The following is a 70,391-nucleotide window of genomic DNA, read 5'->3' as shown; positions in this document are numbered from 1 at the left end:
ACATAGAACTCATTATATGTTAATTATCTATATTAATGTCCAATCTGAACCTCCCCTGACGTAGCTTGAGGCCATTCCTGCTTGTCCTGTTCCCTGTCACTTGGGAGAACAGGCCAACGTCCACCTCACTGCAACCTCCTTTCAGGCAGTTGTAGACAGTGATAAGGTCTCCCCTTACATGACCTCGGGCTGAGTTTTATCATCTTTTTCCCCTGCCTCACGACTATGGGACTCAAGTTCTCCACAAACACCAATTCTCAGTTTTTCTCTCCCTGACCTGCAGGCTCAGGAGAAGTTCTTCGCTGTTTCCCCAGCTTTATAACCTCCACAGAGTCACCCAGGAGGGACAATAGCAGAATTCTGGGGCCCACACCACATATCCTGGGTACGGTCTGGCACCATGACACGCTTGCAGGGAAGATGGGTGTTTTGGAGGCATGGTTTTCTGAAGATTTAAGAGTCATGTTGAGCTTGGGAGGAGCTCAACATGAGCCAGCACTAGGAGCTTGCAGCCCAGAAAGTGAACCATATCCTGGACTGCATCAAAAGACATGTAACCAGCAGAGCAAGGGAGGTGACTCTGCCCCTCCACTCTGCACTAGTGAGACCTCACTGGAGCCCTGCATTCAGTTCTGGAGTCTTCAACACTCTGGAGTCCTCACACAGGAAAGACATAGATCTGTTGGAATGAGTCCAGAGGAGGCCACAAAGATGGTCAGAGGACAGGAGCACCTCCCAATATGAGGACAGGCTGAGAGTGGTGGGGCTGTTCAGCTGGAGAAAACCTGGGTAAAAGTGATACTGCGGCAAAGGGGTCCCTTCTGAAGGGGAAAACCTGGGTCTGGAAGCCAGACACTTCCAGGTTTGTCTCATCTGTCCTTGGGAACAGGCGAAGCTGTGAAGTCTCTGGTTGACTTGGTGGGGGTGTAATCTTGTTGCAGTTTTTACTTCTTCCTCCACCCCACACAGCAAAAAGAGAAAAATAAACCCCAAACCCTGTTGCTAAATAATTGCTCTGTTCTCACAGGTGAGCAGTGAAGCTCAATTAATTGCACTTTGTGAAGCGCTTCTGATCCTCTGATGGAAACATGTAAGGGCAAAACACTACTATTTTGCAACTTGCAAAGGCTGATAAGAGCGGTGAAAACGGAAAAAGCCTTACCACTGAAGGGCATTACAGCCCGTCGCTTTTTTCCACTCATGATCTTAGAAACTAGCTGATGGCTGCTGCTTTTCATTTAGAAGGGTTTTTCCCCCTTTTGAAAGAAATGCAATCCACTACCGAGTATTCTGGAGGGACTTCATCTTTAAACAAATAATGTTTTTCTTGTTGGGTGTGCGCTATTATTTTCTTAATTATTCCTGGATTTCTGCCTGTTCCACCAAGAGTTTTTTCAGATGGCAGAAACAATTGGTCCTTTTTTTTTATTACACTAATAGCAAAAAGTATCCCTAATAAAAAGACTCTGTACATCCCATAAACTCAAACAGGACACGTTTTGCCAACAATCACACCTCTTCATTGAGGCATCTTATATGCTTTTTCGGTTTTAATTATTTTTTTTTGTTCTTCCTGCATTTCTACTATTATTTACTACTTGGCCTGGCTGGCTGGCTGCGTTTTGGTGTCAAAACGAAAGGAATTGAGTCATTTATTTAGCAGCAAAGCTCTCCCACTCAGCACATATATCGAGATCTCGGCAGATGTGGCAGGGAATGAAAGGGTGAAGAGATTCACCTACACCTCTCACATCTACTTGTGGGTGGCCTCTAATTAATTTGGCTTCGAGGCTTTGCTGCAAGGTAGATGGGTTAGAAAGTCTGGCCAGGAGTCATCTGTTTGAATCATACCTATTCTGCGGAGAACTTCATTGTGTAGCTGTGTCTGACCCGCACCCTTGCAAGAACTAATTAAAAAAAAAAAAGCCCCACACTTATTGGAATGTCAAATATAAATGTCAGCATTTCAAATGAAATGGTATCTTGGGAGGCTCCTGCACATTTAATCAGCCGGTTGCGCCATCTATATCATGGGCTCAAGAGCAGCAGTGAGAACCACGAAAGGCACTGGCTTAACATCAGCAAAAGTGTTTGCCAAGCTTGGATTATGTCACCGCTTTATGATCTTGCTTTGTAAAGGGAGAATACTCTCGGGGAGAAAGGATTCGGCGTGCCGGATCTACAGCGAGAGTGAGGAATGAATGTTGCTCACGGAAACCGAGGGGGAGGGCAAGGGGTTGTGTTTGCTGGGGTATTTTTGCAGATGGATGCGTACGGCTGCCTTCTTGAAGCAGAGATGCGCTCTGCAAATTGCTCAGGCTGAAAGCAGAAAGCCTAAAATACCCCAGCGAAGATGTTTGCTGCTTTCCCCCACGCTGCCCTCCCACGGGCACACCTGCCGGGGACCCTGCCTGGCTGCTGCCTCCCCAGCAGCCCGATGCTCTCCATGCATCACCGTTTCGCTCCAGAGAGAGTGGCGAGCAGTGCCGAAGCCTGCTGAGTTTCCCTCACCCGTGAGATACAGACACCCGCCTGGGCTGGGGTTGTCAAATAGTCAAAATGGAATGCCTTTGCAGTGGTGGTGACTAGTTGAAAACCAGTTAAAACCTGTTAAAAAAATAAATATCCGTATACCACACGTATTAAACGTGGCCCGCTGAAATGGTTCTGCTCACTGCAGCAGGGACCAGCCATGGCCACCCTTCTGTGCCGCAGGTTCATGGAAAAGGTGGGAAGTTTTGTTAGAAGAGACCAATTCTGTTTGTCTGGCAGCAGGTTAGGTGCTGAGCTCGCCTTTGCAGGCCGCAAGTGGAAGGAAAGTAAAGCAAAAAACTTGGGACATTACATGCCCTTTGAGGAGTGCTCTTGGTGGGACAGGGACAATGGAGGGGATGAGCGGCTGAAGAGAGGTGTCTATTCAAAAGTAGCCCCTGGGGTCTGAGAGCTGTGCTGCCCACGCTGCCCTTGCTTTCCTGTTGTAGCAAGAGCCTTGTGCGGACCCCACTCCCGCCTGGCTTGCTGCCGGAGCATCCTGCCCAGCCTGGAAACTTTCCACAGCTACTGGGCTAATAAACTGCAGCTGCTTCTGAGCAAGTGTCTGGCCAGCTCCGAACTGCACCCGAGCCCTGGGGTTTGTCATGGAAAAGGGGGTCCCTGTGTCTGCAGGGGATTGCGGTGCATGGGGGGTGTGGACGGGCAGCCCAGGGTGCCTGGGGCAGTGGGGATGGGCAAGAACACGTGTGTGCAGCCACAGCAACTTGTGGTTCCCCACAAGCAGAACGGGGAGCTATGCATTTATTTATTCCACTACTCTACTTGGTGCATAAACTGCCCATCCCAAGCTCTGGCTTCTGCACTAACCCCTCCTCTGGTATTTTGGTCTCTTGCAGGGGAGGGGATGGGTTTGTGCTTGGTTTTTCTGTGGGTCTGCTTCACCTGACCTTGTGCACCAGCCCTGGCATTTTGCAGTTCTTCCCACCTTTGCGTGTGGCATGGCAGTCCCAACCTTGGCTTTCCAGACACCATCAGTGTTTGTAGCACCCTTAGCTGCTCACCACAGTGTGGAAAATGGGTGTGGTTGTCACGCCGATGGATTTTTGGCAGCATCTCTTGCCTTCTTTCGACTCAAAGAGTGCCTGGACTGTAGCACTATCTGGACAGGGATTTCATTACCCGCCACGCCATCCTGCCTGCCAGCGTAACCTTGTCAATGCAATTTGTCACACATACTTGGTTTGTGTTTAGTATCTCGCTGAGCACTCATTTGCCAGGCAACTCATCTAATCGCTGCTTGTCTGCTGCAAGGAGCGGCCTGGCCTGTGCTGGGCCAACACACGGTTGTGCTGTGGGGCTGTGCCGTACTCTCAGAGGGAGCACTGGCCCTACAAAGTGGGGTGGGAACAGGCCATATGAGATTCACCACCATCAGCCTCATTTTTCTACTGAAGGAGGGGGATATTTTTGCAGAAAATTACTACTTTTGTCAAAACAGTAGTTTTAAAGAACTTGTTTTGTCATTCAAAGATGGCAACACGCAGAGGCACCAGCTCCCTACTCCTCTCCTTTCCTTTTCTTTTCAGTTATTTGCTCTATTTATTTACTGCAAAAATTGCTGTATTGCCTGGTATTTTTTGGTTATCAAAATATTTTGGTTGTGTGCAGGGGAGAGGGCAGGTTGATGGTGCCGCTGACATCTCAATAGAAAATTGCCTGCAAAATATTCTAACTAAATTCAGAGCAAGGGAGAAATCCTCCAGCCTGTCCTAGGCAAACCCTTAGCATTTCTGCAGCGTCATGGGCCTGCACGGAGCTCAGGGTCAGCTCAGACCCATTTTCCTGGTTATTTCAAGCCCTTTAGGGTTTGAGAACTTGGCTGGACAGTGAGCTCTCCCCATGGATGCATCAAATACAGCAACTGCAGAATTGAGGGCAGGAGAGGTGATGCTGCTGCACAAGGCACAACCTAAAACTCCTGTGGAGATTTGATGTAGCATGAGAGATGATGGAGGCAGGATACAAAAAGCAGAGCTCGAAGGGGCGAAAGGTCACTCCAAAAAGGGCTGGAGCACTTTCGACTTTGTTTTCTCTCACTGTGAGAAGCAGAAGCGTAACTCTCCATAGGGTAACCATCGGTGCATTGGCCATGGAGATGTCCCCTGGTTTCATCCTTAAGCAAGTGCCTTCGGAGGAAGATGGGCTGATTCGTGATGGAAGAGCCACTTGCATATTGAAAGCAAAGCTACTCTCACGCATTTTAAATATAACTGAGAAATTATCTATTATAGCAGCTCCCAGGCATCTGTGTGCAAAGCTATTAAGAGTTTTGAAGATCAATATTTACTCAAATGTCACACAATTACTTTGTCTTCTGTTGCACTTTTTCTATGTCTAAACAAGCTCATCTTACCTCCCCAAAGCCAATGGGTTTAAAACTTTTTCTGACTTGTGTTACCGAACTTGCGATTTTTCATTAATATGGCACTCTGTCAGAAATGCAGTACTTGTGGGCATGAATGTATAAATATTGTGCTCTCCTGGCAAAGCAAAATGTCATGATAGGATAATGTGCTACATAATACGGAGCTGTAGATTAGACAGGGACATTTGCAACACAAACCAGTCCCTCCATCAGTCATTTGCAAAAGTCCTTGTTATGTTGATTCCGTAGGGAAACTGATATTTCCAGCTGAATACTTTTTTGTATCGAGCTCCTTGACCATCCCATGGAGCTCTGCCATGTGACACACACTGAATTTATACCATCCAAGAATTATTTTGTACAATTCAAGGCAATAGCCCCAGGCGGAATCCCTTACATGTGTGAGGAGTCTGTGAAATGGTAGGTTAGAGCCTGTCTTTAGATGTCTTGGCCCTCCTCCTAGGAAGACTGTCTGGCTCCTGGCTTTTTACCTGGAAGACAAATTAATTCCTAAAGGGCAGCTCCTAGGACTAGTGAAAAGAATATCCAGGCATTGAAGCCATGCATTTCTGAGAGCCGATATCCAACAAATTATCAGGAAAACTTGTTTTTCTGAGCCTGAGGTCACCCCATTGGCTGCTCTTGGGCAGGAGATCCAGCTCTCTTTCCAAAGCAAGCAGGTCCATGGCCAGCCCAGGAAGGATCTGGAGGGAGCCAGGGAGGCTCTCAAGCAGCCCCTACCCGCATGCTGGCACCATGCTCTCGCAGCGGATTTTGAAGTCTCTTGCCATGATTTTCCTTGCCCCTTGCTGTCTGGAGGCAGCTTGTTCCCATGCTGGATATTGGACTGCAATTGCTGCCCTTCCAGCAGGCCTGGAGTTCATTGGCAGACATTGGCTTTCAAAATCAAGGCTCTTGGGGGACAGGAGCAAGGGCCCAAATGCTGGAGAACGGCTGGCAGGTCAGTCCCAAGCACTCTGCTGACATGTCCTTGGTTTCCCACCCTAGGAAGGAGTGGAAAGGCTTGGGAAGGGTCACACAGCAGATCTGTGGCCCTCCAGCCCATGACCACTTGCTTTGGTGGCTCTCAGCCCCCCACCTCTTGGAAATCTAATTCCTGGGGCTTTCGAGGCACCCAGATCCCTTACCCTGAACTACTTGGTACACACAATTGCATCTCCTGTACAGCGAAGTGTTTTCCTGGCAGAGCTCATGGGGAAGCACTTTATTCACATCTTCCCTTCTTCCAGAGCTTTCTGTCTCATGGTGCCTCCCCCTGCAATAAAGGCTTCAGGGGTGAAACTGGAATTTGAAGCCACACAGCATCTGACTTTCTGTGCAAAGCTGCATGCACTGCACAGTGCAGAAACAAAGGCAAAACAGGCTTCAGATCATACTTCTCATGTTGTCTTGGGTGCAAAGTGGAGATGCTGCATTTGGGACCATATGCAGAGGGCCAAAATCTACATGCAGCATGGAGAGTGACTGCATTACCCACCGCTTTGCAAATGCACTTAAAATAGTGCCATTTGGGGCAGAGGACCAGACACTTACCTGCTGTATCTGGCCCGATTCCAGTGAAATCTAATAACAGCTTCATTCTTTCCTCTGAAACTGCAAACTGTAGCATTATTCATAGAGAAATAAGTAGTATAAGGAAATAGTTGCTTAACGTCATTGCTGTTTCTTGAAAGCTGTATTAGTTTCTTTGGCTCATAATGTCTCTGTGTCTCTGTAGCCCTGACCTGCCCTGGCAGGGCAGCCGGAGCTCTGCGTGCAGGAGAAGGATGCAGCACAGCTTGGGGAAATAAAGGTAAACTTCTGCTCAGAGCTGAGCAGCCGGTGGGGCTTTGTGATCCCCAGGCACCAGGGCCAGCCGCCACAGAAATCCCCCACGGGGACGGCTGGAGCTGCAAATGTGCTGGGAAAGGGAAGAAGGAGAAAACGTGGGAGAGAGGGAAGCGGCAGCGAAACCAGTCTAACCCAAAAGGCAAAACACCAAAATGAGACCACCCAGAATATGTTTAATTAGTACCGTTCCTAAATTAGTGCTTCTCTCTACTCTCTATGCTCATCTGCACCCTCATGAAGTGTCAAGACAAATGGCTGCGATGGCACGTTGCTCGGGTGGGGAATGGGAGAAGGGCATGCAGGCAGTGAGGAGAGGGTGCAGGCAGTAATGCTGAGCTGCCCTCAGGACAGGGTGCAGGATCGGGCCCCATGGCGGCCCCAGAGCTGGTCCTGCTAGGAATGGGTCTGGTTTCAAATGGTAGTGGTGGGGGCTACAACTGGGTGTGATGGGATGGAGCAGAGCTGCACAAGTACATCCAAGCTGCTGCACACGGCAGAGTCCCAGCCCACCATGTGAGCTGTGCAACTGAAAAAAAAATGCAGTATCTGAGTTCACCCAATGCTATTTATTTCAGCAGATGCTGAAAAGTGTGAGAAATAAATAGTGTCTTTTAAGGGGAGAGCAAGAAGGTCTCTGTTTGTAGAAGGAAAATCGAGTGCTTCTAAAGCAAGGCCACGCTCCCATCACTGGCAGAATTGTTCTTGGTGGTTTGCAGAGGAGCAATCTCTGTGTTCAGTGGCTGGTTTTTGGCCATGTAGGTAGTGGGTAAGGCATGAAGGTGGGGGTCTTATGGGTTGGCTCCTACTGCTACACAAACTTTGCAGCCTGGGAGGGCAGTGGGAGAGCCATAGTGGCACGGCAGGTGTCAGCTTCCAGGGAGCAGGCTGCTGATATGCACCTTCCTCACCTGCACTATTGGTAATGGTGCAGCTTGGCACCCTGCCCAGGACAGATCCTGCCCACAGGGAATGCATGGAACAGCCTGAAACGTATCGCTTTGCCACGGAAGGTGAGTTCTCCTCATCCCCTCCTGCAGCGCTTGGCCCCAGGCAGGGGAAATTTGCTCGGGTTGCTCCTCCTGCAAACGTGGCTCCCTCTTGACCACACTGAATTTCACTTGTCCTCAAATCACCCAACCTGTGACTGCCTTGCATGGAGAGCTTGGCTGTTTTCTTCTCTGATAACTTCATAGCCTCTGCAAATTGCATGTCCCCAGGGCAGCTGGCTCCTCACCCAGGGCTAGCTCAGCACTGCTCAGCCCTTCACGGCAAGTCCGAGACCTGGGTAGACACATGCAGTGCATGGTCCTGAGCATCCTGGCGTCACGGTACCACACTGAGGAGGCAGGAGACACAGAAACCTGCAGAGCAGCAGGGTTGTTTAACCCATAGGGCAAAACCAAGGAGAGAAGTTAGGTGATCGCCTTTTGGTTTTCTAGCCTGATAAGTGATCTGGGAGAGGTGGCAATGAGACAGTTTACTGGAGACACTGCCTTTTAGTTTTGTCTTTTGCACTGACTACATCTAATAAAATTAATTAATTTAAAAAAATATTTCTGAATCCTTCTTCTAGGAAGGGGATCTACATTTCTGTGCTCCTTACAGGAAAGAAATCCAATTTCGTTTGAAAGAAAGAGAAATTTCAGCCTCTTGGGGGAAATGTCTAAATGTAAAGAGACAGAAGAAGCCCAAATTAGTTGCATGATGTCAGTAAATGATACCATGAACTGGGAAATCCGTGAGTTTCACTGAAACCAGTCATGGTTTCCACATCCCCCCTACCTCTCATCTGCTTCAAAACACTTTGTTCAGGCTCAGGGCTGGAAGAGTGCAGAAGTAGCCAAATATTTCCACATCTGGTTTGGGGAAGATTTGGAAAAACAATTTTGCTGCAGAATTAACAACAGTAATGGAGTTCATTTGTGTCTCTCAGTATATGTCAATGTACTGTGGTGTTTCCGTGTGCCAGCTGCTAGCCTGGCTCTACTGACTCACCTACTCCTTGGAGAGGAAGGTTTGCTGCCTCCCTGAGAGATAACGGCTATTCTCAACCATGGAAAAACATTTACTGTTCATTTTATCAGCCCTTGATTGGGAAAGTTTCACCATCTGAGTGTTGGTTCTTCTATACTTCCACTTATTTCAACTTGGCAGTTTCATGCACTGAAAGGAAAGCAGCTGTCAATGATACCAAGGAAAGTTAAGATGGGAGGCAACTACATGTGTTTAATCATTTATCTGCATCCACAAAAATGCTCCTAGGAGGCAGAGGGATCACTTTTGAAAGCTGAGGGACTTCTCTCCAAACAATATTTTGCCAAATGAGTTGTACAAATCAAAAGGGTCAATGATGAGGCTTCACCTGGAGACTGCTCCATGGTGTGGGTCACTGGCTGCGCCTGTCCAGCCCGCTATGGCTCTGCAGCAGTCGGTCAGATGTGGAGTTTCACCTCCTCACAGGCAAGGACCAATCTGCAAAATGCAGAAGAAGCTGATTCCTTTTAGCAGCACTGTTTGGGGACCACAGGTGGGTGCCATCCCTGATGAGTGGGTGTCCCCTGGCAGTGCTGCCAAAGCAGAGCAGGACTTGGAGCATGGGGTGGTGGTTAGACGAGGATAGCCCCATGATGGGCAGAAACTAACTGTGAGCTCTGCATGAGAAGACATATCTGTGGGGCATCACCCAGCGCTTGCAGCTGGTGTTGGCAGCATCCCCCAAGGGGCCTTCAACAGCGTGTCCGACAATGAGATGAGTGCCTTGGGGGTGGGGAAAAGCAACAGCTCGCAGTGCCGGTCACCTCTGGGGGACCAACTACATCACTGGAAGGCATTGGCGTGTACAGAAACTTCTGGACAGGTTTTGTTTTCTCCAGCAGTCACAGTTTACAAATTTGAGCCAAGCTCACCTCCTCTCTGCCGCCGCTGCTGTCCCCTTGGGAGGGCGATGGGCAGAGAGCCACCACGCTCAGGAAGAGGCTTTGTTGCATTGAATTCAGCAACTTTCAGAGAACCCCACACTTGTTTTAAAGATATATTGTTTGGTCTGGAAAGCAGCTCTGAGGCACAGAGTCTGCACACCTCAAGCACAGTCGTGCACCGATGGGAGCTGCTGGGCTAATCGTTTCCCGCAATGAAGGCTGGACCACGACCCTGCGTGGAGCTGCCCAGATTTGGGGGTAGTGAAGGCAGAGGCTGGGGCGCAGCGTATGCCCAGCACAGCCTCTGCAGTCAGTGGTGCACAGTGGGTCACTGTGACTTCCTGGGGTGCAGTGGCAGCGGTGAGGAGGAGGCTGTGTGGAAAGAATGACAGCATTCTTTTTGTTGTTGTTGTTGTTGTTCAATTTACATCCTCTTCCTTCTCCACTGCCTTTGAGCACTACGTGGTGCTGGGCGGCTCCTGGGGCACAGCCAGGATTTCAGTTCACTCGAGGCAGGTATTTCATGTTGTTTGCTAAGCGGTAGCATGACCGACCGACCCATGGCAGTGAGTAGGACAGCCAGACATCACCACAGGGACAGGAATGCGGACAGGGACATGGGGCTCTGAGCCAGGAGGGCTGGCTGCACAGCAGCAGCCTCCTGCACTGGGTCACCCTCTGGGATGTCTGGCTGAGACAAGGCAGCCTGAGCCATAACCGGGCTTTTACGGGGCCTTGGAGAAGGTGACTTGGCAGCTGTCATTAGTGCCGTGCAGAGTGCAGCTCCCCCACCTCTGTCCCTAGTTGGCAATAACTGCTAGAAAGCAGCCTTGAAACAACAACCAGCTTTCTAATAAAGCTGGCAAGTATGGCCAAGACAGAAAACACAGGAGAACCACATGCGATCATGGAGCACAGCCTGCGAGCCAGACCTTGTACTGCGATGTCCGTGCCCGATTCGGTGCTCCATCCGCTTTGGCAGGATGATGGTAGGTGGCCACTGGCCTGAGCCGCAGCCTTTGCTCCGTGCCAGTGTCCTTCTCCGCTGGTGGCACGTTGCTGGCGTGTTGGTGATCAGCTATGCTCGTGCACCGTAGCAGCGAAGCAGGTAGGCTCTGGCAGTGGTGGTGTGTTGCACAGGTAACACAAGCAGAGGAAGCTGTGGAAGCGTTGGTGCAAAAAGCTGCACAGAGTGTTTGTAGAAAATAGGCTGACAAATCCACAGTGTCCTGTCTCTGCCTGTGTGTGGCTATTTAACAAAGAGATCTCTGCAGTACCAGTCCTGTTTGTGTCAGCTCCGTTGTAGCCATGTGCTATAGTATCACTCCCAATATCATTTTTTAAAGCTTTGATTTTGTGGGAGGATTTTTGTGCTGTTTGTGTGGATCCTGGCTGGATCCTGTGATGCTCTGCCTGATCCAAGCCCAGCAGCATCACTCTACCTGGCCAGCACCTGAGACTTCTTTGCTGCTGGCCATGTGGGTCCACCACGTGCTTCAGGGTGTTGCTGGCCCTGGAGAGCAGGGGTGGCCCAAGGGCTTGGCAGCACGAGAGTGGAGCTGGAGTGGTGGTGGAGCAGTGCCAGAGCAATGCCAGAGGGGAGCTGGTGCGGTTCCGGAACGATGCCGGAGCGATGCTGGAGCCATTCTGGAGAGATGCTGGAGCGATGCCGGAGTGATGCCCGAGCGATGCCGGGCTGAGGACCAGCAGAGGGAGCACAAGAGTGCAGAAATCCCACCTGGAAGCTGGGGGACAAGGGCTCCAGCTGCACTGGTGTGCACTGGTGTGCACTGGTCCAGTGTAGGCTCCACTCTGCAGTGGAGCAGCAGCAGGGCAGGTCCCTGCACTGAACAGGCTCTACACAACCAGGCGATCAAAACAGGCTATCTTAGGGGCTCACAAAGTAAAAAGACAAGTTATTTCCCACACGTTACTGCTGTCGGTTCAGTATCAAGGGCTGGTTCTGCTTGCTTGCTCAAGAAGAGCTGAATTCCACTCAGGAGGAATTCACTCCTTGCCTGTGCTAATATTAAAAACGTGCTGGATGGTTTAATTTTAGTCCCGGTTATCTTTCTCGCTGCAGAGTTTAACACAATTGCATGGCAGGATGTCTGCAGAGGTCAGATGGGAATAACAGAGGTGTTAGTCACTCCAGAAAAGGAATTAAATTGTGCTGGGGAGTTCGCACAGTCACTTCTGGTGCTGCCACAGGGAGAACTGCTAGGTCTTGTCCAACAAAGCTTCAGCATTTATTTAAGAAAGCATAGGCAGCATTTTTTACATTTTCAGCTGCCTTTCATAGCGGGACAGTGGGTTCATATCACAGCTGCTGTTGGGGACTGTCCCACCAGTGGCCAGGCTCCGAGGGAGGGTTATTATCCCGTTTTACAGGTGGGAAATTCAGGCACGGAGCTCTGCTTGGAGGTTTGTGGCATCTGAGCTCGAGTCTCTGGGGTCCTCAGCCTGAGCTTTAGCTACAAAACCCTCTCTTGCAGTCCTCCATGTGCTGGGCAAAGGGTTTCACAGCATCCCCCCTCCCTGCTCATGACCTTTCACCAGCAGCTTCCCCGCACTTGCTGTGAGGTGTCTCTTCCGAAACCCTGGCATTCTCTCCAGCTTAGATAACAGTATGGATGAACCTTTGTTGCAAAAGCTGAACCCTAGCCAAATTTTCCCAGAGACCAGCCGAGCTCCGGCAGCACAGAGCCAGACAGGATCCAGCTATGTCAAGCACTGACCCACTCCAAGCCCTGGGCTGTGGGTGCAGATGGCACCATATATGAGATCCATGAAATAAGAGTAACCTGAGGACTTTCTTGATCCTGAGGACTTTCATAGCTTGAAATACAAGCTGCAGAGCAAAGCACACATCCTGCAGAGGAAAGGGGCTGAGCTAAAGCCAGCGGGAGGGAATGGCAGTGTTGGAAATGCGTGAGTCATGCTTGGGTCCGACATTCCAGATATAAAGGCTGAGATGTGCAGGCTGTGCTGGTTTCCTTGGTGGGTGAGAGGGCTCCAGTGGGTGCATCCTTGCGGGCCCCAGCCCTGCCACCCCGGGCAAGCCAGGCACGCAAGAGCAATTGTGGCTTTCTCACTGTTGGGCAATGAACGGGGCCTGAATATTGTTGTGGATTTCAATAGAAAATGCTTTCATATTAAAATGACCTTGATTACAGCTGGTTGTATAATTTGCTGTGAATAAGGTCCTGTGCAAAGTCTGGTATTTTCATTTTCTTTGCATAATAATTAGTGGTTACATCTTTCCAGTATTTATCCTGTGCTAATCTTGATATGAGCCTGAGATGCCAGCAGTGCCATGACAAGTATCACCATCCACACCAGCTGGGGTGGTATTTGTTTTCTATAGGCCAGAAACATCAAGCAACCCAAAACTGCTTGTTTCTCAGAAACATACAACTCAGTAATGCCCATTTGGCTCCTTTTAATTTTATTAAGGGCTCTGTGAGTCCTCCTTGATATACAGATGCAAACAGGGAACAAAAAGTTTCTGCAAACACGTATTCCTATGTAAACCCATTTATTCCCTCAGTGTTCCTTTCCATCGTTATGGGATTATGGTTTTAGTAATAAAAATGAGGGTGAATAGTCCTTGTGATTTACACCGACCTTTTACAGAACCAGAACTTCTTGCCTTCTATGCAATTTCTGGCAAAAATGTGTCCACAGAGCTAACAGAATGATACAAATCAGCGACTGTTCATAGATATGTAATTTAGATCCAATGCATCCTTTTGCAGGTGATATGGATCTAAGGACATACGTGGACTTGCACTGATTAAACTATAGATACAACATTTAAGGTGGGAAAAAGCCTGCGTGAGCATCAGAATGTATTACTCTAAGCTAGAATATGTATAAATTAAATGGTTTGGGGGTGAGTTTTAGCTAAGTCACAAAAAAAGTCTGCTTTAAACCCCTGTGATCGTGTCTGTACAGGAAGTTGCATCAGTGTTTTTAAGCCGATGCAAATTTTTGTGCAGACAAACCTGGTGTGGAGTGTCCTTGTGGAGGGTCACGTTTCAAACTCAGAGCATGCCATGCCTTTTGTACTGGTGGCAAACCAGGTCAGCACCAGGAGCTGGGGCAGAAGCTTGAAAAAATGGGAGATCACTGACATTTGGAACAAAATTGGGACAAAAAATTTGCACTGAGTCATCAGCTGCAGTGAATTAATTACCTGGTATTTGTTGTTCTGCTTCCTCCACTGGCTCTCACCGAATTCACAGGAGCTTTATAGCATTTAGAGGAAATTTATATATGTATAGAGCATTTATAAGAACTTTTTTTTTAGGTGAAATCTGATTTCTTTGAAGGATAACTGTGAATAGCAGTCAATTAAACTAATGACTTCAAGTCCTCGCTCTGACTGTCATTGTGATAGGTTGGCTGACATGAAGATGAGCCTCTTGCATGTGTTCTGTGTGTGCTTAGGTTGTTGTAAAGCACCAAAAGGGTTCTGGGATCCGCTGGTGCTCTGAACCCAGCAATGCACAGGGATAGCTCCAAGTATCCACATGAATCAAGAGGGAAAGACATTGCCAGAGCGTCTCCCATGGGGCATCTCCAATGGGTCATCTCCAGGGACTGCGCTGGAAGATGGGCTGATGCCTTCCCAGCATAGGCAAAAGCAGTGCGGAGCTGGAAGATGGATTTGTAGCAGCAGAGCCCTAGAAGAAGGGTTTATCTCATGTAGGAGTGGGAGACAACAACTATCCGGTTTCTCCAGTCTGGACCCAGGGGAGCCGAGCCAGCTCAGCTGAAAACGTTATTGTATATTTATAAACAAGAGCAGGCTGGAGGGATGACATGGCTCTATTTACCCCGGTGGCATGTTAAAGTAAACACCCCAGACGAGTTGATCATTAACTCTCCTCCCCTGCTTTGCTTTCGTGCCTTCTTATATGAATAGAAACAACCCCCCCTCCACTTTTTTGCTCAGTCTGGTTTTGTTTATTCTATCTCCACAGGGCTAATTTAATAGCCCTCCTTGAACTCAGAGAAGGCTATCATTTGCTTTCAGATCAACACAATGCTGGCTGCCTTACATCTGCAAAACCCTCAAATTCTGCTTTATGATTGAGTTAAAAAACCTCCTTTCAGTTTTAGAAAACCAAGCAGTGAAACTTCTTGTGGCTCGGGACAGTCCCATGAAAACCGAGACTTTACTGAGAGCTTGGGAGCAGGGCAATTGGATGCATTAATCTCAAGAAATAAATCACATAAATAAGAGATAAGCACGTTCCCCCTCCTGAGCAAATAGAGGCCACTTGGCTGTGAAAGGCACGTCCTTCCCAAATAATGAGTGGGAGACTCTAATTCCATGCTTGCAGTCTGTGTTTCTTTAGGGGCTTGCAGGCTGTGAGTTGAGGAGTAGCTGAGTGTTATCAGCCATCTATTGAAAGGCTGTATGTCTCACACAGCTCGCATAGCTCGCAGAAAAGTCAGCATAGACTATTTTCCCACCCACACACTTTCACAAGGAGTCAACGGCGCCACTACTGCACAGGTCTCGTAAAGGGTCAAGGATTTATTTTTCTTGAGTGAGCAAAAAACTTCTTTTTCCACCAGCAATAATATTTCGTGACAGCGAGGGACCATCCCTAGGAAACAGTAGTCTCTGATCCAATGGATGCCAAAACTGCAGACACGCTGCTGGGCTAGTGCCCAGCCTTTGGCAGTGTGCAGGAACCCCTTCAAAGACAGGTGCCAGAGAGGTAGGAGACACCTGGATTGCTTTTTGTCAAACCTTAACCCACCTCCTTCATGTTTCATTGCATGAGCCCCAGTAATAAGGGTTTTGCAGTCACCTCCAGAGGTGCTGCTTGGAGTGCTGGGAGGGTCAGACTGATGGTGCCGATCCAACACTGGGCACTGGTGGCGCAGGAGGGGTTCCGGGCAGAGGCTAACAGGTACTGGGAGAGACTGAGGCTGTCTGGATGGGAAATTAGGAAATAGACTATGTACTTGGCACCCACCTTGATCTTTATGTTCCCTTTGGACAGTGAAAAGCCAGGGATTTCTGTTTGGAGAAGCAGCGCAAGTGAGGTCTGGTGCAGAATTCAGCCACAAGCTCGAGGGCTGTAACTTGACATAAGCAACTGCAGCAGCAAACTCTGGTTAATCTAGAGGTCGGCTTTTGCAGCTTGGAAAGGAGTTCCATGAAAACCCAAACCAGCCAAGTCAAATCAGGGCAAGTTATAGATGCTCCTGAACAAGCACCCACAAACTTGGTAGCCTGACTCTGCTGAAATTAAGTGCCCTGAGGTGAGCTTCTCTTCACTTTGCCTGGACACCAGTGCTTTCCTAAACTTGTATTTTCTTGGTTTTCCACCCTCTGCGGCATTCTCAGAGCTGAGCAATTCTGCCCCGTTTCTGTGGTGCCCCCGAGGTGGCCTGGGCTGTGCTCCTTAGCTCTGGTGTTTCATCTCTCCAGCCCCACAGCCCTTGTTGCAGTCTCTCACGTATTCTGGGCCATCTTGGCAGCTGGCTTGATTCTTGCAGAGCTACCAAACCACATTTCATGAAGATTGATCACAGAAGCCATTGTTGTCCCATGTTAAGCCATTTATTTGCTGGGTAATCCCCAGAGTCCCTGTGGAGGGAAAGGGGGAAAGTGGACAATAATGGGAGTGAAGGGACTCTGCTTGGCACAGGCTTTCTCAGAGATGCAAAACCCCTGGCTAACCACAGCATGCTTCCACCCAGACAACAGGCTATTTTTAGCATACTATTGCAGCTGGGTTGCTGTTCCCTCTGCTCTGAGCCTAAATGTGCTCTTGGGAGCTGACTGAGCATTGCCCTCGTGAGTGGTTCAACGCAGGCAGGCGGCATGGCTCTTCCCTGCACGATGGGCATCGATAAGGATGTGAAATCAGGGCAGGCAGCAGATCTGACACCCTAACCTACAAAGGGCTCTTCAGGACCTCCTGTGGTAGGGTCACAGCTGATAACTCAGTTACATCACCAGCATGGACATCTGCTGCCTGTCTTTCTCTGTTCAGGCTCTGGTGAGCCACCAGCGCTTCATGCAGCTCCTGAGCTGCAGGGCTCTTGTACCGTAGCTGCAGGGCTGGCCAGGCCTGGGGAATGAGCTCCTGTGATTTCGTGCCACGTGCACAGGGATGCTGGATGCCCACAAACAGCTTGGAGATTGGTTACTCTTGGATGCACCTCCTTGTGCTGCCAGCTCATGTCACATCTACTTCATGGCAGCTCTGCCATTGCAAAGGCATATAGGGAAAAACATGAGTTTAAAAAGTGACACACTGTCACTTTTCTCAGTATTGAATCTCTTTATGTCTTCTCTGATGTGCAATCAGGGAAGTGCAGGAGAATGCTTGACCTCCTGCTCAGCAGAGCAGCCCCAACCGGGGAGCACGGCATTGCGTTTACAGGGCTTCTCACTCTCCCTGGACTGGCTGCTGCAGAAATGCAGGCAGGAAAAAAATGTCTGGGATCAGGAGTCACTGGCACTTGGGTGTTGAAAACTTTGGCTATTTTAAATGCTGACAGTGTTTGTTTGTAAGGTCACAAGCTTTGAGCAGCCTTCCCCTCCCAATCCACCTGAAGCAGAGCAGCCGTGGTGGCACCGTGGTGTGGCACATCTACAGGGGACACGGGAGCAGCACCACAGGGAAAGCTCAGGCAAACCTCCCCGAGTGCTGGCTGCCAGGTAGGAGCCTCGTGTCAATCTTTTTGGTGGCCCTGAGTGGCATTTGTCTGTGAGTTTCTTTTGCCTGTGTTTGAGTGGCTGGGTTGTGCCCGTCGCTATTTCTCTTGGTGGATGGGCTGGGTGATTTCAGCTTAGCCAGCAAAACTTTTTTGTGGAAACCTCAGCTGTACTAAATTTGTATAAAGCAATTCTCATGCTGTCCAGATGCCACTGCTTCTAAAAATAGTCTGGTCTAGTCTGTTTTCCCAGCTTCTTGACTTTTATCAGTAATACTTTTAATAGTCTTTACAGTATTTTAAGAAGCCATTTGTCCATGCCAGGCCAGCAATTAGTGGGGACAAGAGTCTTTCCCAGTTTCCCTGTACTCCCATTCATGCCCTACGCAAGAGAGACTATGAAGATGCTCTTTTTTGCACTGAAAACAGAAGGTTTGGGTGCACGCTCAACAGGAGCTGTGCTGTGTTGGGTTGAGTCCAGGCTTTCCTTGCAGAGCTCCCCAGTACACAAAAGCAGCTGGTGCAGCATGTGAGGTGGGAGCAGGATACCCCGGAGGGTCCTCAGCATGGTGGGTTGTTGTCCGATGTGTCCTGGAGATGGAGAGCCATGGGATGGCTTGGGATGAGATGAGATGAGATGAGATGACATGACATGAGGTGGGATGGGGTGCTAGGCCAGCATCCACGGGCAGTTCCTTCCCACTGCTGCCTTGGTGGGAAAAACTGAGGTACACACTTGTGCCTCAATTTCCCCATCTCTCAGTGGATATGACTGTGCCATTTGAGTACCTAGGAGCCTTGTGGCTGGAGGTCATCACATCTGCAGCATGGTTATGAGTGCCAGAGACAGATACTATCTGTGTCACTATCTTGTTTGCTAATAAATTATCTCATGAAAAAAATATGCCATTTCTGAAGCATTTTTGCAAACACAAACAGATTTAAGGACATCAGCATCATTTAAGTATCCAGCAATGTTCTTGAATGTTATGGATTTTCCTGTGTTTATTTTTCTTCCTCCTGGACCTTCTGCTCAGCAGACAGGCTGGGTTTTTTTTTCCTCTTTTGGCTCTGTCTTCCTGGAGTGAGCATCCCAGGAGATGCAGCACTGGCAGAGCCTGTGCAGGGCTGCTGAAACCCCAGGGATGGTCATGGGAGTGCCTAGGGACCATGAGGAGATGGCGCCAGGGGCAGCTGGCAGCCTTGCTCACACTGGTGGCAAAACAGAAACTTGAATTTTCTCTGCAGCAGGTTGGCAGGACCCTCACCTCACCAGGGCAGGCCAAAAGGCTGAGAAATCCCTCCGGGTCACCCTTTCCCAGGACTGCTTTTTTGCTATGGGGTCTGCGGGGTGAAATGACCCTGAGAAATCCCAAGCAATTAGCTTGGAAAATCCCAAGAGGTTTGATTTACTCCCAGAACATGTTTGCGTAACAATACAATGGGGGAGCCCTATTTTGGGTACAATGCTTTGCTCCTCGTGCCAAGATGTGCTGATCCTCCCCAGCTCGGGCAGGCACCGGCTGCTGGGTCACATCCTGCTGCCCGCTCTTGCCCTGCAGCCCCTGCGCAAAGACGGTGCCTGGAGGGCTGGGGGACACAGAGGGTGCCCAGCCCCTGGCAGGGAACAAGGCTGGCAGGGCTCCTCAACGGGCTGTAAGATCTGGTGAACAACAGTAATTGGCATTCAAGACACAGGACATGCTGCCAAGCCAGCTTTTGGGGGGAGGTGGCTGAAGACGTCATTGAAAAACACCAAGCGGCTCTTCAATAGCAAACGTGGGGAACTGGTAGGGAACACTGCCCAGTGGGTGGAGGGGCCTCTATAGGGCTCTGTCTTGTAGGAAACCCTACGGTGTCTGAAATGCTCCACCTGGCAGCACCACCCGCCCCTGGTTTGGCTGTTTGCTTGAGTCAGGTTTGGAGATTCTGATGTGGAAAAGAGCTTTGTAGCACCCCAGAGTCAGCCCTGGCAGGCAGTGTCCCACGGCGGCTGCTGGACCAGCATCGCCCTCCGGGCAGCTCCCACCTCTGTTGCAGCCATCCTGGGGCAAGCCGTGTTCCTGGAGATGCTGACAGGAACCGAAGGGCTAATTGCAAAGACAGTGGCTAATGAGCATATTCCAGCTGCAACTGCCACCTCAGGGCTGACCCAGACCGGCACAGCTCCCCCAAGGGTGGCTGGCACCTTCCAGCCAGGGGATTGTCCCGTTGCCTCCGGGCTGGAGCACGGCTGCGTGACCTGGAGCACAACGGTAGATCCAGCACAGGCAGCTCAGGCCCTGGCAGGGGCCACACAAGTTATTTCCAGCTATTCCTAAGGCAGCACAGGAAAGCTGGGAGATACCGTTTACCTCTCGCTTGGTGGTCCTGCTTCTGATTACCCCTGGCCTGAGAGAGCTGCTCCCCACGGGGTGGCTATGAGGGCTCGCTCTGCTCCAGGCAAGTGGGGGGCAGCTGCCCCACAGCCCCCAGGCATGGACCCAATAGGAGGCTGCTGGGACCCTCCTCCTCCACATCCATCCCAGGAGGGCAATGGGCACCTTGAAGAATTAATGCAAGAGGAAAGCAGGGGCAGATGCTTGTCTGCAACACAACCAACACCAGCTCACTGGCCCTGAGGTTGCATTGATGGATGAAACAGGGCACACCTGGAGAGGTGGTTTGAGGGAGAAACATTAGCACTTCTCTGAATGCAGCAGCATTGCTTCGCTTTCTCGTGCCCGAGACCTTCTAGCAGCAAAGCTCTGCCTGATTTCCTTGCAGGGGAGCCTTTGGGGCTGGTGGACACTGCCACGCACCCACATATCTACTGACGTGTGGCCCAGCAGTGAGATGGGCTGCTCTGCTGTGCAGCAGGGTGCTCGTGCACGCTGTGCCCAGGAAGGTTCACAGGGGCTCGGACAGGGTGTGTTTACCTGCCCGGGACTCCTCTGCGGATGCCAGCTCCCCATACCCTGCCCTTTATTCTCCTTCTTCTCAGTCACTGCTGGGAAGACACGGAACAAACAAACACAGGAACAATGCTTTCCAGGAACCACGTGCTTCCTCCGAGAGCCCCAAGGCCGGGGTTATGAGCACCACAGAAACACCCTGTGCTTGAGCTGACCGGCAAGCTGGAGCAGCGACCATCCCGCTGAGATGTTCTACAGGTGTCTTTGTTAAAAAAAAAAACCAACCAAAAGAAGATTTGTGACTTACATCCCATCCCCCAAAAAGAACATTCTAATTTCCAGCAGCTCATGGAGGGGGTGTGAGGACCAGAGCACTTGTTCTTTCGCAAGCTGGTGTTTCAGAGAAGGGTTAGGAAGTGCTGATGAAACATTTGGACTTTGAGTCTTAGAAACTGGAAGAGAATATGCGTGGCGAGAGGCTTGTTCCCATAGTTCCTCCAAAAAATTCCTTGCCAGGGTGCATTTGCAGAGTGGGCTGCATATAAATTATCCATAAATAAGCTTAACATTAGTGAGCAGGTGGAACAGGGCAGGGTTCAGGAAATTATGCAAAGAGAGCAGACAAAGAACCAGGCTGCAATTGTTCTTTGTCTGGGGGAGCCGGGCCCACTTTCTGCAGTCACAACGAGTTAGCACAGGGCACAAAGGCGGGTAATTTCAGATTTGATTAAACTGTTTGACAGCATTCATATGTTAAATGATTATGTGCTACTATCTGCTGCTACAGTATGTGTACCTCAGGAGAATCACAAATGAATCTATTGAGGCCAGAGTGTGGTTTAACAGGAGATGTAATTAATAAGCTAAACAGGGAGGGCAAAAAAAGCAAATTTGTTGTGGTTTTTACCCAGTGACCAGGCATGTCAAGTCAGGAAGAAATGAGTAACGTACACAAACACAGATGCATGTTCTGGCATTTGAGAGTCTAATCCAGATGCAAATATTTTAGGGAAGATCCTGTCTTCCATCTTCAAAACTTTAGACACACATGAGAGCTGCGTGGCATCCCCCGTGCTGGCAGATGCCTGCAGAGTCAGGCCAGGGCTGTTCAAAGGCATTCCCAGCATAAGGATTATTTTGCCTTTATGCTTGCTGCCCATTCAGTCTTTTGTGAGATGCCACGAGGAATCAAATGACATTCGAAGCAGGAACGAGGATTAGAAATCCCCCCAGCCTGGGGCAGCTGCACAAGATCCAGGCGGAGGAGCCGCAGAGGATGCTGCAAGGCAGAGGTGACGGAACACCCCAGCATCACCTTCTCCACACGAGGGGAGCACATGGACCTCGCACCCCAGGTGTGCTGCCTTCAATCTCTGCCTTCCCTCACACCTGAAAAGACGTCTCTGAAACACGTGGCTTCCTGGCAAAGCCACACAGATTTGCTCAGTTGGCAGCCCTGGCCCACAACAGAGGGGCAAAAGCCCCTTTTGCCAGATAAGAGGATGTTTAGGGACCATTCTTGACCGGTTGTCTGCTCCATGTTGGGCTGCATGGCTGTGGACACATGTCCTGGGTCACACCAGGACCTTGTAAGCACCTAGACCCAAAGAAAAGTAAAAAACAGAGATACCAAAAATGCTGGTGGTGCTGTTGCTGACTCCTTAAGTCTTCTCGCTCTCCATGGGCAAACAACGTGGCCAGTCCCTGCTGGCAGCTGTGATGTCACCCCCGGCTTCCTCATGGGTAGTGATGATGAGAGGCAGGGTGATGGGCGTTTCTGCCATGTTCAGGTGTGGACAGACCCCCTCCCTGTGTGCACCAGCATCAGGCAGAGCAGTTTGCCTTGGCTCTGGATCAAAATCACCGTAGGAAATGCAGCATAAAAGGAGCTAGATGGGGAATGGGTTGCAAAAGCTGACTAGGCAAGTAGTTTAACCAGAAAAAAAATGGCTACAAGAGGGATGGAAGAAAGGACTGGTCTTTCATGGTCCTGCTAGGTCACTAGGCTGGCTCTGTCCCCAAAAGGCCATCAGCAATAGCTGTGTTTCCTCCTCTGTGTCAGTGAGATGGGCGAGTGAAACTGTCCATCACACGCATTTCTGCTGATCACTGTGAGCCACAGCACAGCAGAGCAGGTTCACACTTGCTCCGTTTTCTTATGGCCACCAACAAGCCTGGCCAGCCCCAGTGCTGCTGGAACAGCCCCGGTGGTACCCACAACCAGCCCACCCTCACTCTCCACCTGCTGCAGCCAGACACAGGGAGTGGAAGCAGCTAAAACCAGCGTTTTAACTAAAAGCACCTGCTGAGGAGCAGCTCCTGGGCTTGCATGCGAGCCCCAGCCCCAGGTTGTCCTTGTGTCACCCCAGGCTCCCTCTGTGCTGGCGTCTCTGGCTCTGCCGCCCCGGTCTTGCTTGGCTCCCACACGTGCCGGCTCAGCGCCGGGAATGGGATAAAACACGGTGCAGAGAAACCCAGCCAGCCAGAAAAGGCAATCATGCCTGCAGCGGTAAGGAATTAATCAAGATCTGTGCTGATAAAGCAACTGGCAGCACTGCTGGGGAAGGGGTGGGCGAGGGAGGCGCGAGCTTCGGTTCAGCAAGGCAAGGAACGGCAGCAGGAGGTGAGCAGCGGGCAGCAGGCTGGGTCCTCTGCCTGGAGAGCCAGCCTTGCGCACCCTCTGCTCCACCAGAGCCCTTCCTGACCAGCACTGGCATCGAGATGGGACTCATCTCCCTTACGTTCCTATTGCCGCAGCATTCACCTCCGGCTGCACTGTAGGAGTGAGATTCTGTGAAACAGCCACTTCTGCAGGCTTGGGGTGCCCAGATGCCTGGTGTGCAGGTAAAATGTGGATGCGGAGGGCTGTTGAGGAGTTGCCCCAGCTCCTGCACCCCTACACCCTGCAGGGGCAATGCCCCAGGAGCTACATCCCTACAGACACTGGGAATTAATGCATACGCCATCTCGTTCTGTTGGTGGGCATTGGCAGATTTAAGCTGCTGGCAGAAAGATTCACTCGGAACCAGCTTAGAAATGTGTCTGGCTGGGTCCCCCCTACATTGCCACAGCGTGTTCGGGACAACGATCCCCCCCCAAATCTGTTAAGTCTTGTTCCACTCTTGCCAACTGTCTACTCCCAAAGCATTTCTCTCTCCCTCCAAAAGAACAAAAAAGAAGTCACAAAGGGCATAAAGATTTCTATCTGGAGACAGAGGCCCTCGGAGAGCGGCTGCCCGCCTCGCAGCAGGGAGGGCAGACTATGCAGGCAGCCACGAACGGGCTGCCTGGCTCGGCACGGCGCTCGCCAGCGCTCACAATGCTCCAGATTGCAATGAAAGGTTTTATTGCCCAGTCATCTAGCCCATATCAGTCAACTATTTGGCTGAAGGAGAGGCGTCCATTCAAAGCCGGTTTACAGCAGAGTCTTTATTTTTATTTTAAAAGCATCTGGAAATTAAAAATCCCCTTTGGCGCTCATCCACTTTGGAGAGAGAGCCAGGCCTGTCGTCTGGCCAAGCAGCCCTGCTCTAGCTGAGTTGGGTGGATCCAGCGCTGGGACGCTTTTCTAACTCGAGCAGACGCAGGCTGCTGGCTTCCTTCCAGTAGCTCCACAAACTTCCCACACCGAGCACCGGTTCGGTCCTCGTGCTGTATGCGTGACACTGTGTGCATGTCACTCAGAGCCGTTCAGGGTGTACCGTGCCCCTCGTGCTCTTCCTCAACCCAGAGACATCTCTCACATGGTGCTTTGGTCATGGCAAAGAGCAACACACTGGTGATGCATGTAGGGTTCATCCCAGGTGAAGGGCATCAATGCAACATGTGGGTTATTTATCCCTATTTTGGGGTGGCTGCAGGTCTGACAGATGTTGGTCACCTCAGCAACCTGTCCCCATGGGGAGGAGATATCACTACATCATGGCAGGAGGGGACACCACCCAAGACTGGCTGAAGTTGGTGGCATGGGTGTGCTGACTTTATAACAAAGCTTTGGAAAGTTCTCCATGAGCACTGGTTTGCCCCCAAATCCACAACATTCCATTGAGCTCCTTCCTTGGCAGGCTGGTAAACCCCAGCTGGGTCATCCCTTGGGTGAAGGTGTGTTTTGGAAAAATGAAAAAAAAAGAGAAGTAAAGTTATGTAGACCTGGTTTTCCTGCTGCAGGAAAAGTGCCCACTCTGGCAGCTGCACCTCTGGCTGCTCAGCCCCTTGTGTCCCTTCACCACATCTCTGCAGCAGGAAGGCAGGTTGCTCTGAAACAAGGCAGAAGACAGAGCAATAACAATGATTTATCCCCTCTATGCTACGAAAGGAAAATTGAGAAGCTCCTGCCCAGCAGTTTGGAATTGCCATCATGGAGAATTAAACCTGCTGAGCATATCAGCTGCAATGCAGGACAGCGTCTTTTATCCAAAAAAGTAAGATGATCCTCAACTCTTCTTCTTTCAGCCGGAAGAAGAGTTGAGGACCTCCAGATAGAGCTTTTGCCTACATCCCGCTGAGTGCCCAGAGCTGCCCTCCTACGCCTGGGGGTGCACGATGACCTGGGGGTGAGGGGGAGGGGGGTGCAGCAGCTCTGTGTTATCCTCTGCCTGCATCTGCACCTGGAGGAAAAGAGGATTATTGCTTGTGAGGCTCAACAATGATTTCTGGCAGGAGAGGAAGGCACTCCCCCATCACGCTGGGGAGAGGTGATTGAATGGACACAGATCCATCACCTTTCAGCCTGCTGTTCCCAACCTGCCCATCCCACCAGCTCCTGCTTCCAGGCACAGTCCCCATCTCTGCTCCAGCATGCTGGAAGCCACGGCAGAGGGGCTTTCTCTCCTCCCTGCCGAAGGTCCACTTCTAGCGAGAGCTAGTTCTTACCAGGAAAGACCAATTTCACCACTCGTGCAGGCAGGTGAGGGCCAGGCACAAGGGCACATGTGCAGAGACTCTTCTCTAATCTTAGCTAAGCTCTTGCAAAGCTCTGCTGCACATACCCCAACTTAGACTTTTTCAGATGCCCATAAAACTGAAACAACTGTGGTCGTGTCCTTGTGGTGATGGCAACGCGCCCGTCTCTAGCACAAAGCCTATCTTCCCCCATTGGATTTAAGACCCTGTTTCAAAGTATGGAAGCATTAGATCTTTCCAAAGAAAGGATTTCCTGAATTATTCTAACACTGAAAAAAACAATGTATTCTTCTCTGCCCTGGCTCTCGCAGGCAGTTAAAGTACTTGGCTAAAATTTTTTCAAAAAAAAAGGAAAAAGCCAGAGTCAAGAACAGGATCTTGTGCTTAGAAAGGACAAGCAACCTCCAGAGCAGGCTGTGCTACCAACTCTGCCTCTAATAATATCTGCCAACTTTGTGAGCATTGTACATTGTTTAAAGAACCTAATCAAGTTATGTATTCCTTTTGAAGTCAGACAACTTTGATTTAACAATGGCTTCAGATCTTTGAAACCCCCAATCTTTTCTCGTTTGTCTTCTACGATGGTTCCCTACCTGTCTCCCATCATTGAATAAATCATTATAAACATAATCCAGATGCTTGATGCTAACAATAACTTTAGAGAGCCCTGCTTCCCCTAAGATGTATGGGCGATGACTAACACACTTTTAGCCTCCAGACTTAATTTAAAGCATTCTGAAACTGCTCACTGGTGAGAGGAAGGCTGCCCGAGACAATAACTTTTACATTACAAATAATCTCTGTCTTTAGCAGCAACAAAGGGATGAAGGGATGTCCTCCTTCATCCCTGGTGTCACAGCCTTCCATGGGTGCTCTGCAAGCTGTGAATTGAACTTACATGAACGCATGCCTGAAGACTGGAAAAGGAAGACTTTGCATCACCTAAAAGGAAATAAAGTATCTGTGTTTAAATGCAGGGGAGCAGTGGCTTAGGCAACTTGCAGGGAGCATGCAGTGGCTAAGCACAGCTCCTTGCAGCAAAGTCAGCATTGTTTTCAGCTGAGATGTGACACGGGACGGTGCTGAGTTTCCAGACACGATGGCTCTCACTGGCAGGAGCAGCAAGCAGTTGAATTGATCTCAGCCGCCGCCTTGTAAATTGAGCTAAAACGCTTTGAAACCTGGAACTCATGTTGCCTGAAGACAGTTCACCAATGTGGGAAACAGTTCAGGGAGATGTGCTGGTGGAAGATAGAGCGCTCCTGACCCACAGACCTCAGCCTGCGGAAAGCCTATAGCTAACAGCTACTCCAGAACTGCTCAGCAGGGAAAATATTGCTTAACAGTGGAACACACTTAAATGCATTACTAGTACAGCTAAATTAGTGTCTGGAGATCGAGCTCTGGCAAAGAAAGTTTTGAAAGCTTCATTCAATATTCTTCCTCTTTCTTATGCCTGCACACACTGAGCTCACAGTTGGGTTAATCTTGCTATTTAATTTGCATATTTTTGTCATTCCTTCTTTACATCGTTTGTTGTCTTATTCATTTGAAGCAATAACCAAAAGCGGAGAGAAGAAGGAAAGAAGGAAATATATGCATCTGCCAAAGTTAAAGAAATTAATACTAGGGAAACGCTTCCATGCAGACATGTTTTGCCCTGGTGACATTACCAGCACAGTGTGGCACAGTGGGAAGCTCAGTGTAGGATTTCCTGATGTAGGATGAACTAATAAGAGTCATCACTAAAAGTGTTCTAACAGGGAGGCTCACAGGGAGCTCGGAGGGGGTTATTTCTCCTCCCTGAACTTCACAGCAACACCTCTGCTTCATTAAAAGGCCTTTGCATGACGGCCACTCAAGCAACTCGGTCACACTTGAGCCCAATGCTGGGTTTGAAGCCACAGCAAAGATACCATGTGGAACATAAAAGCAGATCAAGACAACCTCGGGGAGATTTTCCAGAAGCTCACCCTTCATGTGAAGCTTGTGTTGCCTCAGCCTCGCAGACTGCACGCTTGCGGAAGCTTCATCCCTGGCCTTTTTTTGTTTCCATTCTGATTTTCAAATGAAAACTCAAAAGTATTCGATACAGGGAATGAGGGAAAGCACAGCTTGGCTTGAGGGGGGTGAAGAAAGACTCCGGACTCAACCTCTCCCAGGGAACTTTTGCCACCTGCTGCACCTTCGTGCTCTTGTACAACAACTGGAGAGCTGCTTGCCAGAACAGACCCCTCTGTCCGGCCACGCTTGAGCAGCACCAAGTCCATCTCTAGAGCACTAGAATATAAAACTCGTTCAAAAGAATTCATGCATTTTAAGCTCTGTTTTTGATTATGTCAAGTAGCGAATGAAATCTGGAAAATATCTTTTACAGAAAACGTTAATTCTGTATGATGTTTCTTGCTTATAAAGAATGATTTACCTGTCTTTGGGGTTATGGTCATCGTATCACAGAGCACATGCCTGTTCCGATTCCTCACATCTGAGATGCAGAATCCAGGCAAACAGCTGTCCCCTGGTATTGTGAGGTTTTCGTGACAAAGGGGAATCCTTTCCAGGCAGCTTTCATCTTTTCATCGGAAAGTCTCAATACATTAAGGGTTGCCAGAGTCCTGTGAACTTTCATATCTATTCTGCCATCACTACTACAAATGCTTTCAAATTAACAACCAGACAGATTTCCTTTCTGTGACCAAGCAGGAAGATAAAGAGAAAAGACAGAAATTATTACGTTACAGATTACCTTCTCCTCCATCTCACTTAGCAATCGCTTTGTAAAGTGATATGAAAGGTTATTTACATTGGATACATCTAAGGGGATGAATAGGAGCAAATGGTCCAAAAAGGGATCATAGCTGTTTCCTTTCTCACCCTTGCCTGTCTCTGCCGCTGAGCAATCACCCTCGTGCCGACGAGCGAGTGGGGCCTCTGCAGTCCTGGCCGTGCTCAGATGGGATCCTGATAAAGTGCAATAAAAATTGGTGAGAAATAAGCACTTAAGTAATCTTGTAAATTAATTAGCAATTTTATTTCCTTTTTTGCTCATTATTTTTTCCAATTCCTATAGAGTTTTGGAAAGAGGTATCTCCGGTCTGTGCATGGACGAGGGCAGACACACAAAGAACAGCCCTTTCTGTAGGAGCAGATCTGCCGTTGCGTAGGAGCAGATCTGCCGTTGCATTGGCAAGAAGAGTTTCCAGGAAAAACAGAATAAAAAGCAAGACAACATTGCAAGAGGAACGTTTTATAGCAGTACATTGCACAGCTGTCCCACCATTGCCAACACAGGCTTCCAAACACGCAACCATGGTGGGATGCACAGCAAAAAGCTGGAGTCATAACCCAATGCCTTTTCAGAGTAAGACGTCAGGATCCCAGACTTCCACTTGGTGCATCTGGCAAAAAATATCATACATCTAAAAATAATGAGTGATACTCAAAAATTCAAGGAAATTCACTTTTATGTCCCTTCTCATGACTCTGAATTCTTCCTGTCAATTGTTGCATCTTTTGACTGTCTCTTTCCAAACCCTTATCAATCGCCCCCATCTGCTCGGCAATCAGAAGCGGATGCATAGTCTTTAATGAGGTCTTGCAGGGCTTTGAGACCTTTGATGGTCACTGACAGGAGATCACACTCAGGCAACCCCAGGGATCCTCCTAGTCTAGCGACCTATGGATAAAATCAGGGTGAGTGACTTAATATCCTCAAAAACTGCCATGGTGAATAATCCTCTGAGATTTGGTGTTGCCCTCATAAACACAGGCTTGACAAATACCGTCTTTTCTTTTTTTCTAAACATCAAAGGATCACATTTGCTTTTAAAGTGATGTTTAGTCGTACTATTCTGCTCCTACAGGTCAGTTGCATTGTGGGGCAGATGTAGTCGTTTCAAAATAAATGATGCAGGATCTGTTCTGCTAACCGATACGTCTGAAAAATTGTACGTACAACAGATGCCAACGCACAGTTCATTTGCAGTAGACACAACTGATGGGAGATTATGTTCTATCCTGGAAACGTGCACGCATATTTTATTTCTGCCTTCACAGAGAAAAGGATAGAATTTTGCATTCCTGTACATTTTATAACTCTTCCTTAATCCCACTGTAGCTTGTGGCAAAAATTTAACCTTGAAGAACTCAAGGGGGGAAAGCTTTTATCAAGGGGACTCCAGGGGCTGCTTCTGTCTCCTCTATGCCATAGGTTCAACGAAAAGGGACCATTGGGGAGTAGGTTCAACCCCAATTTATACAGATAAATGGTAATGCAAAAATCAAAAAAGTAGCTCATTTTATTATTCCTGTGCTTCTGGGACAGAATGAGCATCTCTGACCTCTTTTGTTGCCTTAGGGACAAGTCTCAGGGCTGTTCCTTCTGATCCCTATTTCTTACATAGGCTTTAGTGTTGTCTGTGAGGAGATCACAGCACAGAGAAAGGAAGATACAAAATCTCTTTTCTTAGCCTCTTGGCTAAACCCCAAATATTTTGAACATTTCTGCCGGGGATTGATTCCCTCAGCAAGTCTCCAAGCTCTCGTCTCTGACTGCTATAAACCCAGCACTGTTTACATGAGATCAGCACATGCCCGTATTGTTTTACGCTTTATGGTGTGTGCACTTCATACATCGATAGTGATGGGCAACCCACCCCTGCAAGACCTTTAGCAATCTTCTGATTGTTTTTTTACTTAGAGGATAGGGGAGAAAACCTTGATGGAAGTCATGCAAATTGGTTAAATGCAAAGATCAGTTGATCTTGTGAGACCACTGGTAAATAATTTAACAAAGATCTTTAACAAGTATCACTCTAAAGGAAAAAGTAGACCCACTTTAAACTCTGCTTTTCCAATTTGGACATCTAAATCAGTACTGAGGTCCTTTAAAACAGCCAGACTGTAGGAATTGCCACAGAGAATCAGACACAGAGTTCTGACTGCCAAGAGAAAAATGTGAGAAAGCCCATAACAGGCAAACATGGGGTAATCTCCCTTCCCTCAGAAGAGCTCATCCGAGCCCTAGAGACAAGCTAAGACGTTAAAGCAAGAGCTTTTACCCTACCAATCCGCTATTCACATGAACTCTCCAGCGGTGACTCTTCTCCATAGGAAGATTCTGCAAAGGTTTTGGTAGTTTTATGGAAACACCTGATTTTATATTCTAAATATTCCCTTTACCATCTTCCTCCCACGAACCTCTCCAATAAAATACAACTAGAGACATAATGTCTTGCCGTCTTCAGGTACCCAACCATCTGATGAAGGCTACCTTGGCACAGCTCTTCCAAAGCCACGGGTGAGGTTCATACAAGGAGCATGGGTTCCTCACCAGGAGACACCCAATTCTTGGAGAAGAGAGTCCAGGGCAATTAGTCACCGTAAAACAGCCTAATGAGGCTAAAGAATTAGGAATTGCCTAGGCCCCAGTAAAATCCAGTTCTTTATATGACTCGAGATGCAGTTGAAGGAATCTGGCTAATCTTTTACTCTCCTAGTAAATCATTCATTGAGGCCATCTGTGAAACACGAGAAGAGCAGCTTCAGCCCAAAACGCCCGCTTAGCAAAGCTCTTACTGGCTTGGCCGGAAAGAAGTTTTCATGATAAAGCTGATCGCTAGTACAAGCCGTCACGATTTCCAGCAGCAGTAATCCTTCTGGGGAGATTAGAGAAGTAGCCCTTGAAGGTCCTGGAGTGTGGCTGTGCATTTCAGAAAAGTTCAAGGGAAAAAAGAGAAATCTACAGGACTTGCCAGGGAAGGGCGTGGACCAGGGATGCATGTCTCAATGCTTTCTTTTCCAACAGCCTCTCCAGACAGGTCTGATAAAGACCGCCCAGGATGGCTGTTCAAAGCCCCTTGGGAACAGGGAGCATTTGTGGGTCTTAAGGAGAACATCAAGGAAGAAAACTGATGTCTTGATGGCCAAGACTGAACTGCAGTTTTGTTCAAGGAGGGGCACAAATGCTCATCTGTAAAGCAATATTTAGCTCTCATGGCTGAACCTAGAACCCAAACTTCCCTGTTTTGGAAAAATTAATGTCTGAATCACACAAGGACGGTGTGGGATCGTGTCACTTGAGGAGGAAAAAAGTCATCCTAACACCCTTACCAGCTCTCTCCTCCAGGCTGCTTATCTGTGTCCTCCATCCAGATTTGATTCAGTTTTTTAAGAAGTCTGTCTCCACAGGCGTTACTGCTAATCTGGGAAGAGAAGAAAGTCTTTAGGCAAACAATTCATAGGGCAAAACAAATAAAAATATTTAGCTTACAGGAGAAAAGAGCTGAACACCTAACCATAGCATTCAAGAACATGAGTTACAATCCGCCTTCTCTAGGAATTAAGACAATACATTTTTTTTATGAGTTTTTCTTCTAGCTGCCAAACTCTTAGGATCTGCAATTCCCAGGTGGCTTAATAGCTAGAAGTAAGACAGAGTTTCAAAGTGAAAGACGAGACGCCCCAACTCCTGGAGTCAACTGCTTAAAGGGAAGTGAAGCAAAAACCCAAAGAGGAGACAAAATAAGGGCTTAACAGGGCCGAAGGCACAAGCATACAGTCTTACCTGGTGCTGGGCTCTGAGAGGAGGGAAGGTTCATGGACCAGGGGCCTGAGCTGGTCCCACCTTTAAACTCTGCCAAACTCACGTTGCATAAATCCAGACATTTATATTGTGTTTGGTTGCCTTGCAGAAATAAATACGCCCCTCCCTCCTTGTGCTTAAGCTAGGCAATAACATGCATGGTTTAGTGTTGAAGTCTTCCAAAAGTCTTGGTCCAAATTACAGAGCTCTTGATGGTCAAATAATACCGGAGAAGTGATTACATCTTGGACCTGCACGTCTGACAAACGGTAGGGGCTGTAGTTCCTAGAAAGACAGAGATCCTCTTTGCTATGTGAGCTTTAACCAGAGTTTGGTGCAATAATCCCTCCACGCTGTGGTTTGTAAGTTTTTAACTATTCCTACTGTTTTCCTTGGCTATCTGGTGCTTGCTTCATTGAGCCTTGAGGTCAGTAATGGCACAGAATACATCAAATGTTCTGCCTTCTCCCTAAAACCTCCTTAGATCTAAGTAAAGCAACATCTCATCCACCGTTACACTGACCAGCTTATTAGTGCTGCACTTTCCGTTGAGGAAAGAAATAAGCTGAGGCAAATAAGACTGGAAGTTGCTTTATTGTGGTTTTAAAAGTGAAGGATTCTTCCTCCCCTTGGAGGGAGGAAGTATATGTCTGTTGAAGAAAATACTTAAACTTTGTGCATCAGTGTTAGGGAAGAGTTTCCTTCATTTCCAGTTAACTGTAATAAACACTACAAATGGCCCTTCCTGTAACGCTGTTGCTACTCTTAGCACGTTCTGTACCATCCATGGTAGTCAGGACAGTCAGCTGCGATGGTACAAACTGCAGCTTGAGTCCTTGCAAACAGAGAGTCTCTGGAAGGATGAGCCGTAGGGAGGGCAGCCAGAACCCACTCCCTGGGTCAGAAGCAAAGCAGAGGGGAAGGAGGATGCCCAAAGGGTAAGAGAGAAGCACTCAACATTGGCAAAACCAAGGAAATACGATGTCCATGGCACTGAAAACCACCTGAGCAGAGCTGCGGAGGAGATATGCCCCAAGATGGCAGAGCTGATACAAGAAGGGGATCTCCTGTCCTGGTGTCAGCAGGACTCTCAGGCACAGAGGTTTTCCATCAGTTGGAGTTGTTCAGCAGAAAGCTACTCTGGCCTTCCAAGCATGGTGAGTCCTCCACCCTCAAAATCACACACAGCGAAGGCTGCAGTAGCATCTGTTATAAATCCTCTGCTCTGGGCAGCACAACTTTCACAAGAGTCTTACAAATGGAGAAAATAATCCAGGCCTTTTCTAAGAAGCTGCACCCTTCCTGGAGCCCTTTGTGATGTAAGTTGTCCGGAAAGTAAATGAAATGGAGTGAGCCAGAGAGACAGTAATGCTTTTTTTTTTCTCCAAGAAAGAAGAGCTTAATTTTACCATGGGGATCTTGTGTCTGCCATGACCCCTCGAACGGTTCACAGGAACACAGGAAGAATTAACCAGCAGTGAGGACTGGTTAATTCTCGGCAGATCTGTAAAGAGTTTAATCTTAGTTCTTAATAGAAATATCCACCCTCCTGAAAAAAAACAAATCCAAACAAGCACCACCTGGTCCTCAGCTGGTAACAGACAGCTTTTCCATATCTTATAACACTCTCCTTTTTCTGTCTAACCCAGACCTCAAGCTTATAACCTCTTTGGAGACTTCCCTGGGCTGCAGCTGAGATGGTCAATGCATGAAGAGCGGGCAGCATTTCATGAGTGGCATCTCTAAAGGAGCTGGTTCCAGAAAAGGTGAGGGAAGAGGGGAGCAAGAAGAGGATTACTATGCTTCGAAACATTTGTTGTTTGTTTGTGGTTACTATTGGTTCAGCTAAATGGCAATTGAGATCAACAGCTAGGATTCTTCCAACCAATCTAAGCGAGCTGGCAGTTGGGTTTCATTCAAGTAATTGTTCTAATGGATAATACTGTATTATTGTGACTAGCAGGCTTATTACTGGACTCTTGTACTAAATTCAATAACCCAAACTTACCATATATCGTCTCTCTCGTGTGAGCTTCAGCTGTTTGAGAAGGAGCCTCAGAGTTGCGTGATCATCCTTAAAAACTTCTCCCTTAAGCTCCAACGTTGGAGAACAAGTTGTTCATCATATGCTGAATTCAGCCTTGGAGTAACTCCAGTGAAAACAGAAGGAGTAACAACAGGAATGGATTCGGCCCAATTGCTTTCACGTTTCTCCAACGTGAATTTCCAATTCTAATACTACAGAAGGATGAAAAAGAAAAAAAAAAAAAGAAATACAACATATGGCACAGTGACAAATACACTTCAAAACAGCCTATACTGTGACCTCATGCTCTTTGGAAAGTACATCAAGGTGAGCTTCCTCAGGCTTTCCCACAAGCAAAACGCTGCTATCATCTGGCAGGAGCAATGTATAGGCATACTTCTGCCACAGCGTTGTAACAGTTTTTGCACAGAATGGTCAAACCCGTCCTGTAGTTCCAGGCTGCTACACTTGAGACTACTGATCTTACATGCATCCCAAAAAACTGGTGCCTGTCAAGCTGAGATATAAAGTCGTCAGGATTTCGTTTCATAAAAAGATAGAGTCAGATCAAATAGTGTGTGTTCTGTACCGACCCCATGTCCCCCAGGGAGGGCTGTGCCAGATCGAGAGAGGGCACAGTCTCACCTGCAGATTCTGATTTCATAGATCACCCTCTTGGCATCTCTCTGGTTGAACAGACGTGAACCTACAGAGCAAGTGCGAAAAGGGCCTAAACATAGAATGCCACAAGCCTCTCTGCTGGCTATTGAACCATGCTTTCTCTTTACATTTACTGCCCTGCTCACTCAATAGCATTTAAGTAAGTTACTTCTAACTTTGACCCGCTGCTTCCTGCCCGGCTGATGAGCCATGATTGTGGAGTTGCTTCCTCTGGGCCAGTTCCTCAGTGCACGCTTTCAGTAGCCGTCCCATGGAGTTAGCCTAAGAAAAAACATTGTTCTTGTTTTTACTGGAGTTATTCCCAGGCTGTTTCAGTGTGTTACAAAGGAGGTAGCAGAGTTATCCAGTGGTAACAAGTAAACAGCAAGTCAAAGTCCTGGGTTCAACTCCTAGCTCGTGTTAAACCATCGCTAACCATAGGCTCTCTTTGTGCCTCCACTCGTTCATTTGAGAGTTTTAATAATAACGATGACACTCACTTAGAATTATTCCTAAACAAATAAGAAAACTGAAACATCACAGTAGTAGAAAGTGTTAAGACCAGGTTTGATCCACGAGCTTTACAAAGCAAACGCACAGCATCATTCAACCGACAGGCTGGAAACGAAGGAGTTCAGCTCGGCTGCTATCTCAGAGATCACTGCATATTGTTTGCAAACTTATCAGGAGTGACTTGAATTGTGAATTAGCTTCAACGAGGCAGCTGGCAGGCTGCTGGAGCGTACAATGCCTGCTGAATCTGCACTTCCTGCTGGAGACGTGCGAAGGAGAAGGCAAACTATGAAAGAGCAGAGAAACCGCTCCCAACTTCAGTCAAAACTACGTGCAGCACAGGCACAACAGGGCCAGTCGCTGCTCCAGGGGCCAAACCAGAATTCCCAGCGACAGCAGTGCTGACAGCACTTAGCCCTTGCACAGCAGTTGCTGTGGAAAGAGCTCAAAGAACTTTGTGAAGATGATGAGGCTCATTCATCTTCCCCCACCTCCTTGGTGAACTGGGTTGGACCATAGAACTGGAAGGGCAGTGGCAGAACCTTCCCAGACCCAAGGTGTAACCCTGCAGGCAGCTCTCCAGCACACAGCCCAGCGCTGGTTCTTCCTTGTTTTTGCGTCTTGGTTTGCAGTAAATAATCCAATCTATGTTAAAAGCAGCAGCAGACACTAAGATAGGCTGTAGCCATCCTTAGCCAAGCACTCACCTGGATGTGACGCCAGGGCACAGCTCCATGGTCAGACACTCACTCCGCACAGGCAGATGTTCCCCTTGCACTGCAGGTTACAAACCTGGAGCCGCTGTAAATTCTCCAAACCCTGGTCTGTGTGTACCCACATGGAGGAATAGAAGAAAGATGCTTCCTGCACACAGTCTGATGGGAACACTGCAGCAATAGTGCTCCAAGAAAAAAAACCAGCTCGTTCATTGCAGTTCAATAAAAGCAACTGAAATACACTCAGCACGCTCCTCAAAAACTCCTACAGGGCTGGGAAAGCATCCAATACACTATACACTCCTACGAAGGCTCCCTTGCTGGGAGTAGGGCCTTTTCATTCATTTCAGGTTGTCAGTAAATTGATCAAAGCCTTCTCTAGCACGGGACTGGGTTATTCTTCCAACCAAAGAGTATCTGCCCTTTTTTAATCAGCTTTAACGTTAGGAGTGCAATGAAGTCCAAACCTCACTCTGGAAAGTTATCATTTACTCTGAAAGGATGAGATCACATGGTGAGTGAAAAGAAAGAAAACACTAGAAATTTCTGGCTGTAGAAGTCAAGGTGAAGGCAGTTTAGAGGCACTTCAGGCAGTGCCATCACTACTCCTTGGTGAAGCACTTCTTGCTTTGCAAGCCACCATACGCCATCCTGTGGTCACTAAAATCCTCCTGAGCTTCTCTCTTCTGGTCCAAAGCAAACAATGCAGCTACTCACACGCGTGTTTCATAGAATCATGGAATGGTTTGAGTTGGGAGGGACCTTAAAGATCACCTAGTTCCACCCCCCCCGTGATGGGCAGGGACACGTCCCACTAGATCAGGCTGCTCAATGCTTATCATAAGTACTATACGCACTGCGTCCCTTGTTGCTAATGCAAAGGAAGGCTGAAAAACTTCAGACACTCTCAAAAAAATACCTGAAAACCCATGCTGAGTGCAGACTGTGAGATGTGGCTGCGGCAGGGCTGACTTGCTGTCTGTACCACAGCCCCTCTTCCTCAGCACGAGCCTTCCGTTGGCAACAAGGATAACCATGACACTCCACAGGAAAACCATCACTTTCACCATGACACTCCACAGGTAAACCATCACTTTCACCACGCCACACAGGTGTAGCAGCCTCCCACCCTGCCAGGCAACATTCCTCCTCCCGCGCCACTGCGGTGCTCTCTCTGCATCCCCCATGCTCTCCTACTGGGTCCACAACTCTGTGGGCATCTCTATCCCACTCCAACACCTTCAAACCCCTTCTCATTCCCCCTCTTCCCCCCACATGGTTTTACTCTCTAACGTCTATTGAGAACAGCCCTGCAGAGAAGGACTCGGGAATGCTGGTGGATGAGAAGCTCGACGTGAGCCGACAACATGCACTCGCAGCCCCGAAGGCCAACCGTGTCCTGGGCTGCATCTAAAGCAGCGTGAACAGCAGTGAGGGAGGGGATTGTGCCCCTCTGTTCCTCTCTGGAGTATTTGTTTTGTCTTATATTATAAAGTTTGGAAATGCAGAGTAGGCAGGTTCTTGCTGTTAGCAGAGAATGCGCGTTAGCTTTGGTGTGTGGAGTTTTAAAAGAAATAAGACCAGAAAATAAAGACCAAAGACTATTTTTAGCAAGCCAATCTGGCTGGTCTTTTAGGCAACAGTCTTTTGAACTATCCTCAGGACACAGCAACAAAATCCCACATGCTTTCACCCCAATCACCTCTCCAGGTTTAAAAAGGAATTGCTGGCCCTGGCAGGCTGATCAGAGACCAGACCCGAGCCCGAGGCCCAGGAGGCCCCAGAGTAAAAGGCTTTAAGATCTAAAAGCGAGTAATAAAAAGCAGCTTTAACGCAAACAGTTGGGATCGAAACAAGAGACTTCTATCAAGTGCCCAGTACACCAATAAAAGGATAGCCTTGAGGTACGCGTACGAGTTAAAAGTGGAAGTTGTGTGCGTTGGTATTTATGGGACTGGCAGCACCCAGGCAGCAGCCCGGTCGCTACAACCCGCTCAGATGAACTCTTCAGCCACAGCAGGAAGAACCTGGGCTGTGGTGGTTAAACCAGCTCTGCAGCCTATTTACTCCCTCAGAAAACAGACTTGCTCTAAGACATCTTCTTTCGATTTCAGCCTTATGACAAAGGTCACAGCCCTGAATTAGATAACCAGCCCTTAAGGAAACCCAACCACCACCACGCTGCCCTCTCCAAAGGCAGCTAAAACCGAGACAACTGCTACTCTGATTTTGATGGCAAGCACCGCTCGCTCTTCAGGACCGTTTTGCTCAACCCATCCCCTAGTCCTGCCAACCAGGACCCTTCCTCAACAGCACAGACCTTCATCAAAGTCTCACTTGCTTGAAAAATGCATTTTTTATGTCAAAATTAGTTGCATCAGCTCGGTCTCAGGGCTAAAACTCTGATTTACAGTCAAAAGAGCCATTTACATCACTACTACAAAGCTTTGTTATTATGAGGTTACCAGGAAGATGATATGCAGATTAAATTCCTCCAGGAAAAACAAGTTCTCATCTTTGTTGCCACACAATATAATAGCAGGGCCTACAGATAAGAATGTGAATATTTGCAAAAAATAATTTCCCAAGACTAGTCCATTGTGTTTGTGCACCAGAATATGAGAGTTCCAAATCCCCCTAAGCCTGTCCAAGTTAACCTCGGCATCCAGCCCCCAACGTGGCTCTGTCGAGAGAAACATGCCAAGCTCAAGCCTTACACTTAAAATGCTTTTAGCACTTTGAGTTGCTAAAGCAAGTACTATATTTTTATCATTACTTTAAAAAAAAAAATCCACTTTTTTATACAGTACAGCTTTCCTTGTGCATTTCAAGAATGAGTTTTCCCATGAAGTCTGCAGGACTCAGATTTACATCCTCACCCACTGACAGTTTAATTACTTTCATTGTAGAAGAAAGTATTTAATCACACAAGTCAGAAAAACAGCCCCTTAAATACAGGCTTGTGGGCTCATGATCCAAAATTTGAAATTCAATGAAGGAGAATGAAACATGCATACTGCGATCCATTTCCTGATGCAGAACACTTGATATTATCAAAACATACAGAGTTCCACAGCTGACACACACATTTTTCTAAACCATTGGTAAAATCCTTCCAGCCCTTTAAGCCCACGAGATGAGGATTGGGTGTGCTTCGGATATGATCAAGGCAGTGCCAGTCAATGAGCCATACAAAGACCAATATCCTAACGCTGTGCTAATTAACATATTAAAAGCAGTCCTTCTAAAATGCTGCTTGAATTACGCTGGTATTCCACCTTTCTTCTCAACAGTTACAACATTAAAAGTAAGTCTTCACTGGTGATTTCATGGCAACAGAGATGCATTAGTAGTTCCTTATTGAAAAAAAAAGGAGAGCGGGAAAGACAGGGATTCTCAAACCTCATCATGGCAGATCCACACAAGTCTGATCAAATCATAAACAACAGTTGCTAAGTGTCAACAGTTAGACATTAAAGCTAACTACCAGCATCAGCTGGACTTCTTCCCCCAACTGTACCTAATTCATTACAGACAAGACAGTAAATGAATCCCAAAATATAACTTGTCAGCTCAGTCATCATAGAATCATAAAATCAGTGCTACACAAGCCTTTACGCTGCCCTAACGACCGATTCAGTAAGCAGCAGCAACTCACTTGCAGTTCACTGCAGATATTAGCAATCGGAGTATTAGAAACCTTAGTTTGAAAATGAATAAGTGGTCTTACAGCCGTGTGTGAAACAGAACCTGGTCCTAAAGAGGACCTGCTGTGTTACACAGTGACCATCCTGAATCCATGGACACAGCGTGCGTGCATTATGTATAGATTATATAAAAGAGCAACACCTTCTGAAGAGTGAAGGACAGCCAGAACATTAAAAGAAATGCTGTAACAAGAGTCAATATTTGTGCGTTTGCTTTATGAAGCTTACATTCTAATGTTTACAAAGGCCAGCACTTATGTAAGACTCTCCACTAACAAACAAATCTGGAATACATCAATTGTACAGGTAAGTCAGCCAAAAATAAGCAATAGCTATGCTCTTCTCAGATTTAAGAAAGCATGCAATAGGTTCCCCCCCCTTCTGCCACCCTTCGTTCAGATTTCTCAATCACAGTACCAATAAAAACACGGTACAATGAGACCGGGGCACAGGTAACAGGCTGAATTTCATCACAGACCGTTTATGGATAGTTTGCAAATGTAAAAGCTGCCTCTTTTTAGCATCAGAGAAGGCAGAGAAGATACAAGCATGAATAAAAAAATAACTAAGCGATTTAAGACATCAATATTCAAGAAATAGCACTGCGCATTTACAAAGAAAATTAACATTCAATACTGCAGAGCTCATTTAAAAATGGCACCAATGGACAATATTTTACAATATGCACATTTATTTGAGGTGGGGAACTAATGCTCCACAGGTGAAAATGGTAATACAAATAATCGTGCCCTGTTGGCCCAATCTGGTATCTCTTACAATTTAATGGAAACGCTTTTAAAAATAATCTGGTATGTACACATCTTCTGGTAACTCAACGGCTTCTTCAGAACAGAAAAAACTATGGTTCTCCCCCGCCCCTTTTCAGCCAGACAGTATTGCCAGAGATTGTGCTCACTCTTAAAGCACATAATCTTACTTTAAATTCAGTGCTATTTTCTTTCAAAAAGATCAGAAGTTGTCCTTTTAGATAACAAAAGCATTTATGTTACAAACATTCAAAAAAAGGAAGCTTATGATTCTGGCAGACAATGTTGCGTATTAAATACAAACCGGCCAGCAATCACTGAACATAAAAAACTTAATCAATCATAAAAAAATACTATAATTCATCACCACAGACTTTGTACATAGTTATAAATAATAAATAGCATAACACAGTAGATTACAAATGGATTTATTTTGCCCCATTGAAGTCTTCAAAATATCTATTGTCTTACCTCAGGCTGACCAAGGTACTGTATCAAGACTACTTGTAGCTCAAATATAACTCCTTAGCCAAACAATCTGCAGAGCTCATATTCAATCCCAACTTTTATGTCTTTCCTCAGAAATTAAATGTTCACTTAACTCTGCCCTGCCCACGACCAACAAAGGTCTAAACGCTGCACTCAGCAGCTTCAAAGAGCAGTACGTTGGCTGCCATCTCCCAGCAGAGTCGGGGCTGCCCACAGCACCTTGCAACAGAGCGCACACCGCGGGAAGGAACACGACGGAAAGCAGCATTGAGGACAGATTCTGGTAAGCACTCTATAAACAAGCTGTACACAAAGGACTTTTCCCACCCACCCCTCCGGTTTACATTCTGTAATTTTGTAACAATGTCCCCTAAGGCACAAAAATACCTATGACCTCACTGCCACAGGAGACATCGATGGTGCCATACACGGTTCTCCTACACAGTAGTTTAAATAATTATCTGCACTGTATGTCTTAGAGCGAGGCACGGACTAACTTTCCTTGGCCAAATCTTGCTGAATATTGACCTTATTTCATATAATCTGCAGGATAAAGGGCCTGGGGAGAGAACTACGCAGCTATTTTAGTCATGTTCATAGAGTACTGTTATTTCTTCATTGATGGCAAAAGTGCCAGCCATTAATTATTTTGTTGTGGGTTTCTGTTTTTTAATGTAATACAGTGAGATTTCCAAACCCACTATAATCTTCTGTAATAAAACCAACTAGCAGCACTAAGAAAATTTCTTTTCTTCCTTCTTCTGTAACAGAATTTGAGGCTGATGACTGAAAAAAAGCAAGGAGAAGTTTTACTCAATGGTAGAAGTGCCAGAGAATAAATAAATATTTTCAAATCCTTCCAAACCAAATTATTTCCCCAGACACAGTGACCACAATAATTATAGAAGTATTTTCCTAGAAGTCCCAACAGTAATAGGCAGATCCCTATTCTCGGAATCAAAAAGTGTATGCAAGTTCCTGAAAGCAAAAAGTTAGTATAATCTGCGCAGACATCTTGTTTAAAAAATAAATTCGCAAAACCAGACATTAATATGGTCTACAATGTCCATTAAATGGATAAACCAAAATCACTGGAAAGTCACCAAGGATTAGCTACACCACTTTCTCTTTTTAATAATCCTCGTGTTAATGGTTCAAGAATCAAGAGTTCGTTCCTCTGTACAAGTGTACAGCCAGACATTGACTCAGAACTTAAGTCACTTCGGTGAGAGATCATCCATCAAAATGAATGAAGAGCATGAGTTTGAGCACGTTACTGGAGACTCGGTGGTTATGCTGCCTTTAGTCAATGAATCGGAGGAAGAGCCCACGCTGCTGCTACTCCCATCAAGAATATCTGAAGACAGGCTGGGGAAAAAAGGAAAAGGTTATTTAGGAATAAGGGCACGATGACTTTGAGTACAAAGCTAACGTACTTTCGCCTTTGTAGAACAGATGTAGGAGACCTATACTACCACTCAGTCTTTACTTTAAGACTGGCAGCCCTGAAAACTCCTTGTTTCTGTAGCATGTTATACAGGTATTCATGCTTCTCACGGGGATGAGGAGCAGAACTGTATTTTCTTTTAACATGCAGAAGAAATTATGACTGATTTCAATCGATAATAGAAAGTAGGTGAAAAATAAAGAGAATAAAATCTTAAAAGGTTAGAGGAAAGGAATAATAAGGATCTAATCAGCAATACATCAAAGATGTAATTAAGTAGCTAGTATGTTAATGTTGCACTACTCAAGGAAAGATTTTGAGACCTATATTTCCCTTGTAAGTAAGGAATTCCCATGCTTGGATTTTGAAGTCTTGAAACAAGATTCCACAGGGCATATAAGGGGGTGCTTTTGCACTTTAGCTGGAAGCAACACAAAAAAAATACTTCTAGGCAGTCTCAAGTCTGTAGGTTAACTGTAATACAGTAGATATCTCAGAACGCTTAGTATCCCACTCATGACATAAAAAAAGAACTCAGCTTTTTATGATCACAATGCAGAAAAGAGACAGACCATAATACTAAAGATCATGACTGTATCGGCATGCACTCTGTCACTGCAGTTACTATCCACACACATTTTCCCAGTATTTAGCCAAGTACCACGGGTTCTGTGTGACCACTGCCTACAACTTACTGAAATGAAGCATCTTTGAGGTGAAGTAACTTTTCTTATGAACCAACAAGGATTTGTAGCAGTTATATTCAGTATAAAAATTTTGATACACAAAATCGAGGCTAGAGTCTGCTCAGGAGGAGCTGAACAAAGGAGCAGGAATACTGTCATGCTACAGCACCACAGGAATAATTCCCAGTAATACCCTCGTGCAAGCTACAGGAAGCACCTTGTTTTTCTTTTAGGAGGAGGGGGCAAACCAACCAAACAAAACAAGCAAATAAAAAACCAAAATAAAGCTTGTGATAAATGCACGTTCCCTGTTTCCGCATTTCAGGGCACATGAAATATTTTACCATGAACTGAGATCTGTCAGATGTGTAACATCTGGAGAAAGCATGTTAGTCGTTCCTTGGAAAAGTCTCTTTGGCTGACTTTCAGTTTCCATTTCACCTAAGAAAAACAGTGGCAATAATCAAACACTTGAGCCTCTGGAACATCCACTTAATATTTGTATATTGCAAAAGAGAAAATTTGTTCCACAACAGAGCAAGGTTGCATCCATAACATGGCAAATCCTCCAATTCAGCCAACCAACACTTGGGTAAGACATTAAGTTGATGCTGACTGTTGTTTAACCATCCAGTCCATCCTTCATTTAACTAACATTTCAGTAGAATCTGAAGGGCTACAACGATCTCAAAGGCACAAACCCAACCACTTGCTACTCAAAACTACAATTGGACAAAATAAGTGAAAGCCAACTAATTACTGAGAGTTCATTTTAAGCAAGCAGTTGAGATGAGGCAACTGACATAAGCCAAAATATAGACATTAAAATTCTTAGGGATTATGAAAATATGAATGCCAGCTCGATTCAGCTTCACCTTCCCTGCATACAACAAATTCTGATGCAGTACTTGCAGAAAAGCTGAATCAAAAAAAATTGGCATATGCACACATTTCTATTTACTCATCATGGATCAGACTATCTTCGTACCTGTAATCATCTACTGACATTAAAAGATTAAACATGATGGGGAGAATTCATATAATCTGTTTAGTATAATCTGCCCTGAGAACGAGCTTCCTCATTAACAGCTTCTGTACAACAGGCACATCGGAAATACCATGAACTTGCCACTAACGAGCTTAAAGGGGGAAAAAAAAGCCTCTCAGCATACATTTTAACTTTTAGTTTGCCAACAAAAACATACAACATGGAAATAAATTTTCTGATTTTTTACCTATACTTCATAGCACTTGTGGTGTCAGTTTGAAAAGCTGGGAGAGGTAAAGCCCTGTAGCAAACCAGTATATATTAATTCATTACGCATGAGAGTTATATTACCAGTTATTTTATAAAGACCAAACCTTCCCCAAATTTCCTACTTCCTTTAGCCCACGGAGATACACTCACTTATTTGACGGGAAGGAATAACAGCTTCTCTCAAGGAGAATGGGGAACAGCCATTTATAAAATACCTGGTCTTATACAAAGATTAAGAAAACTCAAACCACTAAACGGCAACTTTTCTCCAAGGCTATAGTCCTTCTAAAATAAAAAGGACGTGGTTTTGGTGCAGTTAAGAATGCCGAAGTTAAAAAATAATGCAGAAAGGATAAGCATAGGTAGAGGCACATCTGTAAATCTCTCAATCTTAAAGTTCTGCTATGGAGACATGTTCTGGGGCGTAATTTGAATATCCTTAACACAGTATACTTCAAGGAAAGAATGCAGTTTTCCCCCTTCAGGAGGAAAGGGCACTGATCTATTCCATTTCTCTAAACACTCACCTTCTGAACTTTCAGAGTAAAAACAAACATTCAGTACTAAGTTTAGAAGATAGTGCATGATAAGCAACATTCTTGAGATGATCTGAAGGGTGTGCACCATATAGTGGTACACTTAGGAATGTCAGGGCTTACAAATATTCGTAACATTTAATTTGATGTGGAATAAAGTTTGCCTCTTTCAAGCAGTAGCTGCTTTTGAAGTTTTTCATTCTTGTATTTCAGACTAGCTACTTCACATCATATATTTAAGTTACAGCTGGCAAACTCCAGTTCACGCGGACATAAGTACATTAGATTTACAGAATAACAAAAAGACATGGAAGAGAAATATATCCAGCTGCAAAACTACATCCAAATTAAAACACTTGATAACATAAATAAACACACCTTTTCTCTTAATGGGGCCAAGAACACTGGGCCTGATACAGTTGATTGGACTTTGACTCCTCCTGCTAGAGAGAGAACACCGACAGTCAGGTCTGTAAAGGTTCAGCATCAAATCAACACAACCACATCATAAGAACCACCCTTTAAAACTATTCCTGCACAACTGGAATGCTTAGGGAATCTAAATACATCAATAACAAAGTGTCAGATTATCTGCCACACAACACTATAGTAAAATTTCTGGGGTCACCTTCACTTCATGCATCACATCCTCACTTCAATCCATTTCTAAATTATGTGTGACATTCATCTAAAATTGATAAGCTGACAAACTTAATAAACTTCACTTGAAGTACCCAGGAATTTCTCCACAAGTTAACAACTCTTGTTTAAAGTTGACCCAGGCACCCACATGAAGCTACCACAGGTAAAGGCTGAACTTTCAGAGCATTTTTTTGCAGCAAAACTTAAGCTATTGTAAAACTGAAGTCTCTTTTAGCACCTTAACATCAGCTTTAACTGATCTTTGTGCTAGCCTTGGAATTCAAGCCAATGCATACCTGTTACTGGCAGATGCTACTTACTTGGAGAATCGCCTTGTTGGACTGGGAATAGGACTTGGAGGTAATCCATTACTGCTCACAAACATTTGCAACGATGGTGAAAAACATTGCTGCAGAAAAAGTCACATTAAGACGCCTCAGAATTTCCTTTTACATACTCAGGTGTTTCACCCAACCCTCCAAACAAAGCACTCCCAATTAAAGAAAAGCTAGTAACAGAATAAGGCAGAGATGATCAAACACAGTCTTAGAGGCATTTAACTTGCAAAAATAAACTGGCTAAAGCAACATTGCTCAGATTAACCTAAAATTCAAACCCACAAGAAATCTGAAATGAAAACAGACACTGTCTTCTAAATAAGACGGTTCTGTTCTTCCTGTTACATTTAGAAGGAACAGTACAGTACTCAGTTCTTTCAAAGCGCTTGTTAAACAAACCGGTTGACTTTACTCAAAATATATCTGACCTGAAAGTTTAACACAATATTCCAGAGTAGAACAGAGTATTTAGCCCTGTGGTTCTGCAGCTAATCTGAGCTTAGTCAATGAATGCCCGTAGCTAAGCACAAAAATGCTTCTGTCAAGTTATCTACTCGCGCTTTACAGTTGTGATTCCAAAGGTACAGGACCAGCTGCCAGCACCAGCATTATACTGGGAACACACTCACCCAGCACTGTTTCAGGACTCCTCTATGCACCAATACTGGCAGAGGCAGGTACACAATAAAATAGAAGCAGTACTTTGTAGTAATAGAAGCAGAACCACAAAAGAGGGTGAAACCAAGTTCAAGTAGCCCATCTTTAAACACAGTTGCTAGTTTATCTGTGCTACACTTCAGTTTTGCAACCTTCCCTGGAAAAAAGTTGTTTATCTAAGATGTACCTCTTCCCTTTTTCCAGTACTTCCCATCAGTCCTCAGTGCAAATTCAGCATGTGAAGTCCATCTTCACAGTGAGTTTAAGGAAAGGAAGGCAAAATTGAAGTATTTTCCTCCTCCACACCTCACCACAAAGATTTGCAGCTTCTGGTCTTTGTCTACACTCTTACCCCATATGTATGATACATTCTGACTTTTGTGCTTCTTCCCCAGCATCCTCTCACTTACGCAGCTCAAGATCACATCCAAACCTGATTATTCTAATGGCCCCTTCCAGCTTCCATAGAACCCTAAGCCACCCAAACATCACACAAATAGGAGCAACTAGAAATATTCAACGTGACAGAACTGGCACACTGCTTAAACTCTACAGGCTCTAAAATTCTTAGATTCCAATAAAATGTGAGGTTGGGATGAGGGCTTTTTGTTGTCGTTTGGTTGTGAAGTTACATGTCTTCATAGTTCACATAGGTCTAAAATGCTCTCCCAGTTTGGTATTTTCACTTATCCTACCTTTCCTATTCCTCTTGTAGGTGAAGGTGCAGGCGAAACTGGAATGAAGTCTATTCTCTTTGGGGAGGAAGATTTCTCAGACTTATCCAAGTCATTGTCGCTCTGTAAATACAAGGTTTCCAACTTAACACTGGCACAGGACATTCCCTTAGAACCCAAGGCACAACCTTCTAATGGAAAGTCATTGGGCCAAATGCACAAAATAGCTAAAGCAGGTGAACTTATGCTCTTCTTAATTTATTTTCACAGTTAATTCCTCTCTTTCCCTTAAATTTGTCAGTTGAATGCAAAAGTAGAATTCAAGAGGAAACATCTATAAAGAGATTACCAGGCTCAAGCTTTCCTCCCATGACTGGCATATCTGCATTGCTGTTTGCACTTCCCTAGAATACAAAAAATCCCATCAGTAGCTACAAAGAGGATTACTCTGGATATTCTATCATCTTGTTTCAATAACACTTACCTTTCATGCGCTGTTTCTCTGTTCATTAGATCCACTCCTTCCTCCTGCAGGAGATAAATGTAATCAGTTTTCCCTGAACATTTAATTCATCACAGGTAGTCGGAGTAATACTTGTGATTCAATAAAGTGCCATTAGAATTGAAACATGAACAGTAGGAGCACTCCAGAAAGAAGAGACTGCTGCTAGGCCGGCTCACCACTTCTCTTCAATGAAACATGACTTCAAAAATGCAAAGCGGTTTAAATGCAAGAACAATAAACCTGGAAAAGATGCTTTCTTGTTGAAATTAAGTCTTAAAAAAAGACTCCATTTCCTCTAATACTTGAAAAACTCAAGACGAAATAAACTCCCATTACATACGTACTTAATTGTAATAATATTTGATAAAATACTTTTCATTCTGCTACTAAACATATAGATAAAACCCACACTTACCCTTCTGATCTGATGAAGTCGGCTACTAGGAATACGAATAGGAGATGAGGACAACAACTAAAAAAAAAGCGACAGCCATAAAGATTAAATCACACATCACACCTTGCATACATCCTATTTACCATCACCTACATTCTTAGTGAATTAAAAATGAGCTGTACAACCACACGTGGATGACTCAACATTGCGAGAAGAAAACACTGACCTTCAAGAGAAAAGACCTGTTTCACCACGTACAAATTCACTCTATCGCTCAGCAAGTGGCACAGATCTCAGACTTGCAGGCAGGTAGAACTTAGCATCTCAAACACACAGACAGTTACTGTTTAGACAGCTGAGGTATTATGAATGAAACTACAAACACTACACAATTCCTCACTGACTCAAGTAAGACTACAAACTCACTCCTGTGCTAACTTACTCAACCAGATAGCTACTATAAAGATAAAATCTCAATGTTTCTGCTCAGTCGTGGACAACGCTCCCTAAAACCTTACTTATACTTGCATACAAGTTTATGCATTTAATCCCACTAGAACTTCTGCTACCATCACATACAAATAAGCCAATAATTCCCTCTCAGGATGTCCATGTGTCTACTCTGACACCTACTGATTCAAGGTCCAAAATTTGCCATTTTTATTTTTAAGAAATCTCATAACAGAAGATTTTGAACTAAACGTTTATGAACAGAACAGAAGACATAGAAGAAACATATTTCAGAACTTTAAAGTTCCATGGATTTTGAAAAAAGCAATATTTAACGTTCACTGCCCTCAGACAAGAAAGAGACATTTTAGTGGAAGAAGGTATATAGAACCCTCAGCTGACCAGGAAACTGTGAAAAAACGAAATGAAACTTATTAGAAAAGTTAAATAACTGCAGTACTGTACACTACCAGACTTAAATAACAGAGGGTAGAATATTGCCCGGCAAATAAATTACTCTTCTTTAAATTATCTTCTGGCATCTAACATTCAGCCTTTGCAAAAAAGAGCAGCCCTGTCAAAGAGGTCAATGAAGACAAGACTCTTCCATTTTCCCAACAAATTAAAACACCCTTTTGGGACTTCCAATTGTGACAGCAGTTTTCTCTCCCAACCCACAGCCAGGTTCAAATTAACTTTGAGACTGTGCTTAGTACCGGGAATCACACACAGCTTCAGCTATTGTTCTCTTGTTGGGCACACAGAAATAAAACACCACTACTATTTCATTATAGGCTGCAGTTAGAGGTTAAAAAAACCACATATTCTGCAGCCTGGAAGCTTGCTAGGATTCTCAGTGCAACTACAAATCAAGTCTAACTTCATTTCTCCAGCCCGGTCACTTCTCATTGGGTGTAAACAAAGCATGCTTCGGATTCCTCACCATGCTGTGACGGCTCATAACTGTTGTGCTGTTCCTGCGAGTTCGCAACACGTAAGGCTGAAAAACCTGCGAGTTGTCACTGCAGAAGGAAAAAAAAATAAAAAAGTTTTGTGATAAAACTCTCTAAGACTCATTTTGGAGTTTTAGAAAGTGAGCATCCTTATCCAGGCCTGGGCAACACAAGGGAGCAATCTCCATCGACCCTGTGTGACGAGACCAGAGCTGGGACAAGATGACTTCCCACTTGTGTGGATACGTCTAATTTTTTCCAGAAATCTTATGCAAATTCTATTACTTTCCAAGGTCTAATTTTAGTGTTATTATCAACTTCACAACACTCGAAACTCTTGCTAATTGGAGCTGGCTCCAGGTCTCTGCCCATGCATTTGAAAGAGGAAGAGAACTGCCAACAGGGGCGATGCGGGAGAACCATCTGCTCGGCTCAGAACGAACACAAGGCGGGATCAGCTTCAAAGAACCAATGGTAGGAAAACACAGTTTAAAGCAAACACGCTCTCAGAAGCAGATCCCGCCTAACTTCTAAGGAACACAACGACTCAAATGAAACTTTAATTCAGATTAAACCCCCAATATATCACTTTTTGTCGTCGCGGCAGCCGCTCGCTCGCCCGCCGGGCCCCGGGTCCCGCCAGGCCTGCCCCGGTCCCGCCGCTCACCTGAGCCCGTGGATGAGCGGGGCGCTGTTGGAGCGCCTCAGGCCGCCGCCGTCGCCCGGGGCCGCCGCGCTCGCCGCCGGCAGCTCCAGGTCCAGCTCCATTTTCTCCTGAGCCATCGCGGCGGCGGCCGCGGCCCCTCCCGCCCCGCCCGCTCAGTGCCGCCGCCCGCCGCGGCGCCGCGCCCCGCCGCTGCCCCCGGCCGGCTCCGCGGGGCGAGCGCGGCGGCCCCAGCAGCGCCCCATGCCGGGGCCGGCCCGGCCCGCGGCCCCTTCCTCCTCCACCGCCGCCGCCCCCGCCGCCGCTGCTGCCACCCAACGCCTCGGCCCGGCTTCCCCCCCAGCGCAGTGCGCACGCGCGGGACACGGGGCGGGGCCGAGCACCACCCCGCGCGCCTGCGCCGCGCACGCGTCTCAGGGGGGCGGGGCCCGCGTTTGAAACGGCGCGAGGTGGGCGCCGAGCCGCCGCGAGGGCGCTGGAGGGGGCGTGGCCTGAGCGGGAGGGGGCGTGGCCTGATAGACAGGGCTATGGCGGGACGGACTTGTCCTCAAAACTGTTTGTGCAGGTCTTCGGGGGTGTTCAGGCCCGGGCCTCGCAGGGCTGTGGATCAAAGGCTTTGTACCTGCAGGCTCCCACTGGATCAGAGGCTCAAAGCACCCCCCAGGCTGGCCTTGAACCAGGGAGGGCGAGCCACCACTGCTCTGGGCTACTTGGGCCAGTGCTCAAAGCTCTTCAGCATGAATTTCCATTCTGAGGGATCAACGAAGATATCAAAGTCTGTGCTCCCACTGCGTTTTTGTTAACTACGGCTGGCTGCATTGTGTCCCGTAGCCTATTCTATTTAATAGTGTCAATGCAGTACAAGAACTGCGAGCATCAACACCCGGCAAAGGAATACATATGCTGTCTGTCTCTGAAGGCTGAAAAATGGAACGTGCTGTCCTAGACTTGTTGACTGTTACAGAGAAATACTGGAAAATATAAATCAGGGAGTAAAGGCTTTGGTATCTACTTTGATCCCTTGGAATGGAACCTCATGATGGGCAACGGCCCAGGTTGCCCAGAGCGATCGTGGCTATAGTCAAGGCCAGTTTGGACAGGGCTTTGAGCCTTTTGAGGCCACAGGTAGAAAGGCTTTGGGCCACAACCCTGCAAACTTCACACCTAAAACCCCCGAGGAGCTTCACAAACACTTTCGAAGGCAAGACCCGCCCGCCACAGCCCCGTCTATGAGGCCACGCCCCCTCTGACTCAGGCCACGCCCCCTTCTTGCTCAGATCACACCCCCTCCGGCTCAGGCCACGCCCCCTCCAGCGCCCTCGCGGCGGCTCGGCGCCCACCTCGCGCCGTTTCAAACGCGGGCCCCGCCCCCCTGGGGCGCGTGCGCAGCGCAGGCGAGCGGGGTGGTGCTCGGCCCCGCCCCGTGTCCCGCGCGTGCGCGCTGCGCTGGGGGTGGGGGGGCAGCCGGGCCGAGGCACTCGGCGGCAGCGGCGGGGGAAGGGGCCGCGGGCCGGGCCCCCGGCATGGGGCGCTGCTGGGGCCGCCGCGCTCGCCCCGCGGAGCCGGCCGGGGGCAGCGGCGGGGCGCGGCGCCGCGGCGGGCGGCGATACTGACCGGGCGGGGCGGGAGGAGCCGCGGCCGCGATGGCTCAGGAGAAAATGGAGCTGGACCTGGAGCTGCCGGCGGCGAGCGCGACGGCCCCGGGTGACGGCGGCGGCCTGAGGCGCTCCAACAGCGCCCCGCTCATCCACGGGCTCAGGTAAGCGGCGGGACCCGAGGGCTGCGGGAACGGGGGGGCTCAGTTTCTCAGGGCCGGTGGTGATGGAGTCGGTGCCGAAAATGCCGGTAAATGAAACATCTTAAGAGTCGGTCTGGAGTTTTAGAAACATCCCTATCGACCGTGTGCAGCGAGACCAGAGTTGAGACAGGATCGATCTCCCAGTCAGGCTTATGGATAAATTTCCCCAGAAATCTTATGGATATTCTGGTACTTTTCTAGGACTCATTGTAATGTTATTGTGAACTTCACAACAGTCAAAACTCTTGGTAATTTGGAGCTGGATCCAGCTCTCTGACCTTGCCTTTCAGATAGAGAGAGGCTGCAAGCAGAGGTGGTTACAGAAGAAGCAATATCTGTAAGCACATATCAGACTTCGTGCAAGAAGTTACCATCTTCAAAGAATTAGGAGAAATTTTTTCTCAGGTAGAGCTGTCAAGCACTGGAACTGCTGCCCAGGGAGGTGGTTGGGTCACCATTCCTGGAGGTATTTAAAAGTCAGGTAGATGAGGTGCTTGAGGACATTATTTAGTAGTAAACAGGTACGGTTGGAGTTGATCTCAGAGGTCTTTTCCAACCTAATGATTCTATGAATGCAGTATCTGGAAAAATGCTGTTTGAAGAAAACATGCTCTCAGGCGGACATTCTGTCTAACTTTCAAGAAATATAATTACTTAGATGGAACTTAACATTTTAGCTTAAATCAAAGATGTTTCACTTTTTTTAATAGTAACTACTCCTTGGATCCGGATGAGGGGGGACTGGCTTTAAATTGGAAGGGGGAAGATTTAGATTGGACATTAGGAGGAAATTCTTCACGATGAGAGTGGTGAGGCACTGACACAGGTTGCCCAGGGGAGCTGTGGCTGCCACATCCCTGAAGGTGTTCAGGGCCAGGTTGGATGGGGTTTTGAGCAGCCTGGTCCAGTGGGATGTCCCTGCCCATCACAGGGGGTTGGAACTGGATGGGCTTTAAGGTCCTTTCCAACCCAACCCATTCTATGATTATGCTCTCCCTTTAGAGGAGAGCCCGAGTGCCCAGACAGGCATGTGCAGCTTTGTTAAATCACTTTGCTGGTTTCCATCAGGGCCTTCTATGTGTTGTGTAGCGCATAGCATCAATGCTGTGATCTCTGCAATGCTTCAGGTTTGACCAGGAGAAACCACTGTGCTCTGTGTGATTACAGCCGTGAACGCCTTCAGAATAATCCAGCGAATTCAGTGAAGAAGGTCATGGGATCTTGAAAGCTGCATAAGTCTTATATTTGATGTAAAACGGTGTGTTGGCTGTGCTGAAGTTTTTCTGGATGATGGTACGTGGTACTGGGAGAAACACAAGGATTTGTGTAGACAGTTTTTGTTGGATATTGCTATCAGTCTGTGGCAGGTGGTATTTGCAAGGAGGATTGGATGATTGCCATGTGTTCCAGGTGTCTGGATCCCTTCAGCTGACAGGGCAGAGCAGTCCCAGGTGCGGGACAGAAGGAAAGCTCTTAGTTGTGCGGTCTCTTGTGTGATTTTGTGTTTAGTGAAGTTTGTAACTCAGAGTGTTATTTCTTGCTTCCTCTGGGCTGTCATGAAGTTGCGAGATGCCCCTGTCTGCTTTGTGGTGTGGCTACCACCATGTGCTGCTCTTAATAGTCCGACTGCGGTTTGGGAGAGCATATTGACAATAAACTTGATAAGAGATTGTATAACACGTGATAAGTAGTCATGCTTTTTTTGCTTTCTTTCATTAAATGTCATGTCCCTGTAAGGAACTAGACACCAAGTGACAAACAAGTGTTTTAACTCTTTTGTACCAAAGTAATTAGCAGTACATTACAGTTCAGGGGAAATAACTAATTTTTGCCTAATCATTAATGAATTAACATTACGTAAACATAGTTGTGATCCTTTTGCATAATAGATGAAACAACTATTGGTCTGCATTTCCATACAGTATGGAAATGTCGTGAATGGCAGTTGTTCCTCAGGGAAATTTCTGAGCAGGTAAATTAATTACGTAACTGAGACGAGATTTTTTAATTGTCTCAGGTTCTTATAAGTCGTTTCTTTACAAACTGTGAGATATATGATTCTTTAAAAGCAAAAAAAAAAAATCCATGCTGTAAACAAATTATTTCAAGGCCTCTGCAGATTAGAAGGATGAGCCTGAGCTTCTGCTTTAGAACTGTGCATACACTGCGTATTAGGTGTTTATAAAATTGAACTTAGATGCCATTAAACTTATTTGAGGTGGTTGTAGTGGTTTGCCTGTTAGGAATTTTCCAGCAGAAATCTGTTTTCGCAAGATCGCAGCTCTTGGCAAGAAACTTCATTTTTTCCAGAATGGCTTTGTTGGGTAAACTGAAACAAAAGCTCTTGCTCTCAAACACTGTGCTTTTCCTGCTCGGCCTCCTGTTTTGACTTCTTTTTCGTTAACAGGTTTAGTAAAGAGCTTGGACAGTGAGTTGCCGTAGAGGCACAGAGCATTTTTAAGATCGTAGAAATTATCTTTCACAGAATGTTTGATTCTTGTTTTCACACCAAATAAAATTGATTTTCAATGGAAGCTGTAAGGGTTTTCTGTGAAAGGCAAGCCTGAGATCTGACTAGCTCTGGAGTTTTTGCCAGGGAGATTAAAGGTAAGGGCATTTGTAGTTTTTTTTTCTCTCCCTCTTTTCTGCTTATTATTGAATATTGGGCTCTGCCTGTGGTAATGTCTTACAGAATCATTCCAACCTGTTCTCTTGCATCACACTCTGGATTTCAGGATGTACTGTTTGTCTTGTGTTTGCACACCAGCCAGTGCACTTACCCTAAAAATGGGTTGTGACTGTTTGCCTCAGCCGCTGAATCTCATCTCTAAACATCATGTGTCAGACCCCTAAATTTCTGCTGTTCTACCTTCTATCAAAATGTCAGCTGTTTGATCTCTGGTAGGTCTAAACTGAGTGAAACTTCTTTGAAAATTGTAAATTATGTCTGGTCGTTTGTACTTGATGGTTTAGAGAAAGCGGGTCAGTGCATTCTTCTTGCCTAAAAGCACGGTACTTATGCCAGTTCCCATTGGCTTTTATTTCATGGTATAAGCTTTGCTTATTTTTTAATTACAGCTGTATAAAGGCTGTGTAAAACTTGTGTCTGGTGGATTTTGAACTGGAGGATTCTGTTCATGAAGTGCCTGTAAAGCGCGTTATGGTTATCAACCTTTAGAACAAGGTAGTACTACTATTGGCCTGATTAGTTTTAAGTTTCACTTGTGTAGTGCTTTTGTTCATCTCAGGCTGGCAGCTGAAACAAAAAGATCCAGCCCAGTGAATGCTTGTAATTTGGAGTTAACTGTAGTCTTGTATTTGGATCTGTTTGTGCAGATCCTTGGTGATTTTTAGGAGTGGGGATTGCAGGGTTGTGGCTCAAAGTTTTTATTCTGGCGACCATAAAGACTTACTTAATGTCTTGCTCATTAAATATTGATCTGGGCCTCTTAATAACACTAGTGGTGACCAGAGAAACTTCAATAAAACTAAAGTTGCCTTAAGAAAGGAGCTCATTTTGCATCCAATAACTAATCGTGCATATTTGAAATGGATGTGCTGCTCCCTGGCTAGAAACATAACTGTGGTCAAAGATCTTAGGGCTTTAAAAATTGTTTTTCTGTATGTCTAATGTAACCCATCCTGGAAACAAAAAATGCAATAGTGCTAAGATTTATCAAGATACCGTATTTTGTGTTCTATTTTATCTATGGTGTTAAAGCTGGTTTCAGTTATTGGTTATGTGCTATTTATAAATTTGTTCTGTCGAATGACATTGAAGCAATACGCAACCTGCAGCCATTCCAAACATCACACATTCCCACAGAAATGGTCAGTCTTAACAGTTTTCAGTTATTCTGAAGACTAAATATGATTAATTAAAATCATTAATTGAAGTAGGTGGGACCTGGGGAAAGAGCAATTTGGTTTCCACTCTGCCAACAATCTAAGAGGATTCTTACATACCTGTCTCGAGTGTTTTGTCTTGAAATGACAGCTGTCACAGCATTTGAAACTGAGCTTATATTAAGAGGTACTTTTTGATAGGAAGGAAATGGCTTTTGCATTTGACAAGTGTTTCTTTTCACAGCGATAATTCACAGGTGTTCCAGGCTAACGTTTTGCGAACCCGCAGGAACAGTACCACAGTTATGAATCGTCATAGTCTGGTAAGAAAACTGTTAGACCAAACACATTAGGTCCAAAGCAGAAGTGTGCAAACAGGATTAAAGAAGAAAATGAGATTATAGTCTGTGAAACTAATACCACATGTTTTCAGAAACCTGGTTTTAGACCGTAACATTAACACGCTGTAGCTATAGTGAAATCTTATTTATAGACTATTTATTTGGCCTCTGATAGTACTTGTATTTCATTGTGTTCGTAACTTTGTTTATAAAATGCAAGCAGATGTTCTGAGAGTAAGAAAGGTAGTTCACAAGGAAAACTAATTACACAGATGTATTGTTCAGTGTGCTAATTGGTTTGGATTTAAAAAAAGTGTAGTGGTGTTCTGATCTTAATTTGTCTTTTATATAGTAGTGACAGAATGGATTATGTAATCAACACCTGATATAACAAGATATAACTATCAGATAGAGCATGAATCTTGAGGCTTCCAGGGTGAATGATTCTGTGTCTCTCAGAGATGCTCAGTTATGATTTCATCTTTTGTCAGTCTTCTCTCATTTTAACTCCCCAAATCTGAATTTTTAAAATATTGGTCCAAACCCAGAGAAAATAGTGTGTATCTTGTGTTTTACTATCATACAAAGTGTGGTAGAAGGGTGTGATTTTTGACAGTTGCAGAACACCTGTACAGTATTGCACTGACAGCAGGATTTGTTAACCCTTAAAGGTTAGGGTGCCCAGCATAGTTATTTTCTCTAACCAAAAGGAATTTTAGGTCAGACTTTCCTGTGTAACCAGAAATGTAACTTTTATCTTAAGACAGCCATAAGAAAAAGGCAGACAGGAGGTGGTATCCAGCTGTATTGAGTTCATTTTAATGTTTTGGAAAAATTAAGCTATGTTGGGGTGGGAAGGGGAGAGTACCAGTTTTCTTTTCAGTATGGGAAACCAAGTCCCTGCAATGCTAATAGCAATTACTGTTTTTCTCAGTTACCTTTTGAAGATTGTTTAGAAACAGTTTATTAGCAGCGTGTTAGTGGTTGAAGACTGCTGCTTTCTTATTTTCTTGACTGATGCCCCTTGAGTAAAATCCTGGTTTAAAATCAGGACAGACAACTACTTCAGCAAAGGTTTCTATTTGTGACAGAACCGAGACGCTTCTAGAGAAGTCATTCTCCTGCTAGGATACAAACCACGATAGAATGTCTTATGGTAAAGATTACTTAAACAACAGTCTCTTTTTTCATATATATTGCTAGGGCAGCAGCCTAGGGTAAATTTGTTTATGCTTGTGGTCAAGTAGAAGTAGAAACAAAAGTGAAAGCTGAGTTTGTTGTGTTTGATTCTTGGAAATCCTCAGTTTTTGGGCAAAAGAAGATGCTAATTTAGGGTGCGTTTCTGGGAACTTGCTGGGAAGCAGGAGCTTGTTCACTGATGGGCTGAGCTCTTCTGGCTACCTCTCATAGCTGTTGCAGTCTTCTGGACTGAACCAATGTTCCCATCTTCATTGGGTGACATTCTTAAGCTTTCACCTCACTGGAAGTTTGTTAAGAAGCATGCTGAAAGTTAACTTTCTTCACCCTCAGCTGACCAGGTGCCGACAAAATACAGTTGATATTTTACTTACAGTAAAAATCAAGTGCTCCATTGGCTGCTAGATCAGTGCCTTGTCCACTTTGAAGGATTTCTTTGAACTGTGATTTGGTTTATGGTTCTGTTGAGGATGGCTGGGAGGATGGAATTTTAAAGAGGTGTCATCTCATCCTTCTGTTATCTTAAAGCAGGATCATCTGTAGATGAATGATTTTGTGAAAATAATTAAACTTTCAGTATTAAGGACTCTTAAGAAACCTCATCTAGTATTCTTGCTGTAGCTAAGAAGTAAGTGTAGTTTTATGATGTTAAGAGGTATTCTAAGGAGCTCTGACATCTACTTTGGTAAATTAAGTTTGACAGTAAGTAGGTGATAAAGTGTATTTCAAACCCCACTCTTTTGTGTTTAGGAAAACTAGTCCAAGTTTTATTGCAGTGTAAGCTCTAATCAAGAGGATGAAGACGCTCAGTAAGTGACTGGAACGTTGTTAATTTAGTATTATAAGTACATCTGAAATGTTATGTTTTGTTAAACTTTTTGTTTGAATTTGTCTAATCTGTGTTGTGTTCACTGTCATGGGAGCAACGGGAGCTGCTAAAATGCTCTGATAACTGAAGGCCATACTCTATCTAGTTCCATCTTCAATGTTGTCCCATTTGCTCAGCTGAATTCTCGGATCTTTTATTTTTTTTTGAGTAGTTTCTCCAAGTCTCAGGCTGCAGCTCATTTGCAGTGATGACTACAGGGGCAGCAATGCCATTTTGGCAAGGACTTAAATCTGCAGTTTTCTGACAGTACATGTAATGGCCAAGGAAGGGTCAACTAGGCTCTGTGTGGGCTATTTATTTCCTTCCAGGAGGTGTCAGTGGCATCTTAGTGTTTTGGTGGGTTTTGGTTTGTTTTGTTTGTGTAGTGGGGAGCTTTTTTCTTGTTTAAGCAAAGGTTTTTTGTCTGGGATTGAATGTTTAGACGCTATTGCAGCAAAAGCTGTTTTTTTAAAGCTCAGTACTAAGAACCGTTTTGGGGTTACTGTGTGGCCCCACAAATGCTTGTGTGGGCCGAAGACAGAGGGCACTGCAGGGACGGCAGAGGTGCCGGGCCAGATGACTTTGGCTGCACTGCCTGCCTGGTGCTGCTGAAACCTTACCTTCCATGAAAAAGCCTATATGACATACTGGAGAAGGGAGGAGAGGGAAGGCATTTCTCTTCCATTCTAATAGCTTGTGATGGTTTTTATTCAGCTTTATGATCTCTTACAATGTTGGGGATTTGAGCAGCATAATTTTAATAAATGGGTTCAGTGTACTTCAGCAAGTGTCCTTTAAAAGTGACCGAGGTTTCTTTTCACAAGAATTCAATCACAGGACTACCAAAAAGAAAACGTAAATTTTAAGCACTGACAAAGCGAGGATTGTGACTTGTTGGAGAGGGGATGTTGAATCCTCAGAGTTCCTGAGCTTAGTTAAGCATTAGAACGTTGAACTCTCATTACAACTTTTGTTTTACTCTGCAAACCACTGGGTTTGTATGTATTCAATTAATGCCAAACCTTAAATTATGCGTATCACAGTCATAAAATTAGAATATAATGAGTGGAACAAATGCATTTCTGCTGTGCAGTGACAGAGTGAATAAGCAGGAATTCTCCAGATCCTCCTCTCTGTGTGAGAATCAAGGTCAGCTCAAGGTCCATATTGCATGGTACAGCTTGGAGGAATATTTATTAGCTGCACAGGATTTCTGGGAGCCCAGTATAACAGCAAAGCTGACCTAAACTGGACTTGAAAAGTAACAAAGCAAAACATTGTAGCTCTTAGGCTCCAGTAGTACTTACAATGATTAAATTCTGTCACAAACATTTGACATCCTCTGTGTGAGTCTGATAGGCTAATGCCTTTTGTGAGGAAAAGAGCATGATGCCTTGATGTTTGTTTTCTTAGAGGGCGGATTCTGGCTACATGAAGCGTTAATAGTCTGTGATAACTTACCATAACCTTTGGTGTTAGACAGCGAAGTCTGTATTCTCCATGGCACCGATTAGAAGATGATGCAATAAATGGTTAATTGAATGTTTGTTAGTTCTCCAGCTTTAGCTTGAAGAGCTCTAGTAATGTTTCCTGAAGGGGATGAAGCCTCATACTGTAAAAAGTATATTAACAGTTGTAATACAAACCTTACTTGCTGAACACACATCTGGCTTTGGAATTTTGACCCCTAAATGGGTTATGACAGATGTTAACTGAGGGTCAGGCATTTGAGGGATGGGAAATACATGAAAGGAAATTGTATTTTGAGAAAATCACTTTTAATTACTTGGTTTTGAGTATGCAGTTATAGATCATAGTGTACCAGTGAGATTTTGATTGTAAAACTGACAAAATTAACAGAACACCATTTCTTAGTAATATCCTCTCTGATTTCACCTGAATGGGTGAAGCTCTTAAACCACAAGGAAGGTGTTTAACTCTTTGTTAGCCTTCAAATAACAGACTTTTCCCACCTGTCAGAGTATTCATTTATAGGCAGACAACAATTGAGAAACCTTTTTTCAGAGTGTGTTGATTTGGGTTTGTATTTATAAAGCATCTGTTCGAAAAAATATTTGTCCAACCATATATATACACATATTTTAAAGGTGGCAGCGTGCTGATTAGAAGCAGTTTCCTTCTGTAGAGAAGGCTGAGGCTTCCAATTGCCTGGAAATGAAGTGAAAGGCAGGGGGATAGCAGTTAGCATTCGTGGGTATACAAAGCAGTATGATATGGAAATACATGGTATTGCAATCTTGCAACTAATTAATGTAGTTTATTTATACTGAGAACATTGTAAATGGTTTGGTTTTTTTTTAATTGCATTTTATGTTTAGTTTGAGGTAGCATGATAGAGTGGTTACTAACATTCCTGCACCTTTCCCTCAGTTCTCCTGTAGTTTCTAAGTATGTCTCAGTTGTATGGGGCTTTGTTTTGCAGTTTGTGCCATCCTCTCCTATCCGTATTCCCAGCAGCCGTCTTCATCAAATCAAACAGGTAAGCACAGATTCTATTTTTTTTTAATTTTAAATTTTTGTAGGTGATTGGGGTTTTTTGTGGTTCATGTGTGATGTCCTTCAAATGGCTGTAGATTTTACTTAGAAACTGTAGCACCGAGCCTACTGCAGTCTGTCGCTTCAAGTTATTTTCAAAAGTAAAGGCTGTATCTTGTCTGCAGAGTTCTAAATTTCGAAGGCATCTTATGGTGAGAAAAAGATTTGAGCAGAAAGAGAAATCTTAAAATGGACATGTGAGTGTGAGAAAGGAAACCTTTAATGTGAACCCTTAGGGTGAAATTTCACCGAGTTTTTGGCAGCAGTGCTAGCATAAATATTCAGAGCCAGTAACAAAGTGTTCCTTAACTTGTGTTGGCACGAGACTTTTGTGCTGCCAGAAAATGAACTGGCTAAGGAAGCACTCTGGCTAAAAAATAGTTTGGATTCTTCTGCCTGGGCTATGTTTCATCTGTATGATTTTCTTATCCAGATCACTGCATTTGTGCTGTCACAGCATGAGCGGAGAGGGAAGGGCATGAGGAGCAAACAATTTGGAAGGGAGGGGAGTGTGTGACAAATATCTGAGTAAGCTTAAGTAGCGCTGCTAGCAAACAACAGACCACAGCCTAAAGACTCACTTTATAAAATCAACAAGCTCAAACTCCTGTGGCTCCTCCCATTTTGTGTCAGCTTTTTGACAGCAGAATGTTTACAAAATTGACTTGAAGATGCTTGATTTTTTTTTTTTTTTTTTTTTCAGCTTGCTAGTTTTCAGTGGATAAGCTTGATTTTTACAGGGTGAAAAGCTAAGAAAACAATTCAGTGCTTTGAACAGCATTTTCAGGGTGTCTGAAGTGATGGAAGGCATTTCTGCTTCTCACCTCAGGGGCTTAGGGTGCATGTGTAGTAATCCTGAAGAAAATAACTGCTTGTTGTCATTATGTGAATAATTTACTGGCTTAAAGGGACTCTGCACCACTGAGGTCAGTTACAGAGCTGGTTTTATCAACATAAAAAAACCCTTAGGATTAATATGTAAATGTGATGAAAGCGAGAAAATTAACTACTGTGGCTCTGCTGTATTACATAAAGTAAAGTTTGATAATTCAGCTTTTTGGAAAATACTCCCGTATTCGTACTTGTTCTATACATTTATTAAAGGAAGCAATGGCATTTCCTAATTTCTGTTTGCTTATTAAATTCACAAGTTGAAATTCCACGTCCTGTATACTTAGTGGCACAGGAGAGAACCTGTGTGGTTTGCTTCTCATGTCTTTTAAGTCTTAGCAAATACTCATACAGTTGAACTATGTTAAGAAGCAGCTTCCTACATATGAAGATTATGGAGATGTTTAGTTGAACTGGACAGTCTACTAGATCATCCAACAGACTGGACAGTATTCAGTTGTTTTTAAGGAAGGGTGCATACCTGAGTTTGTACTTGAACTTCGTATTAACATGTAGTGTAGTTTTACACCTTTGATCCATTTTAATAATATTTTAATGGATGTTTTAGAATAAAACTGCCTGCATTGCAAATGAGATGCTTACAGAATCTGTTTAGTTACTTCTACATAGAATAAGGTAAGGATCCAGTCATCCTTTTGAGGATTATCTGTACTAGTTTCAAGTATCTGTATTTTCTAGTATCTCTACTGGACTGCATAAACTCAAAATGTTTGATTTATGTTATCATCATTCGGTTTTGTAATTGCCTCTTAGTGACGGATATAAAAAAGCTGCTTGAGAAACAACCACTTCCCATAAGCACTTCTTACGCACTGGTCTCTCTTGCTACATCTCTTTCCCATCCTCTCCCCCTCATTCCTTTTCGTGTAGGGAGAGCTTAAGGTTCTTGTTGCTTAACTGAGTTGAAATAAATTTTCTGCATACCAAAGTGAGATGAAATGAACTTTTCTGATTTGCTGCAGCAAGGCTTTTTTTTTTTTTTTCCCCTTTTTAATTTTTCATCTGCTAATCTTTCAGGAAGAAGGAATGAATTTGATGAACAGAGAAACAGTACGTGAAAGGTGAGCATTAAGGCAAACTAGAATACTTAATGCAGTCTTGTATGGGCCAGGGACAATACGTTTCTTTTCTTCTTTATAGAGAAGTGCAAGTAGCAATGCAGATGAGCCACTCATGGGAGGAGAGCTTGAGCCTGGTAATGCGTTCATGCTTTAATTTGTGTTTCTATTATCAGTATGAAGACACTAGAGACTCTCTCATGTCAACATTTTCTTTTGTAGTTTGATCTACAATGAAGGTGTTAATATATCACTGCTTTTAGTCAGCAATTTTTCACATAACAAGGCATAGAATTACCAGTTGTTTGAGGATACATGTGAGTTCCTTGGGCTGTTATGTCAAAAGAAATGTGCATGGATGTCTGTTTCTATTTTCTTCCATGTTCTGATACTCGCCATGTAATGCTTAAGGCTTTTTGTTTGATTGGTTGGGTTTTTTTAAGTATAAGCTCATAAATGGCTACCTAAAAATTATGAATGTGATGGAGGGTAACTTTGGAATCTCACTGAATTCCACACCAATCATTCTTTTTCATGTTAAGGTACTTGCTCATTAGATTAATTATATGTACTATTTGCAGAGCGATAACGATTTTGAAAAATCATCATCACCAAAGCAAGTAGACTTTGTCCCAGTTTCTCCAGCTCCTTCACCTACCAGAGGAATAGGGAAGGTGAGCAAAGTGTAGTAATACTGGTTTTGTCTTGAGTATTGCTAAATAAATTCAACTGAATTCTTAGCAAAAAACTAAGCCATCTGCTCCTTCCTACCTCAGCTACACACAAGAAACTAAAGAGTAAACAAAAAAACCCTAAAACCCCGAACCAGAAAATAGCAGCTAGCAGCTGCACTTCTTGTGGATGTGAATTTCTGTTGAATGTTTGACTGTTAATCTGTGGTTAGTAAACTTTAGTCTTTATTTGTCTTGCTCTTGGAATGAGAGGAAGGTGCGTACATTCTTATTTTATGAACTATAGTCTGTTTAATTAGACTATGATGAAATCCTTCTCAACTTGCATGTATTCTGCAAGAAAATGGAATCTGTCCAATTTTTAGAGTTTTTTTCTCAGTAACAGCTAGCATCTCGTTATATCTGCCTGTATCAACTGGTTGCATAATTTGATCTTGGGCTGCTTATTTCATAGAATCATGGAATGGGTTGGGTTGGAAAGGACTTAAAAGATCATCCAGTTCCAACCTGCCTGCTGTGGTCTATCTTTGATCAGGTGTAGCTTCATCCAATCTGTCCTTGAACACCTCCAGGGATGGGGCAGCCACAATTTCTCTGGACAACCTCACATATCTTCTTAAGATCTCGTCTAAATCTCCCCTCTTTCGTCTTAAAACCATTCCTCCTCATCCTATCCCTGGACTCCTTGATAAAGAGCCCCTTTCCAGCTTTCCTGTAGGCCCCTTTTAAGTACTGGAAGGCTGCTGGAAGGTCTTCCCTGAACCTTCTCTTCTCCAGGCTGAACAACCCCAACTCTCTCAGCCTGTCCTCCTAGGGAGGGTGTCTGATCATCACCCAGGATCAGTTGTTGCTATAGGACTGTGATGCAGTGTTTACGTGTAAATAATGCAAACTGTTTTGCTCTCAGCAATGTTTCTCACCATCTTTGCAAAGTCTGGTGAGCAGCAGCGGGTTACCTCCCAGTCCCAGCCCAAGTCCGACGAGACGGTTTTCAAGGTAAGTACCAGCTTAGTAATGGAAAATTGGCATAGCTTGTTCGCAGTAGGCTTTTGAAATACTAGAATTTGTTGTACGTGTAATTGACTTCTGCTCACAAATACAACTCAATATATTAATGTAAACTTTAGATTTTACAGCTTTCTAAAATATTTAAATTCCTCATGTCATAACATTAGAAAAGTGAGCTGCGTTGTGGCATCTGTTTTGCTCTTAATCACATCTTAAATAATTGAATTGAATTTTAAGGGGAAAAAAACCCAAACAAACAGGTTTAGGGTTTGCTACTGATTCTGAGTTTAGTTGCACTGGATATTGTTTTGAATGATGTAGGAATACAATTAGCTTTTATTGGGCCCTGGCGGTTCAGCAAAGTACTGCCTATCAACGGAGCTCTGTCAGTGTTTAGGTGTGAGCTTCTACACTGCCCCAGCTGTGAAATAGCACCATTGGCTTTTTCTGTTAAGTTCTGTGCTTCCTGGTCTGTCTTGGGGGGAAGAAACAACTTATTTTGGATAAGCTGTTTCAATGTCTATTTTCTTAGCATTTTCCACACAGTAGTTTGGTATCTGAATATCTTCCGGCTTTTTTTAACATGTTTTCAGGCTTCCTTTATTAGCGGTGATATCAGTATAGCATGTGCCTTCTTTTTGCAGGAGAAGCCAGAGTCCAATTAACTGCATTCGACCAAGTGTCCTTGGGTCAATAAAAAGAAAAGGTACAGTATTTAGTTTTGGCTGACATCATAGGTCAAGTTGTTAATTTGATAATTCATATAGCTTTCTTCATCACTCTGTTCAGTTGACTGAAACTTCAAAGAGAGACTAGAGATAGAAAGTATTGCAGATGACCAAATAAATGGAACTGTCTGTGGGGATAAAATAAATTGTTAAATTAGTTTTTACTGCTCCACAAAACTAAATAGCTGTTGTCTTCTAATGCCTCTCTGTTGCTGTAGTCATATCAATCCAATAAGAAACTCATGTAACCCGCTTAACAAAATGAGAAATAGAACTATGGCTGTGTTTATCTTAACAGCTGGAAAATTTTGAAGGTTGTAAACCTGAAGCACATCGGTGCTGCAGATTTAAAAATCACCCTTCACCAAAAAGTGATGCAGAGACCCAGTAGACACCTTACAGCTTTACTGGGAAATGTCTTTTAAATTTCAGAATTAAACTACTGTGCTTTGCCTATAAAATAACAATCTAGTGTAACAAGTTTGAACCTCTGTTCTGTTTGCTCTGTAGAATTACATTGAAAGTAGATTTTAGCTTGTATGAGTAGTAATTTTTTTATCACTCTGTATCTCTTACCAAAGGTGTAACAGAGATAGAAGATCATCCGAAAAGATTATTCCAAGGATCTACCAACATGCTTACCCTTGAGCTTTCACATCAGGCAGACCTTGGGGGATGGTAAACGCTCTGCTATTTATCATATTGATTTTATCAGAAGCAGAATTCTTTTTTCATCTAGCAGTGATCATGCTTGAAGTTGCTCTAAGTTATTATTAATACAGACTTCTGTAATGAAATTATCACATGAAACAGGCAGTAATAATCACTGAAATTCCACAGTTTCTAGGACTGATTGTTAACATTCTTCACATATATGGGAGTTGAGTGCATTTAGGAAAAGATGTCTCATGGCTGGCAGCCTTTGGAGTCTGCTTTCAAGTTGCAATCAAATGTGAATGCATAGGCTTGAGGCTGGATTGTGGGATTTTTTCTTCTTTTTTTCCCTCTTGCTCTTAGCCACATAGGAAAATTATTCTATGTGACCCTCCTGCTGGGAGGAGATAAAAAGTGCTACTTAAAAATTTGTAATGACTTGAGATAGTAAGGATTTTGATTTAATATGTTAGTCAAGAAGTTAATAATACGTAGGGTGTGCCCACACAGCTATTGAGACAGGGTTGTTCACAGTACATTTGCCCCCTTTTGTGTCTCAGCTAATGTATGTAGGGGCACAAGCTTTGAGCCTGTTGCAGTGGCAATAATCAAATAGATGTTTTAAAAGTACTTTAAAAACATGCCTTTTTTTCAGATGCTGTTCACCGTAGGCATAGCAGTGCCAGTTCAGTTGCAGCATCTTGATTTGGGAGATGGTAATTTTTAAACCCACTTTGATGCTGTCACTAATGATACATCTAACGATAGTGGGTATAGTTGTGTCCTATGAAATAAGTAGCGAATGGTACAACTGAAGTATGTACAGTTTATGGTCGGCTCTCCTGACAAAAGAGACCTCTGTGTATGTCCTAGCCCAGGGACTTGTAGGAGATGCAGTAAAGCTGGCAATGGATTTCTCTGCCTGATGCTTCTCATCCATAGGCCATTTCTGGGTGAGCCGAAGAGAGGAAATGGGCAGTATGTTCTCTCTTTGGGAGTGTCTGTGAGGTGTGTAGTTGCAGATTAATTAAAACCATGGGGCTTACTGTTTCTTCAAAGATATACGTTTGTTATAATGGATGGAAGCTAATATTTGATTCTGTGGATTGAAACTTAGCAGGAAGTTCATCTCTCATATCTTGATATTACTCTGTTTGCAGTTTGTCGTCACATGCTCTTGATGACAACAGAAGCAGCGCAGGCTCTTCCTGTGACTCACCAGCTGAAGTCGGCACCAACACAGACTCTCCAGTCACACTTTCTGACTCCAGATCCTCGTTTTTACCAGTAGATCTTACGGCTAAGTTACCTATTAATTGAGAAGCAGAAGTCTGCTAATGAACACCAAGAAATATCAATAAGACTCTGTTGTGTGTAACTGATTCTGTTCCTCATAGGAACTTCCAGAAATGTCATTATTTCTAGAAAACTTCCATAACAGTTCCTTGAGGAGGAATTCACATTTCTAGTGATTCGTATGGCATTTGCTAAAATACACTAAGTATTTGAATTGCAAACGTATTTGATGCTAACATCAGCAAGCAAGCTGTGGATTTGCAATGAGTATCGTCTCGGTGTAAGTTACAAATACTGTGTGTGCACTCTGCTTGTGGAAGACTCGGCTTTCCATCAGCCAGCAGGCAGCATCCTCTCTAATATATCGTGGTGCTTATATAGTAACAGGTAACTTTCGTAGTTGTCCTCAGTCTGAAACCAGTGAAGCAGCTTATGGATTTGTTTTATTGCTGGAGCGCTAGTTATTTATATATTTTTTTGTTCTTCATATCAAAGGGCGACTATTAGGGAGGGGATTGATTCTTGTCTTTGTTCAGATTGGCTGTTAAATCAATTCTGTGTTCTAATAGATGTCAGAAGAAGAAGTTGGTAGATTGTCAAATGTATATGTTGGATTTTATTCATAATCATGACTGCTGTTGTAACTGACTCCAAATTAGGTGTGGGACATTCTCCTGGGGTTTTGTATGGTTTTTTTCTTCTCTGTTTAGCTGATCTATTAGAGTGGTAGATGTTCTGCCAAAGGCTTTTTAATGGGGAAAGATAGTAATGATGTTTGGAACATAACATTAAATCATGAGCACTTAAGTACTGAATATTAGTACTTAAGGAGTGCGTTATTATAACAGACAGTATTTGTCCTCATCTAGGACTGTTGTTGGACAACTACAGTGAGGAATCTTGAATGCTTTTTTACAGGCTGAGGTGACCAAACGTGTTTAGTCTGTGTTTAATCTCCTGATGTCACTTCCTCGAACAATAGCATCAAGTTACTTTGCATGCTGATAAGCAGCCTGGAATTTGGTGATCTGAGCTGTTTCAGGATTCTTATACTGCATTTGGAAAGTCAGTGGGTTGAGGCATCCTGATCTCAACTCTGAAATTCCCCAGTCGGTGGGGAAAATCTGCAAACCCCACCAGAGACAGCTCTTTCAGAGTTTCCAGTGGCAACCTTGTTTTGGTTGTTGACTCCTGTTACGCAGCTGAACTTCTCCAGCTGGGTCTCTGTTTGTGCACGTGTGTGCCTGTACTGTTTGCTTTCGAACCTTCTCTCCAGAGAGCTTAATAATGAAGCAAAAAGCTTTATTTTTAAACACTAAATCCTTGTGTAATAAAGTGAGAAAAGTGGAAACTTCCTCAAATAGGAGTAAAGCCCACTCTGAACTCCACTGTGAAACATTCACGTGGATGAAGCTTTGATGGACAGCAGCTGTCAAGATTAAAATGGATGACTTGGAGAGCAAAGATCTGGTGGCCTGAGGACTGATGACTGCCTTCTGTATGTCCTTGCTGTAGAAAGGAAGTAGAATGTATTTATTAGTTTTTCTCGGTTCAAGTAAGATACATCAGAGTTTACTTCTGATTTAATTCCTCTTAAATTATTCTAATAGTCAACTTCCTGATTGCAGCTCCTTAAACTCAGCCTGCCCTTCATCCCCGTGGCAGATGGACAAGCTTGTGTTTAATGTCTGTTCGCTCTCTGTCTAACAGGTAGAGTTGTTTCGCAATGCCAGGTATGTGCCAAAGAGTTGCTGCACGTTCATTCGTGTGTGGTGGAGGCAAGACTTTTTTTTAATCTTTCTTATTTCTTAAGAACGAACTCCTGGTGTCTCTTCCAGTCTTTTTAAAAAGATGCATCGATAGAAGGGGTGGGTCAACTTGTCTCTTCTCTGTTGAATATTTATGCTATTTTTCAAATAAGTGCCAATAAATGGAAAAACTAATGCGTTGCTGTTTGTGCGCTTTGTTAGAGAGGTGACCGTATTCTTGCTGTCATCCGTGATTAAATGTTTTTCTTTTTAAATTGGAATATCTGTTGTAACCCACCCAGTCTAGTTTACATTTAAGGTGGCCTTTAAAAGCTGCAGCAGAATTTTCTGGTTCCCTGCTGCGATGCTGTTTTAAAGTTCTGTTACAGAAGAATGGAACCAGACAGTGCTCAGCGGCTGAAGGTTCAAATGGAGATCAGTGATGGTGACGTCCCCCAGGGGTCCGTACTGGTGCCAGTGCTGTTTAGTATTTTCATCAATGCCACAGACAGCCAGAGTGATTGCACCCTCAGCAAGTTTGGGGATGGCATGACAGAAGGCAGGGATGTCACCCACAGGGACCTCAACAGCCTGGAGAAGTGGGCGTTTGTGAACCTCGTGATGTTCAACAAGGCCAAGTGCAAAGTCCTACACCTGGGTGGGGGCAATCTGTGGTTTCAGTGCAGGCAGGGGGACAATGTGACTGAGAGCAGCCCTGCAGAGAAGGACTTGGGGTGCTGATTGATGAGAAGCTCAACGTGAGCCGGCAATGTCCGCTCGCAGCCCAGAAGGCCAACCGTGTCCTGGGCTGCATCAAAAGCAGCGTGGCCAGCAGAGTGAGGGAGGGGATTGTGCCCCTCTGCTCCGCTCTCGTGAGACTCCACCTGGAGTCTTGTGTCCAGTTCTGGAATCCTCAATATGAGAGGGATATGGAGCTGTTGGACCAAGACCAGAGGAAGCTACAAAGATGATTGGAGGGCTGGAGCACAGGCTGAGAGAGCTGGGTTTGTTCAGCCTGGAGAAGAGAAGGCTCCGAGGAGACCTTAGAGCAGCTTGTAGTACTGAAAGGGGCATTGGGGAGGGGCTCTTGGACAGGGAGGGCAGGGATAGGACGAGGGTGAACGGTTTTAAATTAAGGGAGGGTACATTTAGACTGGATATAAGGAAGAAAATTTTTATTGTTAGGGGGGTGAGGCCCCGGCACAGGTTGCCCAGAGATGTTGTGGATGCCCCATCCCTGGAAACATCCCAGGCCAGGTTGGATGGGGTTCTGAGCAACCTACTGCTGCAGGGGAGTTGGACTGGATGACCTGTAAGGGTCCTTCCAACCCAAACTATACTATGATTCTATGAAATGGGCAGATTTCTTGTCTCAGGACATACTGGAAGCGTTATGATACATAATTATATATTATTATATATTAACTTTTTTTTTCTGCAACTCCTTTGTTCACAGCTGTATTTCCAGGATTCTGCCACTCCTCTCGAGTGGCACCAATCCAAAATCTCGCTTGTGATTGACACTAGGTTGGTCTGGTTGAAAACTATCCTGTAGGATTTGTTGGCAGTTAAATCAGGTCTTGGGTCAGCAAGTCTTCCTTGACAACTGAGAGGTGTTTTCTTCCTTCCACCTTCTCCAGAATGACATAGTTGCCGAGGGAACATCGATAACCGTGCCAGTGCTCAGGGGGACCGTATTTTTGGAGTGAGTGCTTCAGTGGTCACTGCATTTAGCAGAGGAATGGATACTCCATGCTAGGAGAGAGACAAATGCCAGGAAAAACGAGCCTGTGCCTCAGCCAGATTAACTTGCTTTGGGTCTTCTGTGTGTTGTCAGCAAGCCAGTTATCTG

At 45.2% G+C, this 70,391-nt stretch overlaps 2 protein-coding genes, 1 long non-coding RNA gene and 1 other non-coding gene across 10 annotated transcripts; 1 reads left to right on the top strand and 3 right to left on the bottom strand.

Annotated features, from left to right (window-relative positions):
• Positions 1 to 23,680: 23,680 nt before the first annotated feature.
• On the bottom strand, positions 23,681 to 36,088 carry LOC128853145 (uncharacterized). 5 transcript variants are annotated; one of them, XR_008451433.1, is made up of 7 exons: positions 35,662 to 36,088; positions 34,427 to 34,723; positions 33,764 to 33,993; positions 31,738 to 32,040; positions 31,284 to 31,375; positions 27,598 to 28,133; positions 23,681 to 24,360 (listed from the first exon to the last, which is right to left on the bottom strand). It is a non-coding gene; the product is annotated as an uncharacterized LOC128853145 (long non-coding RNA). The 5 variants fall into 5 exon arrangements; XR_008451432.1 differs by having other exon boundaries at positions 23,681 to 27,861; positions 27,976 to 28,133; XR_008451429.1 differs by having other exon boundaries at positions 23,681 to 28,133.
• Positions 36,089 to 39,572: 3,484 nt separating this feature from the next.
• On the bottom strand, positions 39,573 to 50,003 carry PABIR2 (PABIR family member 2). The gene is made up of 10 exons (XM_054075749.1): positions 49,841 to 50,003; positions 49,164 to 49,242; positions 47,792 to 47,848; positions 47,356 to 47,399; positions 47,221 to 47,275; positions 46,893 to 46,994; positions 45,523 to 45,611; positions 44,939 to 45,003; positions 43,111 to 43,207; positions 39,573 to 42,001 (listed from the first exon to the last, which is right to left on the bottom strand). The coding sequence occupies exons 1-10, from the start codon at positions 49,954 to 49,956 to the stop codon at positions 41,851 to 41,853; spliced, it is 855 nt and encodes a 284-aa protein (XP_053931724.1). The 5' UTR covers positions 49,957 to 50,003; the 3' UTR covers positions 39,573 to 41,850.
• LOC128853227 (small nucleolar RNA U109) lies at positions 42,087 to 42,230 on the bottom strand. Its single transcript, XR_008451575.1, has one exon. It is a non-coding gene; the product is annotated as a small nucleolar RNA U109 (small nucleolar RNA).
• A 1,334-nt stretch (positions 50,004 to 51,337) lies between the features above and the next one.
• LOC104060672 (P2R1A-PPP2R2A-interacting phosphatase regulator 1) lies at positions 51,338 to 68,734 on the top strand. 3 transcript variants are annotated; one of them, XM_054075468.1, is made up of 10 exons: positions 51,338 to 51,596; positions 55,726 to 55,804; positions 60,331 to 60,387; positions 62,373 to 62,416; positions 62,496 to 62,550; positions 62,995 to 63,087; positions 64,013 to 64,101; positions 64,755 to 64,819; positions 65,423 to 65,519; positions 66,656 to 68,734. In XM_054075468.1, exons 1-10 carry the CDS (start codon positions 51,481 to 51,483, stop codon positions 66,813 to 66,815), a joined length of 855 nt encoding a protein of 284 aa, XP_053931443.1. In that variant the 5' UTR covers positions 51,338 to 51,480; the 3' UTR covers positions 66,816 to 68,734. The 3 variants fall into 3 exon arrangements, with proteins under 3 accessions (XP_053931443.1, XP_053931444.1, XP_053931445.1); XM_054075469.1 differs by having other exon boundaries at positions 51,340 to 51,596; positions 64,758 to 64,819; XM_054075470.1 differs by lacking the exon at positions 51,338 to 51,596 and adding an exon at positions 54,334 to 54,536.
• Positions 68,735 to 70,391: the final 1,657 nt, after the last annotated feature.

Source organism: Cuculus canorus, chromosome 10 (genome assembly GCF_017976375.1).
Source record: "Cuculus canorus isolate bCucCan1 chromosome 10, bCucCan1.pri, whole genome shotgun sequence".
Taxonomy (NCBI): Eukaryota; Metazoa; Chordata; class Aves; order Cuculiformes; family Cuculidae; genus Cuculus; species Cuculus canorus.
This window is presented reverse-complemented; position numbering and strand designations above follow the sequence as displayed.

Bases quoted from the DNA above. Each gene is read 5' to 3' on its own strand.
- PABIR2 (XM_054075749.1), bottom strand. From the start codon at position 49,956: ATGGCTCAGGAGAAAATGGAGCTGGACCTGGAGCTGCCGGCGGCGAGC. The intron at 47,400-47,791 runs GTAAGTGTGGGT...TATCTCCTGCAG, and splicing joins GACTTCATCAGATCAGAAGG to GAGGAAGGAGTGGATCTAAT. The intron at 47,276-47,355 runs GTAAGTGTTATT...TTTGTATTCTAG, and splicing joins AGAGAAACAGCGCATGAAAG to GGAAGTGCAAACAGCAATGC.
- LOC104060672 (XM_054075468.1), top strand. From the start codon at position 51,481: ATGGCTCAGGAGAAAATGGAGCTGGACCTGGAGCTGCCGGCGGCGAGC. The intron at 62,551-62,994 runs GTAATGCGTTCA...TACTATTTGCAG, and splicing joins GGGAGGAGAGCTTGAGCCTG to AGCGATAACGATTTTGAAAA. The intron at 64,820-65,422 runs GTACAGTATTTA...CTCTTACCAAAG, and splicing joins TGGGTCAATAAAAAGAAAAG to GTGTAACAGAGATAGAAGAT.